The following is a 72,089-nucleotide window of genomic DNA, read 5'->3' as shown; positions in this document are numbered from 1 at the left end:
CCATGGTGTATATCAGTGAATATCTTCCAAAGTTTGTAGCAGGTATCCATCTAGATCGTATTTGGGATCCGAACTATAATGACAAATTCAAAGGGGAGTATCTGACGGGGAAAGGTAGATTAAGGAGGGTGAGAGGTAATTATAAATTTTTTTTTGTAATTTAACAATTCTTATCCATCATCAATATATATAAGTTGTTTCTAACTGGTGTAATTGTCTTCTTTATAGTTGGTCGTGAGTGGGATGCACTACACTTGTATATTGCAAACAATCTTGATTGGATGACAGTGTGGATTGAACAGTCTCAAGAAAATGGTCGCTCATTAACATGGGATGGTGTTGCATCGTTGGTTAAAGAAGCTCATCGTAATGGAGATCTTAATGTTACGCTAATGGTACTTGATCTAATATATGGCTTAAGAGATACAAAGGTATGCATAAGATTACTAATAATGAGACATAAGTTTAATATCAACTCACAGATCAATGAGAAGATTCTTGACATGTTTGAATAATTGCACGTCAAACAGCACAAAGCTATGTACTACCATGGCTATAAATTTTGCACAAAAAAGTTAGATGAAACAAAGAAAATGTGTGATTTTGGGATAAGTGTTGTCTTCGCGGTCACCAATATTTCATCTAGAACTGACATACATCCTCAATAATCTGAAAATTGATACTATGGCATTTTGGATGATATATTTGAGTGCGACTTTAATTCATTCAAAATAGTTCTATTTATCGTCAAATGGTTAGGTTACGACCAAATCGAAATGATCCTGATAGGACTGTTATTAAACACAACAATGGATTTACTATGATTAATACAAGGTCATTTGAGCCAGTCGGAGATGAGCCCTATGTTCTTTCAAGTCAATGCGAGCAAGTGTTTTACTTTGGTGTTCCAAACAAACCAGGTTGGTCATTTCTTGTTAGACATGACCCAAGAGGAAGGTCGGTAAAGTATAATGTGATCGAAAAAGAAGATATTGAAGAAGCACAAGAGGAAGTAAATGATTATCAGTAACAACAGTTACCCAGTGATGAAGAAGAAGAAGATGGTGATGATTTTGGTCATGGTAACGATAATGGTGATAATCATGATGATGATGCTGATGACAATCATGATCATGGTGACAAAGATGGTGATGATCATGGCGATGATGGTCATGATGATGATAGTGATCAAGAGGATGATGATGGTGATGAAGATGGTGGTGGTGATGATGACGATCAAAGTGACGAGTACGATGATGGTGATGATGATGATGATGATGATGATGATGATGATGATGATGATGAAATGGATGACGATCATAATGATCAATGAAATCTTCAGGTATGATCAATGTCAACTATGATGGGGTCTTGTATGACCAAATATTTCTTTCCAAACCATATGTGCACATATACATATTAAGTAGAACATGCCAAATATTATTTTAGATACAAACATTAGTTACGCTAAATTTTTAACTTAAGACAAATGATTTACATATACAATCTACTTTATTATTAATATTTTTTTTGGTAATTCTATTACTTTAATTTCGCTGCTGATTTCTAAGACTTACTAATTTTTTTCACAGGGCGATATGGATGCACCATGTCAGACACCTTCAGTAGAGGTAAACATTAATTATTGTAAATTTTAATGTTAATATAGAAACAAATGTCCTATTATTATGTTCTTTTCTTTATGGCTTTGGAGTTATTTTGATGAAAGTATACAAATATTTGATGTCACAACTGATAGGAAAAAGCTATAATGATCGTTGATCAAATGCAATCTGAAATACGGGCATCATATCTACATGACATTGGCCTTACTACTGACCCTATATTCATCACCCAACAAATTAGACAAAGATACACTGATGAGCTTGTTCAAATTATCATCAAGGGTGACAGAAGTGAGGAGAAAGAGGCACTGAGAATAGAATTGGACCATAGAATCCAATCTTTGAAAGTAAGCAGTAATTCGACTAAAGCAGTAATAGAAGTTCAATAGATATTAATATTTTATAGTATCTTATTGATCATGATCTTTGATTTTATGTGTTCTTGTATAGACATATGTGCCAGTTGCGACATCACATGCTGAACATGGTCAGGGTTGTTTCACAGTACCTTCGTGTAAGTAACACTTTGTTTGTTTTGATCAACATTATAACACTTACCTTTTTTTTTGTCGACGTTTCTCACTAGTATCCCATTTGATCTTTATCCATTGCAAATGTCTTTGCTAACAATATTCTATTCTTCAGCTCATGATGAAGTGCGAACTCCTCCTTCAGTTGGCGGTCCACTATTGTCTGCTGCATTGTCGGCAACAAGGACCATGCAAACATTATCGTCTATGCCCAGTAGAACTGGTAAAACCTTGTTTTGCTATATTTTGTAATGTGCTATATTTTGTAATGTCTTTCTACAAGTTAATGAACAATGAAGTAGCACATTAGTGCTTAAATGATGTCTACAGAAGCTTGCATACACACAAACACATGCATACACACACCACGCATACATACATACATACATATATATATAGCCACACATAGAGACACATGGACATAGGCAGGGAGGTAGACCAACAGAGAGCAGTACTAAAATTGTCATTTAATTGTTATGATGTTTCAGTTGATAGAGCAACAGAGAGCAGTACTACTGAAGCTGATCCATTTCCTGGAGCAGTTCGTGTAATTAGTACTGGTTCATATGGAGGGACATTGTTGCTAAATAAGAAAACTATGTTTCCATTAAGAGAACGAAAGCTTCTAGGTGCTTTAAAATTGATATTTTTTAAAGTGTAAATTTAGTTTAATTTTACATTACTCATTTTGGACTGATAAATCCTTTATGTTTTTGTAGGTAATAATGCTTTCTTTGAACATCTTTTTCATATGACATTGAGACTGTTTGGACCCACCATACGTAAAAGGTGCATAGTTTCATATCATTGCTACATAATTTTTATTTTCTTCTATTTATTGTAATATATTAAAGTTATTGATCTAACAATCTATTTATTTTTAAAAAGGTGGAATTTACAAGTTGGGGAATTAAAAAAGCAGCTGATTGCATCCATTAAGGAGAAATTTGAGAAAAACATTTTTGACACTAGCCTACTTCTGAAAAGAGCAGCAAAGCATATAAAGACTGTGAGGGATCAATATAGAAGGGATTTTAAGGATAACCCAAAGTACGACCGTCCTCCTATGATTCCACCAATGGAGTGGAATGAAATAATAAAAGATGCAAAGGAGAAAAGGCTATGTGAAGATAGAGATAATGCAGCAACACAGGGCAAAAAGAGGTATGCCATTATAGTATTAAGTACATTGTAATCATGCACTAATTATTGATATTTGTAAATATATAGCCTAAGATGTTTGAAATTGTTCATAGATTGCAGGACACATCTGTGGCTACAAAAGCGAGAATAGAAAAGGTTGACCAACACAAACTTGGCTCTGGTGGCTATATGAATCTACAGTCTTGACTTGTAAGTAGAGCAATGAATTTTGTTTTTTTTTTTAATATAATGTTGCAAACAATTTTGTTTAATGAAACCATACATGGAAAATTGACATAATCAAGCAAAAACCATAGGGCACAGATTTCAATGTGGAGGTCACAGATGAAGATAGAAAAATTGCCTTGAAGGAAGGCTATAAAGTTGTGGTTGCACGCCTACATGAAGAATCTGTAAGCCTTGCCCAAGAATCCAGTGCACCAAATGATATCTCACAGGTAAATTGGTCAGATGAAAAGTAAATGAAATTAAATAGTTAAGAAGATTCTTTTTTGGTATTAGTTTTAAACATAAATTGACTACACAACAATGTGCATAACATTTTACTGCAGCCTTCATATCCTACCACAGAACCTGCTCCTGACGAAGGCCATGATGTGCATTATAGTGGTGGAGGTATTAATTTGCTATTGGAAATTAATTATGCAATTATGAATACAATTTAACATCTTCAATTGGAATTTGACGTGTATCCTTTTTTTGAATATTTCAGAGCATGTTGAACATCATGCTGAAGGACTACACCATGTTCCAAGTGTTCAACATGTTGATGCAGTGGCAGATCAAAATGTTAATGTACATGATGTGGCATTGTCAAGTAAGAAAAATGCATTTTATGTTGTACTCGTACTTAATTACAAACTTGTAACAATTAGAAAAAGAAAAAGAGTATGCTAATTTATCGCATTCACTTGTTCTTGCAATAGAGCCCCCTTTAGTGCAGCAACCTCCTGCTCCTCCAAAGAGAAGGAGCCATTGTAATTTGACATTACACGTGCCAGAAGAGGAGGAGAATGAAGCAGATATAGATGTCCCTATGAGCGCTTTTCTTAAGAGAGCTTAGAAAAACAAAAAAAAAGAAATGATGGTTTAAACATGTTCTTTGATAAACCTTGTTGGATAATGAAAGAATTTTGTTTTAAGTAATTATGTATGAAGGATGCATATTAATACAAATTTTTATTTTATGTTAATGAATATTGTTATGTGTTAATGAAGTTTTGATTAGTATTGTGTATTAATGATTTTTATATCATATTAATGAATGTTATGTGATTGTATTGATTGAATGTTATAGTTCATAAATGGATGAATGAATGAATGAAGTATGTAATTAGATGATAATGGGTACTTTAGATTGATGTTAGGGGGAGGGGGGTGAGGCCAGATGAGCTTCCACCTTCATTTGGTTGGCCTTGTTAAGTAGAGAATATTATAGTATTCTTGAAACCAAGTGAAGCTCAAAATAAGCCTTCACATGTCTGTTCACTTAGGTCTGATTTAGGTCTTCCACAAATTTGGCTTATAATTATGCTCTTGAATCTCTTAAAATCTTCTTTGTATTCAAATGATATTTAATGAATTGATTGATACAAATTTGCTCATACTTGAATCCAAATATCATTGTCATTGTCAAACATAACACATACATAAAATCATTTCGATTATTTGCTTGTTATACAAGTTAGTCTTATCTTTTTGGTTTTCACAAGTCATGCACTTATGCATCTTTGAGATATCCACAAGCTATTAGAGATGTTTGGATGGTTCATGTCCTTTTTTTTTTTTTTTTGTTTGTAGGGCTTTTTCCATGAAGTCTAAGGACAGACATGTTGGATGTTTGTGATAGACATGTCCACCTATAAGAAAACTATCAAATGTAGAAAAAATGCAAAGAAAAGCTTGTAAGGGTTTTAGGTGTCTTTAGGCCTAGTACAGCTCATAAGGGTTTTAGGTGTCTTTGGAAGGGTTAGTGAAGTTATAAAACCTTTGAAAAGGTTAGTGAAATATATTAAAGGCATATATGATTGTAAGTTGTCAAAGTTGACACTTTGTGTCAACTAGACAACAAATTTCAGTTTATAACTAACTGGTAACAGTCAGATAGTTAGACAGCAGTGGTTGTTTACTGTTGTTTGGTTATTTAGAAGGGATTTGTCGAGTGTTTGGGGGAGAAGTAGAGTTGGGGTGGTGAGACAAGACATTGTGAAAAAATTATAATCAATAAAATAATATTGATCTCTGCAATTCAGTCTCTGTCCCATGGAACAGTGAGTTGCTATGATGTATCAAATGCATTTTGACTAATATTTAATGTGAGAACATTTTATTATTTTTTTTATCTTTTCCACGCATTCTTTTAATTTTCATTGCGGGTTGAGTAAGGAATAATAGACTGGTGCATTCAATCCAGTGACTGGTTAGGCACAGTCAACTGTACTTATTCTGAAGTTTCCAATGTAGATTCTCTCCTACCACCTGTAGTCACTGTTATTGGTAGGAGACAATGAGGTTGTGATAATTTATTTGTACTATATTAGCCAAATGCAGGAGAGTGAGAAAACTTGGTATGATGATTGAAAATAATTTTGATTTTGTAAGATGATTTGATATGCAGCAGCAGAATTCGTCCTTGTTTACTTCTGATTTATAGGACCAGTGCCTTATCCATTGGGCAAGAAATTGACTATTGGTGGGAGATCTAATTCAAATAACTTGTATAAGAATTAATCAACTTCAATCACCCATCTCCATTCTTATGCAATATCCCTTTTATGAACTCATAAACCCTACTAATTTACTGAAGCATTTATATAATTGCTTGAATTAAAAGCAACAATAAAACCAGCATACAACCCATCCAAACTGCATTCAGCCAAATAAACCTTATTTAAATGAATTCAAAGTAAACAAACCCATAAACTAGAGACAGAAATTGATGATCCACAGATATAGTGTAAATACCCCTTTGTATTATCCTTTTCATATGACTAATACAATAACCAATAGAAAACCAATTGAATGCCCAGAATAGATTGCCGTTTCTATCATTTCAATTTGCTTATCAAAAAGTACAATGGAAGCAAACTCAAAACTTCTGCATACTATTGGACCGACTAAATATGTACTCTTCTTGAAAGAAACAAAAAATTGCACAAGTCTCGGACCATCACAATGCCTTGAAAACTCATTTATATAGCATGAGTTGCAACAAGAAAAGGGCAATTGTGATCTGACAAGTGTCCAAGGAACAAAGCATCATACAAAAGACAAAAACAATCACAACAGAATGCCAAGCGTATCAAATATTCCTTTAGGTAGGCCCGTTCCAATTTCTGTTGTGAATCATCAACTTCTGATTTGTCTCTCATTATTTTGGCTCCTCAGAATACGTGGCTACCAAGCTGGCCAAAGAAGGATGATCTTGTGATACCTCCAAATCAGTTTTCTCCTACGGGTTCTCACTACTTTCACCCTGAGCAGGCATTATTACCTTTTCCCCTTCTTCTTTTTTCAGTTCTAGTGCAGAGGTGTCAATAACCTGCACCTCGCCTTCTAGTTTCTCATCATCATCTGAACTGTCCTCCTCTAACTGCTTGTCCAACAGAAGATCTGCCATCCAAGTGTCAAATTCTATATCATCCGGCCAGCTGAACTGTAGGATATCATTTTGCTTTTTTAAAATATAACTAGCCTCCTTTTCAAAACCAACAAATTCTTGCTTTAAAGAATCAAAAAATAATTGGATTTTAACCAATTCCTCTGTCGTGGTGGCCCACCAAGCATGCCCCTTTTCATTAATAAATTTATTTATCCTTGTGCAGAAAAGGTCATCGAATTCTTTACTCCACTCTTCCTTATTTTTCAATTTCTTCTTTCTATCCAAGCCACAAGGAAATAAATCAAATTTTTTATTCTTGTACTTATTCAAATAAGAAACAATTTTCAGTTGCAGAGAAACTCTCCTGTTATCAAAATCTGACAGGTCATTAGCAATATCATACAATTTTTCAACATGGTGATGGGAAGACTTTATAACTGAATAATATAGAAGGGTGATTTCCTTTTCCCTTCTTCCCCATTTATTAACAATAGGCTTCAAGGTATCATCATGAGTTTTCAATTCCTACTATATATCTATTACTTTTACCAACTGATCAAAGAATAAGGGTCACTCAATTTTGTCCACTAAATACATTAGAGCCTTTCTAAGCTTATCCTCATACTGCGTATTTAACTCTACATGTAAGGACCATAGTTTTCTCTTCTCTTCTTCAAATTCCTGAACTGTATAATATTTAGGCCTTTGAGGTGTGTCTGGTATCTCTACAAGGGGGGTGGATTTAAAAGGTTCCACTGGAGGACGGGGGTATGTTATTCTTGGCCTTGTGGATTTCCCCATTGCCTTGTTTTCAAGTACAATTCTCCTTTTTACCTCCCTATTATAGGCCTCAAGAAGTGTTTCATATTTATTCTGTAACTCAAACATAACCTATTCCTCCTTCTTAGCAGTGGCTAACAAAAATTTAGAAGAATCCACATTCCAATATGCTGCCTGTACATGTGAAGTGTCAGCAACCCTTCTTACAAGTATATTTCCCATCAACCCAGACTCATCTGATTGTGATGGTGTGGCTCTAGATCCCTTTCTCAATGACCAACTGGCCAATGCAGCTTGATCTTCAATGAATGAAGTTCCTTGGAAGTTTCTTCTATTTGGGTCTTGCAACTCCAATCTACTTGAAACAGAATTGAAAATTAATGCATCTGCAATATCCCAATTGGGCAATAATAAAATGTTAGATGCCTTTATCATTTTCCTCCCCTCCTCAGGGCTTATATTATGCAATTCCTTCATCATTTCTTCTTTAATTTGGTTTTGCATGGAAGTTTCATCCATTTCTGGATGCTCTATTTTCATCTTTTTACATTTATCCTCGAAAATGTTCATGTTTGTCCTCCATGCAAACTGCTGAAAAGCCCTTGATTTCACAAAATTGTCATCAGTCAAAAATTAATGACTTGCCTACTCTAATACATGGTCCAACTCCCTGCCTCTATAATCAACTATTGTTAGATCCAAACTTGGGAGAGGAAGTTCTGGAGGGTTACCCTCATCTAATTCTGCTTGAGTAATAAAAATATCTCCCTGTGATCCCATTTGTTTAACCTGTTCACCAGTGAGCTGCTCTTCTCCAATCCTCAAAGGGGATTGGGTGGGTGAATATTCCTCATCTTGAGGCCTTTCTTCTGTCATTACCTTTTGCCTCTTAGGACTAGGCTCTTCAGGTCTCTCCTCTTGGGCTATACTGGTAGATCCTATTATTTTTTTGCCCTTGTCTATAGGAACCCTTTTATTCTGAATTATAGTATATCCGGGCCTCTTTTGTACAATTATTTTATTAGTTCTCACATTTGGAGTGAAAGCCAACCTCCTCATGACCTCTCTGGCCTTATTAGGATATGAATCAATAAAAAAAAAATTCTTTTCATTCATGACCTCCCTTATTTCAAGGAAGGTATTCATGAGCTTACTTATTTTGTCAGCCTCTGTAATAGCATTATCCAAAGGATCATATTTATTATCAAAACAATGAATGAATTCTAAGACCCGAGAATAAACTCTCCATTTTTCCTTTTTAGTTTCTTGCTCCTGCAATGAGAATTCATTCCTTATAATATCCTCTGGATAATAAGAATCGTGCTTGACCGGTCCCAACTTGATTCTATGCCTCAACATCTGATTGAAAAATCCCTCAGAATCACAAAAATGGGGATGAGAGACAACCATCATATACTGCTCCAAAATTTTATGCAAAAAGATCCATCCCCCTTTTGTAATCACAAACTGATGGGCCATTGTGCAGGTAGGGAAAATTGACCCTAATTGCCTTTTCAACAAAAATATTTCTTCCACTCCCTCTAACTGCCATAAAACTTCAGCCATTCCCACCTTCAAAGGAACTTGGTAAGGCAAAACATGAGGGTTCCCCTTGAAACCATAGATTCTAAAAATAGTAGAAACAGGGTAGGGGATGATATCTCCCCAATTATGTGAAACTTTCAAGTCATGGGGGTTATCCATAGGCCTGATGAGACTCATTAGTACCCTAGGGATTCTAGGATTGTCACTCAATATGAGGCATCTCGATTTAGCAGCAAAATATCTATCAAATCTGACAAAACTAGCATTACTTGCATCCCAGGTCATATCTGCACTCCACAACTGTACTGACAGTATTTCCCATTCTCCTCTCTATTTAGTTCCATCTCATTACCAAAATATGTCACTCCTTTGAACAAAAACATATGCATTAATAGAGTAGTGACCAAAAGTTTTTTCCACCTTGCCCTTCGCAATCCCAACTAAACCAATGTGAATTTCTTCAGCCAAAAAGGAAGCAAAATCAAAAATAACATCTACACTGAAGGAAGCAATCTGAACCATCATGTACATGAAACCAATAGGCATAAATTCTTGCTCATCTTCACCAAAAACTCGGCATAAGGTCTTGTATATCTCTACAGCCCGAGAAGTGAAAAGACTCTTCTTAAAAGGCTCTCTAGAGGCTGCAATAATTACTGGCAAAGTTCCTATTGTACCAATATGTGCCCTTAGTGCACCTCCCCTAATTACATCCTTCTTTGCTTTATATTCATTCTCTAATTCTAGCAGGTTGATTTGCACATGGTAGTCTGATAATGGTTCCAGGTGAAAAACCTCTCTAATTTCTTCAGGAGTAATCGAGACCAGAGGCACACCATCCTTTCTTCTTACAACCCTAATGGCTTGGTCATAATTCTTAGCAATGGCTTCAAGCAAATCATAATCCATAAAAACACTTGGGACTACTAACTTTCCCAAATCAAAATTCCAGACATTAGCATGCGGGGCAAACAACTTTCTTTCCGAAAACCACTTTTTAAACAAGATAAGGCCAATTTGAGTAGTTGTTGCATCCCTAACCCAGTTCCCCTTGTCATAGAGGCCATCACCAATTTTAAGCCTAGGGTTTAAGGAAATTAACTTTTTAACTTGTGCAGGCTGTACAGTAGATTCTGGGAGTAATTCTAATAAATCATCGTGGACATTCCTATCCATATAATTAATTTGCCCAGAGAATGGTTTCTTAGGAGGCATTTTGACAGTATTGAAAGAATTGGAATGCCATAGAGGTTATAATATGAGTACTTACTTGACTTGCTGAACTTGTTCTTCTCTGAACTTCTAAAATTTCTCTCGAAGGACAGAAGAATAGTTTCACGTCTTTACCAGGCTTAACATGACACAATCAATCAGGCTCTTGTGCTCAAAAAATTTGCAATCTCTGTTCGCGTGGGACTGGAATTAATGAAAATCTCTATGTTATTCTTTGTTTCTCCCACACGCGAAGCTTTCACTTATCATAAATGCATCGAACAGAAAAACAGAGTGGCGTCGCACTTTCTTTTTTAAACTTGTGTCGTTGATCCTTGAAAAATCCTACAATCTAGGAATTACAACTAAGCTGACTCAGCTTTCTTCTTAACACATTGGCAATCAAGCCAATAAAACACCTCCACCTCTACCTTTCCTTCAAGGCTGGCGCTTCAAACCGGGCCCATGCATGACTACGCACACTTGTCATCAACTAGCTAACTCGTTATACATAATTCTCGAGCACCTTTCCACAGCGAGATAGTGATGATCACTGATCTTACTTTAATCATGTGGTAGACAATTGAAACAACTTTTAAGAACACGATGGTGGGTCCATTGCTCGTTAACTCGGTACACCTAATTTTCGCACATCTCTTTATAGCGAGTCAACAAGCGTAGTCGATCCAAACTTGATCTTGTGGACAGCAATTTTACTTCAACAGTAGTGGGCCACACTCGCTAACTCACTATACTTAACTTCCGAGCACTTCTTCATAGCGAGTCAACGCCACCCTTTGATCCCAGCTTGATCTCACGATCAAGAATCTTCGTACCTAGTACACGGGAAGTGGGTCCATGATATCGTTGTCCATGATATGGGCCCTACAGATTTCTACCAAGCATTGGTCGAAAGTTCGACCAATGAATGGCAGAAAATGCACTAACAACGCCAACATTTTTTGACCACCGTATTTGTCGAAGTTTCGACCAACCTATTGGATGGTCGAATTTTCGACCATAAAGTTTTCAACTAGTGCCATCGAGTTTTCCACCATGCATTGGTCAAAATTTCAACCAATGCCCCACAGATTTCTACCAAGCATTGGTCGAAAGTTCGACCAATGAATGGTAGAAAATGGCTCAACAACCTGGACATTTTTTGACCAATGTATTGGTCAAAATTTTGACCATCCAGTAGGTTTGTCGAATTTTCGACTTGAAAATTATCAACCAATTCGTTGGTCGAATTTGGTTGAAGATTGGTCAAAAAATGGGTCAAAATTTTGACCAATAAAGGTCGAAAAATGAGCCCAAATGTACTAGTGACAGGAGTTACCAACTCTAATTATGCACATGGTGTCTACAACATAGGCGTTAGCACTTAATTTTAGCACATGGTGTCTACAACATCTCTACATGAGATACACCTTGTCATATTTATCCTCTCATCTACAATGAAGGATAAGACGTGTGTTTAGGTGTCATGCTTATCTCCTCGTTCTTTCTAGAACCATTCTAGATGCATCTTAGAGGCCTTTATATATAGGCACTCCTAGTGTGTATGTAACGTGTATCAAAACAACAATAGCTATACATCAATTTTAGATATTGTTATTATGATCATACCTTGTTGGTCTACTGTTGTGCTTGTGCTTGAGTTCCTTGATCTTGGGTGAATCTTTCCCTAAGGCAAATTCTTCATGGTATCATAGCTATACCAAATTCTTACATGGTATCAGAGCTTGGGGAATTTCTCTTCACATAATCGTTCGAGACCACTTTCTTGGTTCACCTCTTGGAGGACACCTCAACCAAGATCCAGAGTATTGTTGTCATTGTGAGCATCTAGAGTCAAAGCAGACCTTGCCCTTGCGTTCGAAACGTCGATTCGGTGAAATTTCACTATAAATTCGCCTACCCTAGGCCATAGTCGAATTTGAGGCAAAACAAATTTGCAAACCAGCACCCGAAGGCCCAATTTGCAACCCTGGAATGATCTTTTAGATCTGCAATTTATTTTAATTCATATCAGTATTTTATTTTTTCTCTGCAAATTTTCAAAAAAAATTGGCCAGTAGGGTCTGCAAAGAAAATTCTTTTGTAGGAACTAGGCGGTGAAACCTCGCCCCTGCAGAATATTTGTTGGAATATTCCTTGGTCATATTTGGCATTATACAGCGAATATTCCTTCTATTTTTGTAGTCTGACAAGCAACATTTAAATCCAGAATATTCCAAATTCTGAACACATTCCGCAATCAAACTGATGACCAACCCACAGGGGCTTTCGCTTTTATTTGAACTTTCGCGATCATTTTCTTTTATATACTCTGTTGCACCTTCCCATAGTCAATATGGGACTAAACTCCCACACCGCAAATTAAAAACTAGACATTGGTAACTTGTTGGCTACCGTAGGAGATACTAGCCGACTCTGGTCAATAACCCCGGCACCAGAGATCACAGCACCCGCTAGCATATATTTTGGCATCCACCGACTGCCGATAAACTATCATCAGTGACAATTTTCAAATCGCCCACTGGCGATTGCAACTTATTTTGGTGCTTTGATTGCGAAGCCAACCTCGCCACGGGGTGCTTCAACGAACGCTCACGCCGACCAATCTACCACGCTAGCAGACAATCCAACTCAACCTCCACATGGACATCATATTACCATAAGACACGTCATGTCATTCGTACCTTCCCAGTCAGCCATATATGTCATGTCGTTTGTACCTACCCGGTTAGCCAGACGTGTCAGCAAATCTCGTACAATGTTGACATCATCATGATTTCACCTCCACATCACTAAGGGGCATGATTTTCTGTTGACGTCATTATTTCATGTAGTTAAAATTGACAGTCATTTGACCATCATTCGAAGGCAAATTTGAACTATTGCGATGGTCGTTTGACCATCAAATTTAACCCAATGTTTTGTTGCCCAGACCCCTCTTCAGAGTTAGTTTTGATTTGACAGTCTGACTTTGGGAGGCCATAAGCTCCAAATCAGGTGCGATTTTTTTTAATTTTGGGTAGAATTTCCTAAACTCTTCAGTGGTGTTGTTCTTTTCTATTTTTTGTGCACGGATTTGTCAAAAATTATGTCTTTTGGCAACTGTACCTGTCTAATTCTAAATTTTGCAACTTGAAACACTCCGTACGGGCTCATTTGGACACATTTTCAAGTTCTATTTTTTTATAGTGCATTTTTTTCTGTCTACTTTCCAAATCTGCAATCAGATTATAGGGTTGTGTGGACAAAAATATCACTTTCAAAATTAAGGCCTTTTCTGCATTGTATTGCTTTGATTACTTTCCAAAATTGTTGTACATCTAAGCTACAATGCTTAGTGTCAAATTTAGGCCTCAAAAGGTAGTTGTAACCAGCAAAATCAGAAGTCCACTTTGTACATTTTGACAAGTAGCCTCTTGTAAAAGCACTACCTATAAAGCATCGAATCATACATTGGGGGAGGGGGGTTGGTTGTTTTTTTTGCATTTTGGAGGGTATGTTGATTAGTACATCATGGATGAGGAAGATTTAATTACCTTGACACCACAAAACTATCAGCCATGGAGTCAATTCATTCTCACTTATCTTAGTCAGCATAATACATTGTCATATGCAAAAGGACTTTCCTAGGATGGTGTCATAGGTTCCATCATTTGTCGTGCTCTGTTTCTACATATGGATATGGAGGTTATGGATTCACTTGATGAATTGAATTCAACTGATTTATATGATATTTGGATCTATCTTTAGGAGTTGTATGGAGATCCACACATTCCTCCATTCCCAAAAGATCTTTTACCTCCAGTTGCAGTTGCATCCTCTCCAAATGAGATCACACCTCCTAATGCTCCTGTTGCTTCTACTAATCTAGTTCTAGCCACAGATGCTTCTGATTCAGTGCAGTAGAAAACACTATCTTCTTACTTCAGCTTCATGGGCCGACTTCCTTCTAGCCATTGCAGCATTGTTCGTGGAGTCTCACATTGAAGATGTGGGAGACATCATCGATGATATTCGTCTTCTCTTTGTTGAGGTGAATACTTCATCCATTGTCACAGTGATCAGTTCATATACTTCAGCACAGTAGGGTACACCTTGTCTTTCAGTTCCAACATCAACGAATGACTTCTTGACAGACATTGAAGGTTTTTTTGTGGAGTCACACATAGCAGATTTGGGAGACATCATTGATGATCTCTCTTTGATGAAGAAGATCCTTCTCCAGTTGTTACAAGGGTTCACTCTGACCCTCATGTCCATTGTCTACATGATCAGTCTTCACAAGTTGATGTGATTTTGGATCCTTATATACAGTAGTTGCAGGAGGTCTCTTTATCATTTGAGGAGACAGTTGGTTCTTTGGGCCAGGTTCTATATCCATCCTTGCTAGATCTGCACTCGTACTTTTTAGTAGTATTGGAAGGGGTGACCATCAGTTTGACACAGGGACATTGAGCAGGTTTCAAAGACAATTCATGATCAGGATTCTTTCTACACATAGGGAAAGCATCTCACCTACACCTCTGCCATTGTTTCTTCCAAAGGGGAGGAACATTATTCAGCGATCATGGATCAACTTCTACATTGGAGCATCTCTCACTGGTCGGCACACTACATTGGGGGGGGGGGGGGGGGGGGGGGGGGGACTACCTTGTCCCCTTCTTCTCTTTTATGGGGGGATTTTTTCCTCTTATGGGGTTTTTTCCTTCTCCTTCTTTTCTCTTGTATATACTTGATGTATGTCGTCATGGGGGGGGGTCTTGATTACTCCATCCATCCATGCTTCTTGTTTTTTCACCTCTTTTTAGCAGAGGGTTTTTCCCATGAGGTTTTCCCTCTTTCTTCGTTTTATGAAAGAGTGCATTGCTTTTGTACATGGGTACCTAACATGGCCTAGTAGTCGAGACCCATTATGCATTTCATCCCAGCTTTTGTGAGCTTATGTGCATTCCCCTAAGTTGCACTTAAGGTGGGGTGTTGGTGTAAATAAGAATTCAATATTTTCACTTACTTAAATTTACTTACGTAAATGCATTATTTTATTATTTATTAGTTAGTCACCTAGGAGTATGTGTACTCTTGTGAGTTGTCATGTTGACAACACAGGAGTTACCAACTCTAATTATGCACATGGTGTCTGAGGAGTTAGCACATTATTTCAGCACATGATGTCTACAACATCTCTACACGAGATACACCTTGTCATACTTATCCTCTCATCTATAATGAAGGATAAGATGTGTGCTTAGTTGTCATGCTTATCTCCTAGTTTTTTCTAGAACCATTCTAGATGCATCTTAGAAGCCTTTATATATAGGCACTCCTAGTGTGTATGTAACGTGTATCAAAACATGCAATAGCAATACATCAATTTTGGATATTATTATTCTGATCATACTTTGTTAGTCTACTATTGTGCTTGTGCTTGAGTTCCTTGATCTTGGGTGAATCTTGCCCTAAGGCAAATTCTTCATGGTATCATAGCTATACCAAATTCTTACACTTTGACTAGGAGCAGTTGTGAAAATATATAGCTATAAGCTTTGTCTATAGCTTATACTTCTTTTTTAATTCACAAAATACTTATTTTTACTTTTAGGAGTCTTTGTGCCCTAATTGCAAAGTTTTTCCATATAGAAGTACTACCAAACTTAGAGCCAAATTGGTACATTTTCAGCTAGCCTTTGAGTTAGTGAAGTTTTATCGGTATCACTATTTTCAACACTTTATAGAGGTGTAGTTAGAGATTCACCCTGCCCATTACTCGCTCCACAAGTAAGTGGATTCTTTTTTGAAAGATAAGAAGAAAGGATATTGGTAACACCAATTTTATAAAATCTCTCAACTTCTTGCTTACCTGGAGTTGATCCAAAAAACGGTGAGAAGGGGGAGCCCTCCCTTTAAGGTAGGAGAGACTATCTCACACGTTATGGCTGGTCATCCTATTTTGCGATTGGATTTTTACCCAAAACTGTCGGTTGCAAAATATCCACCCAACGGGTTTCATATATAAGTTTCAACTTTATATATAATTTTCATTAGTTCAATTTTCCTATTTCATTCAATGCAAATATGTAAACTTGTTACAAGCTCTTCAAAAACTCATAATGTTTTCAGTTGCAACAACTAAAAAGTCAAATTATAATTTGAGTGACCAAAATAAAAGGTTTTTGTATAATAATCAAAGAAGAAAGACATAAATTTCAAAATTTTCAAAACCAATAACACAAAGTGGTCATCTAATGGAAGTCACCAACACTCAATAAGTAATGAATTTTAGAAAATGTGAATTACTTTTGTGAAAAACACTTCAATTGATGATAACATAAATTTGTAACCCTTACAAAAATCACTACAATTAATGATTACCTGGATTTTCGTCATTTATGTTTTGTTTTTATCCTTCCTTGTCTCTATTAAATTCACTTACTTTATAACAAAAACATTGTTATATGCAAAGTTAGTTCATATGTATTCTTTAGCTCATATTTGATGAAAAAAATAGTACTTTAAAGGAAAGGAAAAAAATTAATGCAAAATGATTGATATAAGAAAAGAAAAAGAAAAATAAATTTTATTATTATTTTTATAATATTTTGCTTTATAGTTTCAAATTTAGTAAATATAGTTGTTGTAAGTATTAGATTTGAGTTTCAAAAATATTTTAATTTTCTTCAAATATATATTATTTGATTTGATTTTTATTTCTAAATAGTTTTGAACTTTGAATACTTTCTCCTATAACTTTCTATTAAAATTAAATTAAAATCTTATTAATATTTATTTTTTATTAAGGAAAATAAGTTTTGAAGGGTGCCTAAAACCCTTTACACAAAAGATTTTCAATGAAGTCCAAACATAAGAGACCACAGACAAAAGGAGAAACAGGTCACCAACCAACAAAGGGTGACCAAGGCGGCCCTACAAATAAAACAGTGCAATTCTACCACCAATTACAACTCAAAAACAGTTAAGACCCTCGACTCCCAAAAGATTGAGAACTAAGAAGACGGTCCAAGGACTATTGGGGATGTTTGTATTTTTTAGCTTTAACCTTTGTCCAACCTTCCTCCACCAAAGAAGCCTCCTCCCAAACCAAAGCATCATCGACTAACCCAACTGGTGAAATAGGTAAGATCACATCCGAAGCAATGTCTGATAGAACCCAAACCCCAGAGGGAGGAAGCCACAGCATCCGAATCCAACAAAGGATCAAGAACAGGTCCAGTCATAGCAGGGCAACTACCACCCTCAGCTTCCACAACCAGGGGGAACAACCTTAAGGGCAACATCTTTAAGGACAGAGTAATGCTGAACCAAAACCTGAGACCGCCAAGAAGGTCTTTTCTTTGATTTTTGAAGTTTTGCAAGGCAGCAAGCAGTAACATGACCTATCCCGAAGCAGGCCCTACAACAGAAAGAGATTCCTTCATAGTCTAGAGTCTGAACCCAAGAACTATTAGGGACCTCAAGTTTGATCTTCTCAGGTAGTACCTTCGATGTATCCACCACCACAAGGATGCGGGCATAAGTAGTATGCAAGATATCAGAAGATTTGGAGTCCACCATTTGGAAGTCACCAATAGCATCTCCCATAGCTTCAAGAACCGAATCCAACCACATGTGAAGTGAAAGATTAGAGAGTCTAACCCAAAGAGAAAAATGAGTAAAAGATTCAGTTGTAGGATCGAAACCCTCATGCCAAGGTTTGGCTAGCAGAGGGTCACGATCCTCCCAACTGAACCAGCTACATAAAATAGCCCCCCTATCATCAGCATCATCTAACTTCACAATGAAAAAACCCTGAGCCACAGAAAAATTTGGATAGATCCAAAAATCAAAGGGTCCCAATGCTAGAAATCCAAGCATGAAGAACTTGTAGTGAAGTCCAAAAACCACGAAACTCGAAGATAGTAGCCCTCTGAGAGAAGTCATCTGCCATGAGAACAATTTCACTAGCGATATCCTCATCCAAAACCAAACATATTAGACAGCAAACCATGACAGGATCAACCACTAAGGGCAAGGACGGGCAATCCACAGCTGGGGACCCCAAACCATGGACAACAGCCTCAAAGGCTGCCACATCCGTAAACGTTTTGCCCCCAATAGCAAGAGCAACCAAAAAACTCGAATGAACACCAAAAGAAGTTGGTCGCGAAGCATCCCCACAAGCCAGAGGGACCACAAAGGAGCAGCTGGAAATGGCCATGGCAAAGGCACTAAGCGCCAAGTGGGAGTTTTCAAACGCCAAGCGAAAGCCAATGTTAACATTCTCTAATTACTATTTTTATTAATAGTAACAATTCAATATTTAGAATTTTAAATAAACATTTCAGAAAGATGTGTTCACATTCTTTTTCATGTTGGTTTTTCTATTATGAATTTTGACTGAGAAAAAGTAGAAATTGAAAAAAAAAATACAAAAAAAATTGATTTGATTTTGTATCTCCACTTTCAAATATTCACAATTATGTTTTGATTTTGTAGAAGTCAACCATAAAGAGCATAATTGAACGTTCCATTATATATTTGAACTCTTTCCTAGACAACTTCAATCCCCTTTTGAAACCTCTAAATATCAAACTCATTTAACTTCATCTTTTAAATGGAACTCTCAAATTTGTGAAAATATATGTTATAAAAAAAATTGCTACCTCTTTCATGGACCATATTTTTATACCTCTTTCGTGGACATTGATAACTCCAAGCCTCCACGCAGGGATGTTTTGATAGATGGTAAATCTTGAATTCAAACCACTTGACTAAGGGTATCCACTTTGGGTGTAGATGATGCTTTTAAATGGGACATCTAGAAGTGGATTTCCTCCCCCTCCCCCTCCTATTACAAGAATACAATGATGTGATAGAAACTACCAAAGACCATCATCTAATGATACACTCCATTGATGATGGCTTCTCTTAGTACAACCATCCTTCCCAAGAAATTGATATTCTCTAACATCTTAGCTCTTCGAATCAATCACCTCCCATTAGAGAATTCCAACCACTTGCTTTATCAATCAGCCCGCAATACCTTCAACTTCAATTCAACACAATCTTACTCATGGAGAAATGATTTATTGCTCGGCTTCCTTACCTTGTCACTCTATTGGTCCTTCTATGTAAACTAATAATCCTTTGTTAGAGGATTTTCATCCATTTTTCCTTGTTATATGGATTTTTGATGATAATATCACTTAGACTATTGTGTGAAGGCAAAAGAGACGCCTTCCTAAATCTCTCAATCTCAACCTAGAGTTATAGGGTGAAACATAACTTATTTAATTTTAGCATTATTTGAGTGGGATTCCAAGGGTGTATGTTGTTTCCTTTTGGTCAAAGTTGCGTCTCGCCTTCTTTTTTCTTCTTTGAATGGCTTATTCCATTTATCCCAAATCTCTTGGTTCTCATTTCATTTACTTATTGGCTATTCCAATCTGTAAGGGTCAATCCTTTTTTTTTCTCAATAGAAAAACAAAATGAGGTAAGATAAATGATAAGACGAAGCTTGTTAAGATGGAAAATTATACAATACATGGTATTCATCTTCAATCAAGATTATCAAGCGAAGCAATTTATTTGACATGTATCTTATTAAATTTTGGGAATCAATAGTTCCCCTTTTAACTATATATTGCCTTGTTAACTCATTAATGTGATATTATGATGTTGACATGATACATCCTTTGTTACCATGTGAGTTGGGGATAAACTAAACCTAGTGCCTACCACTTGAAATCCTTGCCAATCAAGTCAAACCACCTACCCATATCTTATCATATACTAGTCTCTAAAGTCATAACTCTGTTAAAATAAAAGGTGTAGAGATATGATTCCAACAACACCATGAATGAAATGTCACCTACCATTTTTCTTCCAAAACCTCTCAAAGATTTTGAATTTAATTCATAGCTATTTCATCAAGCAGTTTGGTAGAATTGAACAATAGACCCTTTCGATCACTTGATGTTGAAACATCTGCAAGTCTATATGAATTCATCTATAAATTGTTATCTGTAGCATTTCCTACAACTAGATCTCACCACTTGAATAATAGTTATGGTGCACTTTCTTCCAAGGCAACCACTACAAAGTTGTATATAACAACTATATGGTATTGTGGTTGATGATGAATATGTATCCTTGGCTATGCTCAAACCTGGGAAGGTTTGCTCATAAGTCTCTGCGAATATCTCTTCTATAGATTATTGTGATAATTGCAGTTGTCATAAAGTGGAGGACAAAGGCAGACTAACTATATTTGATGGATTATAAGCCCTTATGTAAGCTATTGTCATTCATACTAATGAAATGCCATAAAATGCTGATGCAAGATTTAGAGTGTCAATTTGATTATGGGATCCCCCTTTTCTCCAATGCTAATCAAAATAATATATTTACTCACATTCTAATTATATTATATTATTTATTTATTTATATATTTTAATATTATTAATTGTTCTATTATTAGTATTAATTATTAAACCTTATTTCAAAATGGAGCCGTAATAATAAAAATAGAAGTTGAAGATTATGAAAGACCTATTTGTAACAATTGCATGATTAAGAAATAAATTGAGATGTTACAAATCTTTGATGGAGCCAAAGGATTGGACACAACAATTGCAATGGTCCCATCACCTTAATAAAAAATTAGGCATTGCACATTGACGATTTGGGCAGTTAATCAAATCATTGTCAATATGAACACGTCGCATCAAGTATATGAATCATATTTATCAGCATAGTACTACATGCTGAAACACCACAACATAGACATGCGTTAGATTCACCGATTGGAGTGGTCCGATCGCATGGTTGAGCAAATATTAAAACTTTCTAGATCTCTTATGGAGCCAAAGGATTGGACAATAGAACAACTACAATGGTCACGTCACCCATATGAAGAATTTGACTTTGCAGATTCAGGATTTGGGTAGATTACTTGTCAATATAAACATGTTACATCAAGTATGTGCATCATATTCATCAGCAAGTACTACATGCCAAAATAATAACATAGGCAGGCATTCAATGCAATGACAAGTACAATGACAAGACACGTTATAATAATGCGCATCACATTCTTGAGCAAATAGAACATGAAAAAATTGATGTGCAACATTTCTCAACAACTATTGAATATCTTCATCAAGCCTTTGTCAAGCATTTTATTGGTTTGAGAAGTACGATTTCATCAACAACAAAAAATATATAATCAATTAATGATACCCCAATAGTCTAAATCAATCTTGGAAACAATTGTATCAGACTTCTATTTTTCACATTATATAAGCGATCGCTCAACTCTCTCCCGTATGACTATATCTCCTTTAATCTTCAGTGATAATTTAGTACTTAAATATTACAGACGTTTAACACACCCACCGACTTCATGATAATTCTCACACAACTATTTAAATGCATACATTGACATTTTGTGCATATCTTCACATTATTTAATGGCAATTAATTTGGTTCACTTGTGGCGAGAATTTCATTCCTGATATCTATGTACCAGTCTGAAATATTGTTCTTACATAAATATTATCAAACTCAACTCAAGATCTTGCCGGCCCCAAGTCTTCACACAATCAACCTACAAATTCAAGATCTCACCACAAAATATAAAATGTTTCAGGGTAGGGCTCGGTAGGGTAACTTGTGGCGAGGATTTCATTCCTGATATACATGTACCAGCCTGAAATATTGTTCTTACATAAATATTATCAAACTCAACTCAAGAACTTGCCAGCCCCAAGTCTTCACACAATCAACCTACAATTTCAAGATCTCACCACAAAATATAAAAAGAAACCAAAAAAACAAAAAGATATGAGGTTCAAATTAAGGATCGGAACTTTTTGTTGAGATTTTCAATGTCGATACCTCAGTATCTACTCGATATATCTATTTCTTTCTTGGCTCATCACCTCGATACCTCAGTATCTACTAGATTTATCTATTTCTTTCTTGGCTCATCACCTCTCATGCAAACTTTGAAGGATTAAAAAGGAATGAACACCGAAGATGCAAGTTCAAATTATAGAACTTCAACAGATTTTTTGAGAGGCTGTTTTTGTTGATTCATGAAAATCTATTAAGTTTGCTCCATTATTTGGTTCACTACCTCTTCCTTACCCTAAAATTCTAGCTATGCACTTGATCTGTACTTTCAATCACTTGAACTTATAGAATAGAAATGAGCAGGTCAATTTTAATAATGTTCTTAAATGATCACAAGATGTCAAACATGCTAAAAAAGTACAAGAAAGTGCTACTGTAAATCAGCCATAGAAATTATGTAACCAGCACTGAAACCATGGAGAAATTGCAAACATAACTAGATGAAGCCCGGAAAGGTAATCGGGGGAAATGCATCGAGGACGGATTTCCTCTTTCCCACTTGCAAAACAAGGCAGAGCTCGCAAAAGAAGAAATTGTTTCAAATTTCTCCATCCCAAAGGTCCTCCAAACTTTTGAATGGGCCACGTGTTTTGTTCACAAGAAAATCTCCTTGAAGCAACCTTACCTAAAAATGTAGACAACAAGGCATTAAAATTGAAACAAAAAAGAGTTAAAAAGGAGTGGCAATAAAACAGGGCTGACTAGAGCTCCATACCTGTTCAATTTGGGAAAACTTATCAAATAAATGTTGAGGGATTGACCAATCAAATATATCAAAATTTTCTTTGATTCTATCTTCACTGCTGCTTTTTGGAAGCACACTATAGCCACTTTGTACACCCCAGCGAAGTGCAACTTGTGCAGGTGTCTTACCCAATTCTTTTGCCACTTCCTTCAGCACAGGATGCTCTAGAACTTTCACTTTTATTTTAAACCATCCAGTACCTGGGGAGCCCAGAGGGGAGTACGCCTGTAATCATGAGAAAATATTTTTAAAATAAGAATGAAAACACTGGAAAACTTAATATCGAATCCAGCACATGCATTGAATTTGATATACAATGTTTTTGGTAAGCAGATATATACACAGCTTGCTATGATACATATCAGAGTAAGTCCTAGATCAGGTCGAAAATATTCAGTATCAGAAATTGTTTTGTGTGAAAGTATACTTACTGATACATGAATGCCCTTAGACTTGCAAAAAGCTTGAAGATTGTGTTGTTGCCACATTGGATGGCGTTCAACCTGATTCACAGCTGGCACCACTTTTGCATAGGCAAGCATATCCTGCAACTTCTTGGAAGAAAAATTGCTAACACCAATAACACGGACTTTTCCAGTATCAACAAGTTTCTCCATTTCCTTCCATGTGCCAGAAATATCAGCATTTGGCCAATGCATCTATTGCAAATGCAGGCAAATGAATGTTATGGCTGTACTTACCGCAGTAAGTAAAAATGAATTCAAGGAAAATTTATTTAAAAGGGTAAAAAAAATTACATACAAGGTAAAGATCAATATAGTCTAACTGCAGGTCTTGTAAAGTACTATCCAAGGCTCCTGCCACCTTTCCAGGGGCGCAATCACTGACCCTGTAATAGTAAGCTTAAGAGGGTGAATGAATTTGAAAATGCTAGCAATTAATTTTTATTTATTTAGGAACAATAAAGTAGTCAACAATTACAGTAGGCAAAGTCAAATGTGATGATAGTTTGACAATTAATCATATAAGATGTTTCTGAGAATTTGCAAGAAATTAAAACTGCAATACCGTACTTTTTCTAGCAAGCAATATATACACGGGACATTAAAGGACTGGTGGAATGATTAAAATATGGCATTGGTGTGGCCACTAAGGCTGAAAACATCATCGGATAATGGAAATCATATCCTTTGTGCCCCTGCCAGACCGATGTGCTCACAGGTTTGGATGTTTTAGTACTGGGGCTGAACTCCAGTGTAGCCTAAACCGCTTGGGCCAGATCAATAGTTCCCATGTTACCAGACAAAAGAAAAAGCAATACATGTAGATGATAATGTCTGGTTGAAGACGGTATCTAAAGAAATCATATTCACATCGTAGAAGTAAACCAATAATAATATTGCAAACATATACTGTGGAAATGCAGAATAAAAAGTATTAGGTCTTTGATTATTAAAGATTCTAATTTTTATCATTGATAACTTTACAACCCTCTAACTATATAGATCAGTGGCTCATCTACCTATGTTCAACCCAAATGACCATAAATCTTTTAAGCTAATCAAACTGTACAAGACTAGAGACAAAGCCACAAAAACAATTTTATGAGAATCGAACCATAATAGTTCTGAAAGTATCCATCATTCATGGCCAACTTGTTAGGATAAACCACGGACAGAAATAAAAACTACATGCAAATATAACCAATAACAAAAATAATAGAACACACAGAAATGAACACAAGGCACCAAGATTTAACGTGGTTCACCCAATCCCTGGGCTACGTCCACCAAACAGCAAGTCCGATCTTATTACAATCCAGTGATTACAACCTGATTACAATCCGTAATCCCTTACAGCTCAATACCGCCGCAAGAACCAATTTCGTATCACCACATATATATATATATATATATATATATATATATATATAATACCCAACCCTAAGCCCTTTTTATACAAGTATTAAACCGCTTTAGGGTTATAACATGTCGGCCATATGTCGGCCATAATATGTCGGCTACCATGTCGGCTACTTCCAAAAAAAAAATTTTTCGGGGCGATGCCCCGAACCCCACTATTTATGAAGTATGTACAGTACTTTCCTGATCAGTCACCACAATCTAACACAACTTGCCATATGATAACTAATACCAAAAACATGCCCAAAACAAACCACACTCATACAAATGAGCAAAGAACCTCCTATAATGGCTTACAGCCTTTACAATGCCATTTAGATGAACTACCATACTGTCAATAAAAGTTTTCACGTGCAAGCACAAGCAGAATTCTCATTTGAACATCAAACAATTTATAAGGCCCTTCTTTGTAAGTATTTGTTTGATTTGCATCCTAACAGTTGGAGAAACGGATGCTATGAAACAGTACACAAAGATTTGTACAAACATGTTAAGGACTTTATGCCATACCTAAACAGAATACATTTCTCACAACGAAATAAATGAACTATGTCAGAAGCTCAATGCTTCAACACAATCTTGCTCCATCACTTGGCTGTTCAGAATTTTGGGAAAGAGGGCAGTTTTATCTGTCAGATTGTTTAGGCAGTATCCCTAGATCAAATGATGAGGTTCCCTCAATGGTCCAAAGATAATTGTCTCCATTTTCTGACCTAATAAAGTTCTGAAACAGATTATTCATGGAAATGTTGAAATCTACTTAATTGAGGGAAGAATGGTTCATTTCACAATAAAAGCTTCTATCTCTCAAACCAAATCAAAGGATAACAAACCAACCAAACAACAGTAGGGAGAAACAAACCAATTTGGCAATTCAAACTCCTCCCATTGTGATCAAAGGAGTCACAGTACCTACTGCACCAAAAAGTCCCACATCAGGCATAACAAATCTAGAATTACTGGAGCAAAACAAAATAATGAACAAAAGATACCAAAGCTGCACGAGGAAGGAAACAGTGAAAATAAGTACCTGGCGGAAGAATAATAGGGATACTTTCCTAGAATGCAAGGGGAATCAGAGGCTCCAACTTGCCAAGAAACCAGTTACATCTAATTGCATTGATTTAATCACGTTACAAGAATTGCATGTGCCCACAAAGGATTTCCATACATAGGAATCCACCAGGGAATGTAATTGTTCACCATTTAATCTTCATGTGATGTACAGCCTTATTATTCCTTTTCATGTGAATTTGGACACATGGAGAGTAAGCAATGTAAACATACCACCAAAAACAAATCCAGTGATACCATCAATACAGAAAGTCTCAAAGATTGGACCTAAACTCTTCAAATAAAATGGTCTTCTCATAGGAAACTTCAATACCATCAAACCTCCCAAGGAATAAAGAGGTGCCAAACGTCTGAATATTAGAATTGTTGAAGCTCTCATGAAGCTCCTTGAAGTAAGTACCTTAATTGATATGAACCTCCAGAAGAAAAGGAAATAGAAAAGTTCCCTAGGAATGAGTCCCCACTGTTTTCTTAGATGTGCCCATCTCTGATCATTCCAGGGATAGCCTAAGATCCTTGAGACGGACAGAAATGTGTCAAACAACCCTCAATTGTGTGACCATCTCAACCACATGGTCAGACATCCCCAAGATGGCTTGGGATATCTGATCTGGCCCTGGCTATCTGAGGGACAGCTGGCAATTCCATGACTTTGCGAGTGATTTTTTATTTTAAAAAATTCCAAAATTAAAAATGATTGTTATATTTTTATTTGTTGTGGTCTCACACACTACACTTAGCCCTAAATTATCTCAAAAAAAAGCTGCCTACCTCAACTTAACCCATTTTACATGAAGAAAACATTTGGAGCCAAATTGGAGTGAAAAAAAATCATTTTGAATGGGTTTGAAGATGTGCCTATAAAATTAAAATTAGTAAGCACTACAGAGTAAGGTAACCAAAGATGTGAAAGAGGGAAGTTTTTTTTTCCCCTTTTCCTATCTTTCTTCGAAGTTAAAAGGAATAAAGGAGGTTTTTTTCTATTTACTGTTTGAACTTGCATTATTGTTTCCCAAAAACAACATTAGCATTAGTAGTGAGGATAGTGAGCACAAGAAGGAAGAAAGAAATAAAAATGTGAGACATTCAAGCTCAGTTGGGGGTTCATCAATTTATGCAAGTGTTGTGGGTGAAGTGGAACAACCATAAAATCCATTTGAGTCCCCTTTTGCAATTGAAAAACATTATGCAAAAAGCCTTTTAGAATCCAAAAGCATTTTCTCCACTTTCCAACACCCTACATAGAGATACAAAGAAAATCAAGCAATAGAATGTTGTGTCACATTTGTAAATCAAATTTTAGGAATACATGAGAGAATGTTCTCATCTATTGGATCTAATGACAACATTAGGGTTACGATGTATTCAATATAAAGGAGGATGAGAAAGAAGTTAAAACCTGAGTTGGATCAGACAAATTCCACTAGACCACATGTAAACCCAACCAAAAAATTGTTGTTCAAGTCAATTTATAAGGTTCAAACCCAAGTGAATTCGGTCGGATTACAACTGAACCCAGCCAAAAAATACCAGGTATATCTTTTTTTCGGCAATTTTAATAAAATTTTGACATTCAAACTCTGAAAAGATGTTCTAAAATGAATTAAGTCAATGGCTCAATTGTTGTACAAACAGATTGGTCTCTCTTGAGATGGAGCAAGTAGGTGGTTGAGCAAGAGAGAGTTGGAAGATAATGTCCATAAGATCTACCTAATGTTTCTCCATTCTCTTGTTTTTAATTTAAATGTATAAAAAAAATTCTTGCCATAGGAACTCTGATGGCTTCTACCTCTTTGTCCATGGGCAATACCAATAATGAAAAAAAAAGGATCCAAATTCTGATTCCCTTTGTGGAAGTATGTTGATATTATAAGACCACTTCCAGAAGATGGGGATTCCATTGAAAATGAAAAGTTCATATAATTGGGCGGTAGGCCATTTGTGTGGATTCCCTAGAAAAGGAGCCAAGATATGCCCTAGAAAAAAAAAATACTCCCATACCAAATGAGACCATGCTAAGACATTATCATGGAGCATGAATTAGCAGATGTAGCCCCCATCTTTAAATCAGAATATTGTGAAATTTATCACCAAGCATGAAACTGAAACTCAAACACCCATTGCACAAAAAAGAAAGAGACCTATGAAAACTTCATTTCGAAATGAGACTCAAGACAGTGTCGACCAAGATATAGCAAGATGAATATATGCAAATCGATCCCCTTTCAATTTTGTTTGCTCCCCATACTGGAAGATGTTGAAGAGTGTTAACGAAACTCCAAGAGGGTATAAGGGCCCCAATTATGAGAAGATATGTAACACTTTTTTGGAAAGAAAGATCAAGGGGGTGGAGGATGAATTGAGGCCCATAAGGGATTTATGGATTAAGAGATGGTTATCCATTGTTTCAGATGGGTTGAAACATTCAAGAAATTGTGCCTCAATTAATGTCATAGCACTGTCCCAAAAAATGACAATGTTTTTTAAAATCTATGGATTGTGAGGGGCAAGTAAAAGATGAGTCATTTATTGCTGATATCCTCACCTAATCGAGACCATGGGACGTAGAAATGTTTTTCAAGTTCTAATGGACAATGCAAAGTAGTATATTGTTGGCTTGTTAGTTAAAAAGCAGTATCAACATATCTTTTGAATACCTTGTGCGATCCGCTCAATCTTATACTACAAAACATTGGCAACAAAAACAAGAAAATCAAAGAGGTACATGCAAAGACTAAGAACATCCAAATGTTTATCACAAACTATATGTCTAAAGGAATTTTCATATTATTCTCAAATTTGAAGCTATAGATAAGTGAATTAAAAAAAAATTAAATTCAGTATTTTACTTTTATTTTATTTTATTGTGTGATATGTATTTTTTTTTAAAGTTTGTCTCAATTTCATTGTATTATTTTGCTTTCATTATTATCATAGGTTGTTGAGACCTATTGTGCATCTTACATAATCATCTTCAGACGACTTGTGAAAGTGAAAATGACACTTTGCAATATGGGATCAGCAAAAATTGATACACATAGAAGCCAAGCAGCACTGAGTGGGCAACAAGAATTAGCAAAGGATATTGGATAAATCATGGTGGGAATGTGTGGAGTATCTCCTTATCCTCAATGAGCCCATTATAGGCTTGCTTCAATACACTAACATGGATAGGCCTTGCATCAGAGAGGTGTATAATGGCATCAACTCAGTGCTTGAGAAGATAAAGAAAATCATAAATGACAAAGAGCAATCCTAAGGAGACCTTCAACACACAATTACAAGAAATTGTTGTATAAAGATGCAACAAGATGACCACTCCTCTCCATCTTGTCACCTATACATTCACACCAATATACTATAGCAAACAATGTCTTGATATGCCACAAAGGTTTAAGATTTAGAAGTGTGTGATGGCTACAAGGCAGGATTCTTTAGACTCTTTTCTAAAGATGATATGCAAGATTTGATTGGAGATGAGTTCACTGAGTTTATGAATGCAAGAGGTCTAAATATTGACACTGTTTGTCATCAATTAAAGGATGCTCATAGAGTGTGGTACCTCCATGGCTAGTAATTCCATTGTTGTAACTCCCCACAATCAAAATTGTATCACAAGTTTTCTTTATAATTATATTTAACATCTTCATGAGTTGCCCATATTTTTATAACTTTGTTAATTTAATTTTGATTGTTTACTTTGTCATGTCTTTATAAGTTGTTAGTCCATATGTATCCAAAATAAATTGGAGCACATATTCTTTCATCTACTTAGTAAAGTGCAATACATTGCAATCAAAGAAAACGGAGACCTTAGTATGTGTGCATTCCAACTTGTGTCTCCTTTCACACGAGGAGAATGAATACAAAGAAGGGAAGTCAAATATGTGAAATATAAATGCAAAGCATACAAACTTGGATGTTTCTACTCCTCAATTTGCAATTGCTACATTTGTGGACCTTAACAAGGAGTATATGTGCAGCTAATCCAAGTGGCCTTAGAGCTATTTGTGAATCAACTAATGCCATTGATGATGAAGAAGAAGATTTAGCTAATGAATAATCCACAAGATGATTGAAACTTACTATAAAGTTCCAATTGTGAAAGTTGAAACCATAGTTCAAAGAATCGGTGGAATATTGCCTAACTCGCGATATATCGCAAAAAAAAGAAGCTCAGGATATAATCACCGAATATTTCACCGTTAAGCAAATATCGCTACGACATTTCCCGTGAATCTTGCCGATAAAGTCAAAAAACCGCTTGACAAAGTCCTAAGAATCACGTTTAGGGTTTTAATAAATATTTTAGTGGCGGTTTGTCTTTGTACCATCGTTGATTATTTCTATAGAGACTTCATTCGTGTCACATGTCTTCATTCAACAGTGTGTCGTCTTCATTTAGCAACCAACTCTATAGAGACTATAACTATGACTTCTCCCAATATCCCAACCCAACCAATTTGCAAAATTAATTAATTTGTTCAGTCTAAATATGTTTTAATGTAAATGTTTCGTATACCTTGTATTTTGTAATTTGTAATATATTAATATAGTAATATATAGTAATATTAAATGTAATTGTATTTTACTATTTTTTATTGATGTAAATGTATTTCATAATATAGTTTAGGAATCTTAGGAATTTACAGTTAAATGTAAATATATTTTAAATAAGATTGTAACATAAAGTTGGGAGTATCTTTTAGAAATCTTAGTAAAATAAATGTAAATATAAATCGTGGTTCATATGTATATGTGCTTAAAAAACTCGTTTGTAAAATAAAATATATTTATTAATATATTTTAGTATCTTTGCAAATTATAGAAATTGTAAATGTAGTTATATATGGAAATTATATGTAAATGTATTTACTAATTTAGTATTTTAATACTTTTGTATAATACAAATTTTATTTAATACAAAATAAATTAGTTATCATTAGTATTTTGATCCATCAAATAAATTTTATGTAGCTGACAAATGTATTTACTAATTATATGTAAATAAAATACAAATGAAAAACAAACTGATTTATTTAAGACAAAATAAATTATTAATAATGAATATAACTCAAAACCTTGATTAATATTATGATGGAAATCACAAATTAGTATATATTCTACAAATTTGGTGTTATATGTTTGTGGTTTCTAATAATATTTTTAGAAATTATATATTTTCAAATGTTCGATAAAAGTGTCAATTTATTGCCCATTTTTTCGTCGAGTTTTTGGCAATTTCAAGTTTCTCAAAAAATTTGGATCGGCCAAGTTATTGCCGAGAACGAGTTTTCCAACTATGGTTGAAACAATGACTCTTGAACTTGATATTATCATTTTAATATTTTGATGTTTTAGTATATGATGCAATGTTGGTATGATCATGATGATATGACAACAAGTTTATGGTCTTTTTGTTATTTATATGTTCTTAATTCATGCTTCTAGGTTATATATGCAATGTTGGTATGATCATGATGATATGACTACAAGTTTATGGTCTTTTTGTTATTTATATGTTCTTAATTCATGCTTCTAGGTTATATATATATATATATATATATTGGTAGCCATTGATTATTTCACTAAATGGGTAGAGGCCATACCAACTAATTAGTCTACTAGCAAGGTTGTAACTAAGTTCTTCATTGAAAACATTATGACAAGGTTTGAAGCCCCATATATATATATATATATATATATATATATATATATATATATATATATAGAGAGAGAGAGAGAGAGAGAGAGAGAGAGAGAGAGAGAGAGAGAGAGTTCTTATATGCTTTTGTATCAGTAAACTGGGTTCTTCGAGCCCAAATTGGAATATGAACTCAAACTGGCAAATTAGATCAGAATAGATAGTGCTGATTTTCCCACAAGAGAAAAACTAGTACTAATGAGAAGGCAAAGACAGTTGTAATAATATTCTCAATATGCAAGCATGCGATGTGTCAAACTCTTCCAAAGCCATCTTTTCTATGCCCATGCTATCCCATTCCATGTAGCAAATTCTCCTTACTCCAAACAAATATTAAAAGATGTAGGTTTTGTTTGTCCCTTATTCACTTGACACAACATATACTACTCACCACCTTCCTTGGCAATGAAAGTGCGAAGGTTAGTTTGGTGATGAAGGACATGAGGCAAACTTGAATTAGGACAACCAACTCTATTGTTATAAATGGGTGGACAAATATTAGACACCAGCAACTCATCATCAACTGGCTCTTGTTTTCTTAGAGCTAATGATAGTTCTAGGAAGTGTAAGGACAAGAAATTCTAATTTAAATGTTTGGGAGATGTTATAAAGGAGGTTGGGACCTCAAATGTAGTACAAGTAGTCACCAATTCAACGCATGCAATTCAGCTAACATAATAGTGGAGTATGCTTGCGAGCACATTCTTTGGACACCATGTTTTGTTTATGAAAGGGGGAGAAGATAGATTGGATGCAATGAGTGATAGTAGAAGCTAGAGATATTTGGAGTTTTGTTTCTGGCCTATGAAGACTAGGTATGCCAAGTATTCCAATTTGTTGGGGAGAATGCTTGATATGCAAGAGGCTTTACACTAGATGATAGTTAAACCAAAGTAGACGGCCTATTGCAAACATTGCTTAAATTAAAAAATGTCAAACAAATGATCCTTGATGGCGGTGCTAGTCCACTGTGGTCAAAAAAGGCTGATTTTTTATGTCTCCCTAGTTTTATAATTAAGTTTTATACTATTCTAACCTTTTTTTTATTTTTCATCTCACCTCTTGTAGATGTCATTAGGTATACTGACATAAACTCTCCTAGTCTCAAATAGGTTTATAAGAAATCTGATAGAAAGTTAGGGCAGATGAAGCAAACAATTTGTAATCAGGATCCTAATTTAGGATTATATGAGCAACATATTAAGCCCATTGTAATGCAGTAATCGAACACTATGAACACCCTACTTCATATGGTAGTCTTTTCTCTAAATCTTAAATAGTATTCATCAAAGGCTAGTAAGTTACCTCCTTCTGACGACAAAGAGGTGAAAGAAGGTTAGTGAAGGCCCTTTAATGGACATATTCAAGCAATATACTTCACAAGTAATGGCTTGCCTTTTCTAATTTTTGTGATCCAACATTCAACAAACTAGAGATGAATATGATAAAAAATACATTTACTAAAATTGACCCTATTGGATGGTGAACATAGCACAAGTACACCAAAATTGAGAATGCTATTAAGTTACCAATTCCTCTACTACAAAGAATAATTTGTCGATATACAATTTCATCCACTCTATCAAGAGAAATAGGCTGATCCATAGATGAACAAATAAGTTGGTTGATATTCAGAGTTCTTTGTAACTTCAAGATCATCAAACTTCAAAGTATCGACAAGCTCCAACTTTCAAGTAGAATGTTCATCCCAAAGACACCCTCGGATTGATAAGAATAAGACGCAAGATTTTGGTTGGAGTTTCATTAGATGATGTAGTTCCACACATAGTTCCAAGAATCACGGCGATTCATGCGATTCACGCGATTCGGCGATTCGATTCAAGCCAAACGATTTTTTGTGAATCGGTGAATCGAATCAGCGATAAAGGGTTTATGAAATAAGTTACTCACTAAATTTCAAGGGTTTTTTAAATTTTCCGATTCATGGCCGATTCGATTCCGATTCATGGCTGATTCACGATTTGATTCGGCCTTGCCGATTCCGATCCGATTCCGATTCTTGTTACTTTGGTTCCACATAGTAGCAATGGCTTAGAGTTAGTTTCTAATTTTGATGTACTTTCTAGTAGATGCCAATCAAGGCTAGCCTCATATTTTCAATCATATGTTTTTGTAAACAATCATTTTGTAGTTCAAAGATGCAACCTTTGGACATTTTGTTGTATTTTGTATCATAAGCACATTGACAACGAATTCTAGAACCAATTAAATTTTAAGTTTTGGCACTTATTTATTAGTTCAACCCTCATGTTAACTTTCAATTCAGCTCTAATATTGTGTATTACGGATTCTATAATATATGTGATGAATGCTTTATCAATGTTATCATATGAATATTTAAAATCACTGTTTGAAAAAATTTGCCTACTTTTTATATGTTCCTCCCTTGTCATCCCCTATAATAGCCTCAAAAAATCTGTCCCAGATATGTGCCCCTCATCTCCATCCTGAAAACCTAGCGAAATGTAGGGAAATAGATACATGATGCAAAATTCTACATAAATCACTGCTTTGTAAAAAATGAATATGCCTATTTCCAGATATACAAGCCAAATTCTTTCCTACTACCTTGTTATCATTAACCCATTTTTATTTCAACAAGTAATGCAAAAAAAGTTTCAAACCAATCTTTAGGTATAAGAGGATTATTTCGAAGGTCAATATTTCACTTCTCTTGTAGCAAACTGGTGGAATTCAGCTACTTTCAAACCAGTCCCACAATGTAAAGACATGCAAAAAGCTAGAACACAGGAATGACTAGAACGGGAAGGCATCCACAGACATTTGTGAACTGTCAGAAAAAACACACACCAAGCTGGCTACTACTCAAAAACAGATCTTGAACAAGCAAGTTAACAAAGCATTGACCAAAGAGGAGTAGGATGCTATACTGCAAATAATAATCACTCAACAGCAGAAAGTTGTTCCTGGAGACATCAAAAATACAATGGGTCTTGAAAGGGAACAGAAATGTAGCATATTACTCAACAACAGAAAGTTGTTGGTAAACATTGTTTTGAAAACCTCCCTCAGATATGCTGTGTTTATAAAGCCTTTATTCTTCTATCCTACTGCCATGTGTAAATGCTTATAATCATCACACTCTAGTACTTTCTGGCTCTCTCTTGTGTTTGATACTAGTTTTACTTTTTCACTCTAACCCTTTTTAAAGCTCTATGTTTTCCAGCTCTCCTTAATTATAATCAGTCAGCATGTGATAAACAGGTTTTTGGTTTTCCTATCTGTAAGTTGTAACTATTATAATTTTATATTTTTTATGGAGAGTTCAGACCTGTGAGGCAGCCCAGCGAAGGCAGGAGGCTTGGGAGCTACCAACCAGCGAAGGCCACCACAGAAACGATTTAGGAACCCAATACGAGCCCACTTGTGCCTGAAACCTCTTCGGCTTAGAGCCAAGGACTGAGGGGCATCCACGCCGTCAAAATCACCCGAGGCACGATCGTGGACTCATCCCTTAAGATGTCGGAGCCTTGCACTCAGAAAGACTTGATCCATGGTGGGGTCTTTATGAGCCATTCAACTTCACCAGTAGACCAAGGGCCCATTGACATTATATTATTCATTGCATATTCTTTTATAAAAAAGAAAATACAATAGACAATTTGATGACACAAAATACTTATGGCCTGAGTAGCTGTTAAACTTCAAGGACTATGATTACAGATTACCATACAAGATAAAAACAAATATAATGTCTAATTCTGACACTAGAAGAACCATAAATTCATCCATGTATTAGATTGTTTCAGACTAACTCTAAACAAGAACATACTCTTGTACTACAAAAAAGTTGTGTATTACCGAAGTTTGGATGTAATCCACATATCTTCACGCTTCACCACATTCATTTCAAACATTTCTTTCAATGCGAGACCAACCTGCCATACAAAGTCACTCAGTTTCAAAATAAGGTCTGCGTGCTATATGATCACAAACTCTTGTATAATCTGCTTTATTTTAGCAGTATACCACTAGCCAAGTATATGCCATCCTTGTCATAATATAAATCAGAAGTTAAGATATATTGGGCATTAATTACAGATGTTACTCTGTCTACTAATGGAACCTAAAAACAGTAATAAGGTTGCAAACTTTACTTAATATTATTTTATGGAGATAAGTCTTCTTGCCTATTAACAGTGCCTAGCCACACAAATCTTTGGAAATTACCTCTTTTTCATTTTCATATGCACGTGCACAATCAATATGTCTATACCCAACCTACAAGCAAGAAGATTAAAACAAGTATTAGATATTTGAAAGAACTAATAAGGACCCAATTCACATACACTGCAAGGATGATTGTTACGTTTCAATAAAATGATTTCAATTTACTTCACATTGGAAAATACGTTTGTTGATGGTAAAATGCCTGAAATAAAAAACAATGCCAAAGTGTTTATGACTATACCCTAATATACAAAATAAGAAGGCATACTCATATTGGAGCTATATATATGAAGCAATATAAATGCCCATGATGTACTCATAAATGTAAGACCTTCAACTACATAACTATTAGTAAATGACAAATGTAATTTATTTATTTACAATATGAAAACTGCCCAGAATGCATACACAATATAGAAAATCAATACGTCTTGCCAGCCAACCTTACATATCACAATACCTTATTTTACAAAGCCTTGTTTTTCAAAGCCTATTATCTAAATAATTTATCATCCTATGGTACATCATTTTAGGATATTACTAAGAAATAAAGCCAATACTATTCAGTTTTACAGGATTAGAATGGTATCTTCTTTGAGAACAGACTATTAATACCTCAAGTTTGTCAAAGACATAATAAGAAATGTTGTCCCTAAATTCAAAATAATAATAAGATTAAAAAAACTAATATAAATTTACAAATTGATGTTCATGGTGCTTTTCTTCCATGTTTTACAAATAGGTTTTGATATTATAGAAGTCCTCCATTCTTTTAGTATATGTAGGATCTAATCCTTCAGTCATCATCTTTTAGCTTCTTTGTTTTTAAATAAAATTTATTGCTGTCCCTAAAAATCCCAAAGACGTCATAAAAACCTTCAATTTGGATTACTCATGCAAAGAAAAAAGAAAAACAATATGATTGTAATTAAACATCTTCTCAATACCAATTTTGTTCCATTGTTTATTAAGTTCCAATGTACATGTAAACTATTAGGAAAGCTAGAATACAGAAACCCCTTCCTAATGCCAATTTACAAGGGAAATAGGAAAGATTTCAAATCTACTTCAAAAACATTGAGATGCATAGGAGAAAACAACAACATAGAAAAAATAACATGCACACAAGATAAACACAGGGAACCAAATTTAATGCGGGAAACCCTTTCAGGAAAAATCCACCACACAAAGACTCAAGTGTCACCTTTTCTATTACAGTAACAATGTTATATACAAGCAACAATGGACTTTTACACAAGTCCAAATTGCCTTTTTCAATCAACCTGAATCTACACCATTTTAACACTCTACCTTCCTTCAACCTTGATAGCCTGCAATTCCTCACGAATCCCACAGGGATTTATATATTTTGCAATTCGTTATGGAATCTAGTGTATTAACTATCAAGAACAAAACAGTTACTAGCAGCCTTAGAACTCCTCCATTTGACAATTCCAACGGTCACTCATCTTTCTAACGGTCACTCCTTCAGGCAATGACTCCCTTCAACATCAAATACTCTCTTCAACTTCCGGACACCCCCTTTGCCATCAGGATACTCCCTTCGGCATCCGGACACTCCCTTTGGCCTTCAGACACGCGAATGCCTTTGGTCATGTGGATGCTTTGGTCACACGGATGCATTCGGTCACTTGGATGCATGTCTTCGATCACGTGGATGCTTTAGTCATGCGGACACCTTTGGTGACGTGGACGCCTTCGATCACCCAGACACACTTCACTAACTAGCGTACCACAATGCCAAGTCATGACAGACCCTTCGCCTCGGTCGGACACTCCCTTCGCCTCAAGAATATATTTCACCATACTCAAGATTGAGTACCCATCTAAGCAACTAGCATGCCCATATGCTCCACTGCAAGCCTGATTCATCACTGGGCTGATTGTGTACGATGTCACAATGTACAGTGGACATACCGTACAGTGGACACATCGTACAATGGTCTCACCACACAGTGAGCACCATATGTGCTTTGGCACACCCAACAATCACCCACTTGATGAAGCATGTACTCATATCCATAGAGTTACTCAAAGAGGCCATGCGCCATTCAAACTTAACCATGTCCATTTTTAGCAGCATCACATAGAAGTGCAACAACAAACTCGTAGCATCAAGAACATAAACAGTACACCACCCATGCACCATGTCCCACTACTTACACCTCTAAATACCTCATAGTCCTAGTGTTGAAACCTTCAACCGTCCCAACAAACACATCTCTAATCACAAGAGATAACACCATCATCTCCAGCTCTATGTTTCCATGAGCACCTGCAACTGATCGATCTATGCCAACTCTGAATGCAACATTGCCATATCACGAAGTATCCAACAAATGATCAATGTACTAAAAACAAAGAAACTAAACCAAGATCAATATCAAAGTTCCAACCATGGCCTTAGGAACATAATCATGACAACATGACCTAAAACATCTCACCAAAGAGAAAACATGCTCCAAAAGAACATACCTCAATCTAGACCTTTATCAAAGACTCGGTTGTAATGTCCACAATTTTGTCAACATTGGAGTTTCAGGGATTAGCCTATCATTGTGATTCTCGTAGGCTAATTAGTGTGGATAAAGGGTCTTCTATGGTAGTGGCTTGGCTTGGGAGGGTCTTATCTTCTCCACATTAAGCTACAGGTTGGTCTTCGTTTGGCTCAGATTGGACTTCATTTAGGCTTAGTTTTGTATACTTACTATTTGTGGTAAGTTGGTGTTGATCGAGTTGGACCCTTTCTATTTTGGAAAGTGCATTTGGTCACATGGAGAAATAATAGGTATAACTCAAAATTCAGACGAATATTTAAATGATGAGTATTTTGGGAGTTATTATTATTTTGGTGGCCAAATTATTATTTAATAATTAATTGGCTATTTATAAAATTATAATTTAACTTTATAATTGTTGATGTGTGTTTTATGACTCACCAAACAGTAGAACAAAATACTGAAATATCTTATCCTCTCTTGAATAAAGTCTTGTGTATGCTAAGATTGCTAGATCATACAATGACTTCAAGGTTCCTTTAATGCCAGGGCTTGACTGTGGATAAGATCGGTGGTTGATGTGATTTGCTGATGATCACAAGGGACCTTACGTGTTTATTCATATTCATTTCAAGCCATACTGGATGTGGGAGCTATCTTAAGGTTTTGTAATGAAATGCTTTTTTTGGGAGTTTTCACAGAATATGCAGAAATTTAATAAGGTAGGGTTCAGGAATTCTATTCTAATCCTAAGGGTAGTGACAACAACAAATAGTATTCTAGTGGACAAATTCCTCAATTTACCGAATTCCGCTTCGCCAAGTTATACTACAACTATGCGTGAACTGGTGCAATCTTCAAGGGTTATGCTAAAGATTTTCATATCACCGCATACGCCATCATAAAGAACAATGTATACGAATGATAGAAGTTAAGCATATGCATGAAAGGGGTTCAGGCTAACTTTGCACGACAAGTTAGAATCACTAAAACGTCAAAAGTATGAACCAAAGGAACTCATCAATACACCATCATATTCTTCATTGTAATCACCACACATTGACCACGCTAAACTTAATCTAATTGAAGAAATTTAGGAGACCAAGCAAGCACTAAGACACGTCAAGTATTCACCAAACTCCAATGAAAACTTTATTATCTCAGTAACTCATAGCAACAATCTCATAAAAGTCTCCTTTTACAAATGAGAAATGAGGCTTTTATATAGGTCCTCAATTACAATAGGTGGCCCAAATGATCACAATAACTGATGGCCAAGATTGTGCCACATCAGCCCTAATTAGGGTTAGGGCAAAGGAAAGGAATCTACATTAATGCAACAAGGAATCCACTACTGTAGTGGGTAATAAATGCCCACTATGCATACTCGTTTAGGAAGGAGTGGGGTGCAATAAATATACACCATGCATGTCCATTACTCAATAAATGCTCAGTCTTCCTTGAATAAATTATTCTTGATTCCATTCTCTGAATGCATAGAAATTTGACTTGGAGACCTCAGTTCTTCATCTAAGATAATTGGATGCCATGAAATCATGATGGAGGCCATGTAAGCTCAAGTCTTTTCCAACTGCATCATTTTAACTAAGATCCAACTTTGATTGACTTTTCTGAAAATCTCTCTTCAAACATTCTCGTCTTCCATGTACTTGCTTGGAAATTTATCTCCCTAAAATGGATTGGAATCCCTTGCTAATGATTATGTTACTCTAGAATTTCTTCATATTGAAATTCCTTTGCCATGTTCTTGGATTTTTGGATTTGAACTTTAATCTTTGAACCTTGAATGTCTCAGACCGGATCACTTAGTACTTTGATCTTGGTACTAGAATTTTGAATTTGAGTGTCTTTCTTGAATTTCTAGAACTAGAGCTTTCTTCTCCTTTTTCTTCAAATGCTTTCAATTCACTGTTATACCTGTAGAACAAGATTTAGTATGTGAAGAACATTAACAATAAGAGAAACATTCACAAACTAAAACTAAATTCACATATATGTTTAGACAAAGAAAAGCGAACAAAAAGTGCAAACCTCACAAGAGAAAACACTCCATGCTTTCTTGATTCTATAGATGTGTCCTTTTGATGTGGATGTATGCTCAAGATGCTCAAAGCTGCTTCAATGGAGGTGGGTAATGGCAAATTGGTAGCTTTGTGAGCTCTCAATTTGGCATTATAAGGGTAAGATTGATGGCTTTGGTTCTCAAAATAGCATGGTAACTTTAGCTCAAAGATTGTTGTTGAAATGGCTTGGGATGGGATTCAATTTATAGGCCAAGGGGTAGAGGGATGGAGGGCTTAGATGCAAGGATGGGGAGATGGTTAAGGAGGGCTAAGATGCACTCAAAGGGGAGCACATGGATTGTGCTTGTTTAGCACCAATGGGAAGGTGACACTTGTCACAAGGAGGATGAGTGTGAGAGAGTAGGGTAAGGGGTTGGTTAAAGTCATGATGAGTGGGGTTGAGTATGTAAGAGAGATGTAAGAGGAATGAGTGTGGAAGAGGGAAGAGTGTGGAAGATGGATGTAAGAGTCATGAGTGGGCTTGTAAGAGTCTTTTATGTTTTGTAAGAGCACTCATGACTTGGTGGTTGGGATTTTTGAGGGGAGACTTTGATTTGGTTTAGGAAAGTCTTAAACTTGTTTAGGGAATGTGACAACATTAGGGGGTGGATTAGGCTTGGGTTTAGGATTAGATTAGGGATGTTAGAGATGTGCAAGTGTATGGCATTAATGAGGGTGGGTGAGTTAGTGGCTAAGCTTGGTTAGTATGGGTGGATGGGGTGCATTAGGCTAAATGGAGGATTAGGGATAAGTTACGGGTTTTTGGATTTGAGGATTTTATTTATCAAATGGATTTATTTAATAAATGGGGATTTTTGGAATTAGATAGAAGAATAGGATTTAATTGATAAATAATAGGTTATTTGATTTATATCAATTAGGACTATAGATGATTAATTAAATTAATCAGCTAGGGGATGGCAAAGGATTAATTAAAGAGGAATTTAATTAATGATGCCTTTAGAGATAACTAAATAGGATTACCAAAGTAGTGCAATCAAATTTAGGTGTCTACAATACCTTTTCTTACATTTTGAAGAATTCCCCCTTTTTTTAATCATCATCAATCATTTTTCCAGTCTTGGGTACACACTTGAAGAGGGTGAAATTCAAGATCTGGAGGAGAAATTTCCAACACTTAATCCTTTATTCTTCCATGAAAGAGGAATTTCTAACACTTCGCCATTTTTGCTTCTATGAAGGACAAATCTCCAACACTTGGCCATTTTCGCTTCCATGAAGCAGAAATTTCCAACACTAGCATTTTTTCTTCCATGAAAGAGGAATTTCTAACACTTTGCCATTTTTGCTTCTATGAAGGACAAATCTCCAACACTTAGCCATTTTTGCTTCCATGATTTCTAATTCTCTTGCTCATGGAAATTTTGAGTGGTCATGGATTTTGTCAATGATGGAAGAATTCCACAACAACCATTTTTCTCCAAGGCGGGATTTTTTGAGAGATCGTGGATTTTGTCCATCATGGAAGAATTCTGCAACAACCATTTTTCTCCAAGGCTAGATTTTTTGAGTGATCGTGGATTTTGTCCATGACGAAAGAATTCCGCAACAACCATTTTTCTCCATGCTAAGATATTTTGAGAGATCATGGATTTTGTCCATGATGGAAGAATTCCACAACAACCATTTTTCTCCAAGGCAGGATTTTTGAGTGATCTTGGATTTTGTCCATGATGCAAGAATTCTGCAACAACCATTTTTCTTCATGGCAGGATATTTTGAGAGATCGTGGATTTTGTCCATGATGGAAGAATTTTGCAACAACCATTTTTCTCCAAGGTAGGATTTTTGAGTGATCTTGGATTTTTTCCACAATGGAAGAATTTTGCAACAACCATTTTTCTCCAAGGTAGGATTTTTGAGTGATCTTGGATTTTGTCCACGATGGAAGAATTCCATGACAACCATTTTTCCTCAAGGTAGGATTTTTGAGTGATCTTGGATTTTGTCCACGATGGAAGAATTCCACGACAACCATTTTTCTTGTTATTTTCATGCCTTTCTACTTTTGGATATTTCATGGGTGATTCCAGACTTAGCCATTTTTTTCTTGATTGACTGTCGTGCTTGCTCATTCTTTTCGATATAGACACATGTACCCTTTGGCTCTTTATCAACCATAGCTCACTTGTTGCAGAAATAGACCTGCCAAAAATAGACATTCTAAAAATAGTAAGTTGTCCCAAAGTCAAAATAAGGCCAATCTGAGAGGCAGTGAAATTTACTAAAAATACACTTACTAAAAATAGACTTTCTAAAAATAGTAAGTTGTCCCAAAATCAAAATATGGCCAATCTGAGAGGCAGTGAAATTTACTAAAATAGACTTACTAAAAATAGACTTTCTAAAAATAGTAAGTTGTCCCAAAGGCAAATTAAGGTGGATTTGAGAGGCAGTGAAATTTACTAAAAATAGACTTTCTAAAAATAGTAAGTTGTCCCAAAGGCAAAATAATGTCAATCCGAGAGGCAGTGACATTTACTAAAAATAGACTTACTAAAAATAGACTTTCTAAAAATAGTAAGTCAAGACAATCAATTCTCAAACAAGCAAACAATTTCCATTCTCAGAGCCACATGGACAACACTTTCCACATCTGGCCAATTTTACCAATTCTCATTTGAAAGAGGGAACTTTAGAAGATTGAGCCCAATACTACCAAGAACTAAAGCCAAAAGGACAAGACCAAGAGACAAAAGGGGGGCCCCCATTTGCAATGGGGCGATGGTGTGAAAACCCCACAACAATAATTTCACTTAAGTTGAAGGAAAGTTATCATTGGAATGTTGCCACAAGAGCTAAGTTGGAAAGTTTCAAGAGTTGAGTTCTTTTGGGAAACTTTCACAATTTCAAAAGTTGAGTTCTTTTGGAAACTTTTGTCAAATAAAGGTATTATAAATATGAGTTCATTTCATTGAGAAAAGTACGCTTGAATATATATTTGCTTTTGTGCCTTTGCGGCTTTTTCCTGAGTTCTGAAATGTGAGCCCTTGCTGAAGTATAAGGGTCTCGTCTGAGAAGTTCTTGGCAATTGTGCTGAAGTATACAATTGGCCAACATTATCCTACTCTATCTTCTACAGCTAAGGAGAATAATTTTGAATATTATATTTCTTATTGAAATCTGTTGCTGAGGTATAGCAGATGTACAAATTCTCCTTCTGTCTCTTCCTGTGTCTGGTAGGTCTAAATAGATTGTTATTAGCAGATTTGTGAAGAAGACATTGGGAAACTGTTATTGATTTCTTCCTGTGGAATCAAGTGTGAGTGTGATAGAACCAAAATTGGAGGCAGATTTATAACTGAGACCGCGTTCTAGATTGGCTTGTATTTGGCAATCTCTGGGCCAAAATTCAGATCCTAAGACGGGGCAGCAAACAGCCATCAAATCTGCAAACACCCATTGGAGAAATTACGTAGGAGCTGGGAGGTTCCGGTTAAGTCTGGGCAGACCGACAACTTCATCCTTTTCTCATGATTTCACTGTTATGACCTGTGGCTGCATTGAGAGGGATTCACGTGAATTACAGCAGGTGTAATTCTGCCAACCCAGGCGTCCAACATTCATCTACAACCTGCTGTTATTGGACAGCGTTCAGTCTATGACATCAATGTCCAACATCAGCGGGTTATTGTGGCTCCTTAAGCAAACACATGGAGTCAAGGGTGATCAGCATATACTCTCCTGAGTTTGAAATCTGCCAATCAGACATCAAATCCAGCACCAAGACTTGAAGAGCATTGCCAATTATTTCAAATGTTGACTGTGCAAATCAGGTTCTAGTGATTATTAATTGGTTTCAGAAGTTTATTTGATTTCAATTGCAGCAATAAATTGCAAGCGGTTTCATATATCAGAACTTAGCATATAAGTGGCAATTGTTTTAAAACAAGGTTGCATGGGTACGTGGGTACGGGAACGGGAACGGGTACGGGAGCGGGTACGGGTACGCATATTTTTCAAAATAGGGGACGGGGGTACGTGTGTAAGCCTAATTTTTTCTATATAATTAATATTTTATAGAAAATATAAAAATCAAAATATCTGTCATGAGTCATGACATTGAGCATTCAAAACAAGAAATTTGAAAATATAAGCCATAAGTCAAATATATATATATATATATATGCTATTGCTGAATGTTTAAAGTATTTTTCATAATTGGGGATCGAGGTACTTGGGTATGTCAAACTTACTTAAAAATTACATTTTTATATTTATAAAAAATCTGATTTTATGAGTCATGATAATGGTTTTTCAAAACAAGAACAGTGATAAAGTTTGCAAATGTAATGTACTGTTTTCAGTTTCAGATTTGCTATATGTTTGAAATAATAATACATGAGAAATGCTTAGATGCATAACAAAGAAGGCAGACTTTAAACATCAACAAGAAGATCCTAAACCATATGACAATGACATATTGCAAATGATAAACTTTTAACTTGAACAGTGATAAAGTTTATTGTTAATGAGTATCAAAGTTTCAAACTGATTTGGTATTGAATTAAGTTTGATAAACAAGCAGCTAATACAAAAACAGAAAACCAAAAAAAAAAATCAGAATCTTAATCAAGGTCCTTAGCTATGATGCTCTCCACCGAGTACCCGGTACGTGGGATACATGTACCCGGTACTTGGGTACGTGGGTACGAGTACTAGGGGTGTGGGTACGAGTACCCATGCAACCTTGTTTTAAAATAAAGAGAAGAGATTCGTTATTGTTTATTCAGCCCGAGTTCAGTATTGTTATTGAAAATTCAGTATTTTCAATCGTGATTAAATTTAAACACATACAATGATAACTGAATTGCTAGCCAACTATTTAACTAAATGTCAAACTTTTGATTAATTATGGTTCTTGTGGTGCTAAGGCTTATTTGTTGAACTATAACCAGCTAGGGGTTAGTGGTATCAGAGCTTGCTTGCAAAGTGTTTGACAAAATGTCAAACAACTGAATTATAAAAGAATTTGGTGTTTGTTGAAGTTATAATCGGTTGGGGTTATTACATCGGTTGAGCCCTCAAGATTTCAACATCTTTAGTCACATGAAGATTAACATCTCCAAACAATACTTAAGCAAATGTGAAAAGATCCTTCTACAACATCAGAATCTCACGCCTTCAACATTTGCAATACCAACGAAGATTAACACTATATCGCTGCCAACAACTCCCACTAAACTATGGTGCCAAGTCACACATGGCATCTACATCACTACCAGCAACTCCCACTGTACGGTGGTGTCAAGTTACACATGGCATGGTGACAAACATCTTCCAAACGATGATATTTGTACTCTAGCCAGTCATCATCAAATGACCGATTAGCCAAATCAGCATTGCTGGCAACTTCATTATCACTCTAAGAAGAATTAGAATCAGAATAGCTCTCCATTTTCTTCTTCTTCTCTTTGCAATACTTTCGGATATGACCAACTTGCCCACAGTTCCAACACTTCACTCTAGTCTTCTTTTCGGAACATTCAGGCTTCATGCCCTTCTTGCTTTTTTTCTCTGACTTGTCTCGAACGGTGACGGCCTCTTTTGCCATCTGAGAAGATTTTTTCTGCATCTTGTCCAAAAGAAGTGCAACAACTACTTCATCCATTTTTTAACTAGGTGGTACTACTTCCAATGGTCATCACAAGATGATTCCATGAATCAAGTAATGAGCACAGCAGTAACATGCAACGCTCTTCTTCACTTATAGACACATCAACAGATGTTTGTTATGCAATCACCATATCGAATGTGTTTAAATGATCTACCACAGTTGCTTCTCCATCTATCTTCAGAGAGTACAACTTCTTTCTCGAGAAGAGCTTGTTTACCAAGGATTTTCCTTGATAAATATCAGCTTCTTCCACAAAGAATGTGCAGTTTTCTCCTCATGAATGTTCAACAAAATAGAATCTGCAAGACATAGCCTTATCAGTCCTCTAGCCTTTCCATCTACTAGATCCCAATCTTCTTGCTTCATGCCTACAAGCTTGTTACCAGACACAGCAACCCACAAATCACGATCAACGAATATATCTTCAAGTTTCCACAACTCAAAGTTTGTGCCATTGAATTTTTCAATGCCTACTCTCCTTGTACCCACCATCTCAATTTTTAGATAAACACTTTCTAAACTCGCACTAGAACCAAATTGACACCGAAAATAACCATACCCAACAAGGACAACCCAGGCTCTTATACCACTTGTTAGGAAAACTACAATAAAAAAATGCCTTCCTAATGCCAATTTACAAGGCAAATAGGAAAGATTTCAAATCTACTTCAAAAACATTGAGATGCATAGGAGAAAACAAGAGCATAGAAGAAATAACATGCACACAAGATAAACACAGGAGACCGGATTTAACGTGGGAAACCCTTTTGGGAAAACCCACCACACAAGAACTCAAGTGTCACCTTTTCTATTACACCCTAACAATGTTGCATACAAACAACAATGGACTTTTACACAGGTTCAGATTGCCTTTTACAATCAACCTCACTCTACACCATTTTGACACTCTGCCCTCTTTCAGCTTGCAATCCTCATGAATCCCATAAACATTTATACATTCTACAATTCATTATGGAATCTGGTGTATTAACTATCAAGAACAAAACAATTACTAGCAGCCTTGGAACTCCTCCATTTGACAATGCCAACTGTCAGTCTTTTAGTCAATGACTCCCTTCGGCATCAAGCACTCCCTTTGCCATGGAGCACTCCCTTTAGCATCCGAACACTCCCTTTTCCATTGGGATACTCCCTTCGCCATGGGGCACTCCCTTCAGCATCCGGACAAACACACGGATGCCTTCGGCTCACACGCATGCCTTTGGTCACTCGGACACTTCGGTCATGCAGACACCTCAATGACACGGACACCTTCAGTGATGCAGATGCCTTTGCTAACTCAGACACCTTCGATCACCCGGATGCCCTCAGTCACCGTACCCACTTCATTGTCAGGCATACCACAATACCAAGTCATGACATACGCTTCGCCTCGGTCAGACACTACCTTCCCCTCTCGGGACATTCCCTTCGCCTCGGGACACTCCCTTCACGTCAGGAATCTTTCAACATTCCCTTCGCCTCAGGAATATGTTTCACCATACTCAAGATTGAGTACCCGTCTAAGCAGCTAGCCTGGTTCATTACTGGCCTGATTATGTACGAGGTCACAACGTTTGGTGGACACATCAAACAATGGACATTGTACGTGCTTCAGCACACCCAACATAGACCATCTATTCTTTGAGGATATGTAATATCTAATTTGTTTCTTTAATCTTCTTAACCTTATAGCTTCTCATTCTTTTATAATAAATGAGACATTTGCATGCATGTTATAATACAATGTCTTACAAATTTATGTGAATTTGAAAAAAAAAATAGCTTTGATGTCTATCACATGTGAAAATAAATAGAGAAGATATTAAAACACGACTATACATCATTACTAAACACAAAAGTCACAACTGTTGCCACCCAACTTCTCACAGATCATTTTCTAAGTTATATGTTTAAAATGAGGATTTTCTGTCACACTCTTCTTCCCGACACTTCACGATTGGGTAACCTTAATAACTTCTCAAAATGCTATGTGTCGATTGCCATTACTGTAATAACCAAAGTCCATTCTCTAATGGAAGTTAGGCCAGGAACACAACATCATCCAAATACATTTCATGCCAAGGATGTCTCTTACAATTACTAGTTAGTAAATAAATTCGTAGCTTTCCAAGAAGAGGGAAAACAAAGCGATCAAAGGTTGATTAAAATCTTATTAAGAATAAGACCAATTAAGGGAAGAGTATAATTAAATTACATTATTTGCAAAAACAAATGGCTGTGGGAGATACAATTTCTCACATCATGCCCATTAGAAGGGTATAAGGAGAGGGTTTTGGATTCTCAAAGAAGGTATATAGTTTTTGGTTTTTATATAAATTCATTTTAGATTTGGAATACTAAATAGGAGCCTTTAAGCAGCGCAGGAAGAGGTGGTATTTAACCACCACATGTCCAAGGCTATGGACACATTAATAGAGTGGCAACTAAACAGGGACAGCATCAGTCAATTGCAAGTTTATAAGGCCTATATTCAAGGATAGCAATCCAACCATTATCAAAAGTCAGTCAGAATTAACAGCGTTAAGAGACATTTATATGATTGGATTTTAATATTTTTTTAAGGCTTGAAGTGCTTCAGCCACCCAGGATTCACAGTAGCATAGTTTGGAAGGACACTTGAAACAAGTTCCATTAATAGTAGGCCCCATGAGCAGCAAGTTTACATTGATCATATAGTGCATTACCAGAAAATTAATATTCATTCCTACTCATATGTGAATACACATTGCAGATTCCGAATACCCAGTCAGTCTCAATTATATTATAACACATGTTGTAAGCATTCTTGGAAGGAGTACTGTAGATCAGACCTCTATTTTATAAGAGAGCAAGATCAGAAAAAAACAATCTCTTCTCCGTGCAAAGGTTGATTAAAATTCTATTAAGGAACATTATAATAGGGCACATTTTAACTTGTTACATTCCAAACACTTATCTATGAGTATTAAATATTATTATTGATTGAAACAACCTATTGGAAATAAGGAGCAACCCTGCATAATCTACAAAGATTATTACACTATACTCAAGACCTATATTGAATTCTGCATTAGTATATCAATAGAAGGATATAAAATATCATATTCAAGGAATTAGTATTGGATAATCTTGTTAATAATCATTAAATTATATATACAAAAACCTTCCTTCTATCAAACTATCAATGGAGAGAATTTGATGCATGCAAAATTAACTAGTATGAATCTCTTAACTGCAAATCTAGTCTATCAAGAGATTAGTAACATTTCCATTTATTCATAGAACTCTCTGGAGTTATTCTATAAATCTTGATCAATTTAATCAAAAGGCATTACAATTACAGATCAAAAACCAACAATAGGGATACATAGTGGAATCCTCAGGTCAAAACACAGAAAGGATGATTCAGGGATGTTTCCCCTTGAAAACTGAAAATAGAACCTTGTAAAATGTCAAATCAGAAACCCCTCAAGTGATACAATATGATCATTATGGCATTCTCAATACACAGTTGCAGAGATGAAGAATTCAAGGATAACGTGCAGAAAGAGCTTGGTACATATAATGCATAATTGGCTTCATGAAGATCAAGCATGGAAGATTGCAAACAAATATTGGCACGAGTTTTTCTTACAATGATTGCATCAATGGCAAGTAACAGACTCATCTCAGAGAAGGAATTATTTTAATAAGACCATAGTGACAAGCATTGAACACAGTAGTATTCACAGACAACACTTTGATTGCTTAATCTTTTAGTGCGTCTGGTATCAATTGTGTGCAATTTTTTGAATCAACATTTCGGATCACACACTGTGATCCATCATCAGGATAATCAATGTTTACTTTGATTGCTTTCATGTAGAGGTAGCAGATGATGCATTTTCAATATATGAAGAGCACATTTCGCATGTGTCATTCAAATGCAAGGAGTTGCAAATATCACAAATGCGGGTGATAACTGCCACTGAGAAAGATCCAGATTCAATCTCAGAATCAAGCTTCCAAAGACTCAGATATTAATGATTATTTTAATAAAAAGTAATTGTTGAGAAATAGATTAAAATTCATTGGAAATCAAATCAAATATGGTACCATAATGTGTGCCTGAGAATCTCTGACATTCCAAGAGTCTGGTCGTGCAGAGGAAAGGGAGGAAATAATCATTTAGTCACGGGCTCTATTTTATGGTTGCTTGGTTTAAGATTTGCATCCTACATGATATCCTGAACTAAATTTCTTATTCTAGGCAGTAAATATGTATTTATTTATGGTTTTTTAATGATTTTCGTACAGACAAACCCAAAGAGAATATTTAAGAAAGTATTGGTCTATTTGTGTAACAGTGAAATCCGCAGACCCATGTCAATTTTCATTTAGTTTTGGGATCTTTCAAGTAGACATCATAGTACTATTTTTTATTTTTTATGGTGGCTTTGTTAATTATATGCATGCTACATGGTAACCCAAACCTGATTCCCAAATTTAGGCTGCAAATATGTATGCATCTATGATTCTTATATGTTTTTTGTACAAGCAAAGCAAAAACAACCCTGAAATTAAAAAACATGCATGTACCACAATGATGTACCCAAAGCCAAATTGGAAATTTAGGTTGCATTAAAATGAAATACTACAACATTTGACATAAAACAAATTTGATAATGGGATAATTAGCTGTTTTCCTTATAATTATTTGCAATAAGACAAAGGTTACATTACTTTTTTCCTTACTTCTTTACATTTAACAAGTAATGGTTGCCAAGTCACACTAATGTATTTTTTATTTATGCTATTGGATTTCCTCTAGATTTGTTTGCTTAAAAGTTAAAATGTGTGAAGGAAGGTACGGTTTATGATGGCTTGTAGATCTATAGCTTATGGAGATTAGGGAATAGCTTGTGGAGGTCATGGGTTATCTTTGACAAGTCTAAGAGCTCATATAATTGAGTTAAAGCTCATTTGTATGCAATTGTTGATTTGTTGATCAAAGAACCATAGGTTGTGGTGGAAGAACAAACATGGGTCACCTTAGGAGCAAATTCTTGCTTATGTCGAGGACGAACCCATATTTTTTTTAGATTGACCAAAGTTGCTCCAGGTCAAGCCATTAGAATGACTGCAAATATATAAATTAAAATATGATGTTTGAAGATTTACTTTTGTTATTTCCCAGTTATATGAATTTCCTAACTTCTAAAACATTGTGTGCATAATTATCTAAAAGTTAAAACAAAAGGTTTACAACGCAATAATATGAACATGAATAATTTTAATTTAATAAATGAATAAAATGCTTCAGTTACCTTTATAGCTGTTTTGACAGCATCTCCAACTACACCAGGTGAAGTCTGCCATGTTCCCAGTCCTACAGCTGGTATTTTAGCTCCTGTATTCAATTCAAAGGACAGAGAAGTTGATCCAGAAGCATCTCCCATGTTTTCAAATTGATCCAATCAAGATTTAAATCTGCAGCACATAAAAAAAATAAGGTTCTGTTAAGTCACAGAAGGGAACCATTTAAGGCAAGCGAAAATGCAGTTCATCGGTATACAGAATAAAGGATTTACGACAGAACATAAAATGAATAAAACCCATATATACCGAAAAAGAGAGCAAAAAAGGAAAACAAACACTACATACGCCCACAAATGTCAATGAGGCTTAAATCTGTGTCCAGTTGGAATAGAGGCATACTAAATTTTAATATAAAAAGACAGAATTTTAATCTGTTTGAATAGAGGTGTGCTAGTGTAAAATGATGCAGGATTTTCCCAGAATGTATAGGATAATTTTCCATAAAAACAGTAAGACAATGGAAAAACAAGACACATACAGTGACTAAAATAGATAACCTAATAATAACAACCTAATGATGAGGGCAAGCTTCACATTTATTGACTAACTATTCACTAGCAGAAAAAAACTATAAGATGCACAAATGGACTTATGTGAGACAAAATAAAAACTAAACGCCAAGCAGCTCAGCTAAATAGCCTTCCAAAAGCAGAACAACTAAAATAATAAGTATGGAGGAGGCAAGCAAAATGCTACAAGATGCTAGCATATTAACCAATAAGGAGAACAAAATAAAACAATCCTAAAAATTATTCTATATAACTTTCTAATAAAGGAAGAACTATAGATTCATTAACCAAAGATGGATCTCCAAACCAGTAATGTAGCATTGTTACACTAATAAAATATTGCATCGATCTAACCAGAATGCGTGTCAAAGGTTTAAATGTACAACATCAGACAAATTAAATGTCATAGCTTCATATGCATGAGCTTAATAAATAAATATAACCTAAAAATGAATAAACTTATTCAGAAAAATATGTAAAGCTTAAAATGCAGATTTAATCATTTAAATTTCAAAGCTGAAACTGCATGAAACTTGGTCACAATAAATGTCAGGGCTCAAAATATTAAAAAAGTTAACAGTTCCCATGATATCAGATATGGAATACAAGGTAGAGAGCTCTGCTAAGGTTTAGGGAATACACTGTCAGCGTGTCTCGAATCTGTTTCAGAAATCTTTGTATCTAGGTCTGTCATCTGTGCAGTTCATCTGTACCTATAATTCAAGATGCAAAGTAGCTGCTTGGAGACGCTTGTCCACCCTGATGCTCTTCTTTCCATTAAACCTTTACTAGAGAAAATCCTTCGTCTTCAGACAAGGCAGCAGCAGTGATTAAGGCAGCAGAAAACAAAGGACTAATGAGTCAAAGAATTGTTATGTGTTTAAAAGCACTGCAAGAGAGATGTATCTTGGGTCTAAATTAAGTGAATTTGTCGTGCAATGTATTAAGTTTTGACCTTAGCTACAAAGGGATGATGTATAGATTTGAATTAATCCAATTATCCCTCGGTGATCTATATACTGGACAAAGGAGTGGAAAACCCAAGGAGAAAGTCAGTCTAGACGACATCTTCAAAGTTACTTACTTTCACCTAGTTTTTTAAGGAATGGACTGGATAGAGAAAGGATCTGTCCTATGGTTTTCCAAATACATGACTCTTTATGAAGTAGGCCCTTGTGTAATGCCCCCCCCACCCCCCTTCCCTCCTTAATTTCAAGTAAGGGAGGTAGCCTTTTCCCAGAAAAGCAATGTGATTTTTTATTTCCCAAAGATAGCTGGCATTCATTAAGATGTTTTATCAAGGAAAAAACAGCTGAAACCAATTCATAGGCAGCATCTGTTGTTAGGAGACACAAAGGTTAAAAAAATATTGATTTGGTGGTAAAGAGTGTAAAGACAGATAAAGGGTGGTGTCCTCTGGAAGAGAAGTTCAGCAAGGAGGAAGAAAGGCAGCGTTAAAGAAGTCTTTAAAAAATTGCTTTTTTCTTCTGTGGAGCAGAGATTGTGTTCTAACAGCACAAGGACAAAACCCCTCTGGGCCTTAAAAGACAAAAACCTTTTCTTTTTCCATTTCAGTGTGTTAAACTGCTGCACACTTCAAGTAATTCAGTAATTCTATTAGAACAAATTTTAGACATAAATCTAAGCTGATTTCTGAGTGTAAAAAACTGTAAAAATTAAATATAACTGCAACTACTGAGTAATAAAATCAGAAAATTCTTACTGGTGATTGACTGTGCAAGATTTACTGTGAGTTCTATTTATTATGCTTAAGGAAAAATAAGAAAAACTCAAAAAAGAATGTTAAACCTTGGCTTCAAAACTGTAAAAGAGATGCTGACTACAGCCATGTTCATTTCGAGCTGTACACCTTACTGGATTAGTTGTAAATTGAAGAGTTCTCTGTGGTTGGATATCTTATTAAATAATTTGTATCACATCCCAAAGTGATTGCTGCTCATAGCCTTCTTAACTATGCCAAGTTATGTATGGGGGCAGATCTAGAAAAGCTTCCCACAGAGAAAATCACACCCTGCCCTGGTGTCATGGAATGGCTAAATAAATTGATTGCAGGTGCAGTCTATTTCTTTTTAGGTTATAATATGAATATAATCAGCGTCTTAATGAATGTTCTTTGGCCTCAAAAGCAATAGAAGATTCACAAGTCTAACGTGGGGAACAAAGAAGCAAACTGAAAAGGCCAAAGAAGAAACCCACAAAAACCAAAAATGATGACTTCGAACAGGCAAAGTCAGGTCAACAAGAAAGATAAACAAAAATCAAGGCCATTAAAAGAAAAAAGATGTCTTTGAAGCTCTTCAGCAACAAAAATGTTTCAATGGCGCTTGACATGAATCAGTTAACAATGAAAACTATGATCATTCACGACCACAACGATCAATTGGGATCAAATAGTAGAAGATGTTTCCAAGAATTAAATTAAATGACAAAGCAACTGACAACAACACCCAAGGAAATGAACGATAAGAAGTAACCAGACCAAATATAACTGAAAATCGGCATGGGGGGCAGAAGGCATAACGTCAAAGAACAGACTTAAAGGCAAAAAAAGAAGCAAATGTCAGTTGAATAATGGGGAAAACCCCATGCGGCAAAAAAAATGCAAGAAAGAGACAATATTCATAACAAAATTCATTAGGGAATAGATATAAAGTTTACCTCGAGTTCTCGGCCCTTGAAGGTTTTTTGACTTGAGTAACAAACCTCCCCAGGTTGAAGCATGACCGAGAGATGAATAGGGAGGGAAATATAAAGTGTTTCTGCTAGTTAAAACAAACAAAGGGAAAGCTTAAGTTGAAAACTCGTCAACTTTTGATGTTCGGAATGAAGGGAATCTACACGCATAGATAAAGGGAAGGTAGAACTTGCATCAACTTCTACCAGCAGTGGTTTTTTTTCAATTCACTGTTAACGCATGCATGCATGTTCAAAAACGAAGGCCATACTTCATTGTCCTGGTAGGGTGTAGTAAGCTTTCCCATATATCTGTGTGACTGTCCCTTTTTTCTATTAAAAATTTCCTATAAAACACAATTGTCAAACGAGTCATTAACGCAGTGTGGTGCTCAACGGGCCTCAAGTTCAAATGTCCACAGTACCTGATAAAGTGTTGAAATTGGTAAAATTCCACATCAAACTTGCTGAGAATGGCCTAAGGGTAGATTACCGAGAAGAAAATAAAAAGTGTGGTATTTACCAAACGAAGAAAAAATCAAATGTTGAAATGCCTAAACTTAGTCGCAAGAAATATTAAACGCCTCAAATCTCAGCTTCCAGAACTGTCAAAGCTCGACGTATTTTACATTTTTTAGAACGCATTCGTAAAAGATTGTCCTCACACCAAAATTGTGAAGATATGGCAGACCGGCCAAAAGCCTTATAAAAGAAACCACTTTTACAGAGAGGATTTGTAGAGCATTTTTCTAACAATGTAAAGGAAGACCAGAGATCACAAAATCTTACAACTAAAAGAATGTCCAAAGCTCTTTACAATCAGAGCACTTTCCAAAGCCGATTTAATGAACGCTCAAATGATTGGAAAAAAGCTTTCAAGTTAGTTTAAGTAATCTTACCAATACTTTTATAATGGAACGAAAGAAGGGATCTACTTTCAAAAACTTCTACAGAAGTCTTATATAGAACTTTAAGAAACTTCTACAGAAATCTTTTATGAGAAGGAAATTGTACCTGGAAATAGTAAATGGGAAGGCCGGCCTGGCGTAAAGCTTTGAATTTCTTCTGTGGAGTAGAAGATTCCCAATGATGTCGGCAATTTATTGTATATAATAGCCGGCTTGGCTTCGGAATATTTGTTATGGGACGTAGGGCAGCGGTCCTACAATGGCCTGTCGTGCCTACTTTTTCGGGAGGGGATTTTTAACAAAGCATTAGGCTTCTTTTGCGTTATAAGTCAATTAAGGACCATCAACGGCTCTTGGTCTATGGTGAAGTTGAAAGGTTCATAAAGAGTCCACCAAGGATCAAGTCATATTGCGTGTGAGGCTTTAATATCATAAGGGATGAGGCTAAGATTATGTAGTGTGTGATTTTGATGATGTGGATGACATGGATGACCCTCAGTCTTTGGCTCTAAGTCGAAGAGATTTCAAGCACGTGTGGGTCCGTAATGGGTTCCTAAAATCATTTCATGGTAGTCTTCGTTGGTTGGTAGCTCACAAGCTTCGTGCCTCACTAGGCTGCCTCGTAGGTTTGAACCCTCCATCAAAATAAAAAAATTAAGTCCATAAAATGGTTAATAACCAACCAGCCACCCAAGTTCTCATGATCTTTCTTAATTATTGTTTATAAAAAGCTTTAAAAATTAATAGCACTTTTTTTAATACTCAATTACGCATGTACTAATAGTTGATCATTTTTTACCTTTCTTGGTTTCATATTCGTCCATTTGTACAAAAAGAACTATTTTTTAGGGTAGTGGCTATTGAGGGATGAACATAATGAGTTTTGGACTAATGTTTTTAAAATGACATTTTTAGACCACTTCACACTCTATGAGTTCTACAGAGAGTTTGTAAATACAAAAAAGTTGAAAAGTTAGATTTAAGCTTTTCACTCATCTATGGAGGTTCACCGAAAAAATTGTCAAATTTCGACTTCCATATTAGGAATTCTAGGTGCCCAAAGTTAGCCTAGAGAACTGGGTCATCTCCCCTATTTGTATTTTTCAATATTGTAATTTAAATTTTTTAAATTTTTTATCGTAATTATTATTTAATTTCAACAATAATTTTTAACTCTAACTAAAATATTTTTAGTTCTAATAATTAATAACAATAAGAGTAGAATTATAACTTAATGATTATATAAAATTAGGATTAAAGTGATAGATGACATGTGTGATGTAATCTTTATTTATTTATTTTGAACTTACTTGTCTTGAGTTAGTTGTACAAGCATCATTGTCATTTCAAGTTATGACATCCCTCTTTTTTAATAGGTAATGGGTCGAAGCTTAGAGAATTTTTAATTTAGATTGATTGTTATTATGTCTTAATTCTAAGTAGATTTGAACCCAAGACCTCCCAGATAAGAGGCTCAAAATTTACCATTATATTGTAGGCTCTTGCCTAGTTATGACATCTTTCTATGGTACATCATTTAATGATATTAATTGACATAATGATAGAGAAAGATAGGGATTTGAAAGGCTATTATCTTGGTAGTAGGGAAGAATTCTTGTAAGAAGTCAAGGGAAGTGCATTTGAGTTTTTCCTTAGAATTTTCTATTTTAAGAAAAAATTGGGATATTTTATTTGATGGGTTTAGGTTGAAGGCAAAAAAATGGGAGGACTACCTATCCAAAATGAGCATATGATTCAGACTATACTTCTTCAAGGTCTACTTTAAGAAGTAAGGTTTAGGCGATGTGTATAGTTGGATTATTTCTTGAGGCTAAATGGGTTTGACAATGACATTGTTGTGGAGTTTACTCAAACTTTCTTGAATTAAGAAATAATGGTGAAAAGGTTAAAAGAGTTTTCTATAGAGAAGCGAATGGATGAGGTTGCAAGGTTTCCCATGGATGGTAAACAAATCTAAGGATGTCATATATATACTAGGGTTAAATTCATTATGATTTGTGATCCTCCACTCATTATAGATAAGAAAGGGACTAGAAGGCTCTCTTTACCAAACACATTGAGGAAAGTAGCAGTTTATGTAATCAAGCATCTTACATGTGAGGATAGACAGTGTTATCTCCATTCACTACATTTTAAAGTATTGACTTGCATGAGACATGGTTAGAGGGTGAATATGTAAAAGGTGTTATGTAATTTACTCTTAATTATGGTGGCCAAAACTTAAAAAGGTAGGTCAAATTTTGTCTTGCACCATTATTTAATTTTACTTGTGAAAATACCTTTATGCGATGTACCCTAGATGTCTTGGGGTAAATTTGGTCAAATCAGAAAGTTAAGAGAAGTTGATATTGGACTTAAAGGTCAGGCTCTAAGCTAGAGGGTTAGCACTGCAGAGGTAATTGTTGAATTAAACCTAAGTGCCTCAACATTTAGGGAATCCCCTACTATAGACTCTCCTACAGTTGAACCAAGTCCATCTAGATTTGAACATTTAGTGATGCTAGTATCCCTTTACAAACCCTAATGTTGGTATCTCAACTAAGCCCTCAATTAGGAATAGGGTTGATGTGCAAAAACAAAAGAAAGAAGCAAAGAAAGTAGAGGTCATAGGGGAAAGGGAAAGAAACAAAAATCAGAGAAGAAAACCCAAAGCATATAAAAAAAAAAATTTGGCAAAACAAAATCACCTGTAACTATTGCTCAAGATAAGAAACTTGCTAAGAAAACTAATAGACCAAAACCCAAAAAAATGATTAAGAAGACACCATGGGAGATCCTTGAAAAGTAGGCAAACATATTAATCCCTAGATTAATATTGAAATTGAATCATGAGAGTTTTTTCACACAACTTGTAGTGAAGAGGAGAGGGTGGATTTTCAATCATGATCCTAGATCTCCTAGAGAGAGTCTCCAATTCTTCTCTTTAGTTAAACAACTAGACAATCGAGTGATGGAACTTCATGAGTTGAAGGAGAGAGGGACAAAGACGTATCATAGGAAGTTGGGTTGGGAGATTTTTCTCAAGAATAATTAGAGTTCTTAATAGAGGAGGAGCAACCTTAAGAAGATATAGGTTTGGGAGGTCTTGCTAGAATAGTTTTTGTGGTAGAGAGGATGATAGAGCAAATGTCATTTAGGAGAGTAGAAGAAGAATTAATACATAAAAGGATCTAGGTAGTTAGGCATAAAGATACCTCTTTTTCATGTATCCCTGCATCCAAGGGCTTGTACACAAACATGATGGATAAGGAAGGAGAATGAAATAAAGAGAAACTTATGTTCCAAGAGATAATCAATAAGAAAGATTAAGAGATCAAGAAGAAAAAGAGGAAATTTTTGGATTAAAAAAGTAAGGTGGATAATGTGGTAACCTTGGGAATATATATTTATCATGTAGAATACCACCAAGATTTTAAAAGAACTTAATCTTTCTTTTAAACTGTCATGAATTGTTTCAAATTTTAACCCTTCTATGGAAACCTCACAAGAGTTTTAATAGGTTTACCTATCTTCTCTTATCCCAAATAAAAAATTTCTTTGTGAATTTTACTTGCATAATTATGTTGTTCCTTGTGACAATGATTGGAATCCCTTATTGTTAATTCTAGTGATTTTCATCTTAGAACCTATGTGTCTTGGATCTAAAATGAGAATAATAAAGGTCTGTAATTTAGAGCATATAAAGATGATGAACACTGGTTCCTTTTCTTTTAAAGGATAAAGTTAAGATCCTAATACTATTTACTTCACTTAGAAAAATATCTTATACTGAATATATTGTAAATAACAAATATGATCTCTTTAAGAGAATAGGAATTCCAGGGATTTGAGTTGATGGGTCCCACATCAAAACAACCAGTGATAGGATATTTGACACAAAGGTGGAATAGTTTGAGAGAAGAACTGAAGTAGTTAGATTTGTGTTCACTTTACAACTATTAGCAAGTCATTTGAAGAGAAACATGGTATATGCACATGAACTTAACAAAATAGAATAACTATCTTCCTCTTATCTTCCAGCCCCCAGTGCTTTTATAGCCAAAGCCATATTATAGGTAGAATGGAAATGATTTCAATGAAGTAATAAAGAAAGCTAGGTGGGACATGATGGAGAAAATTAAAGGATTCTATTAAATTTTAACCACAAAAGTTTCATGCAAGGTCACCCCTAGTGATTATAGAATGTAGGCTTAGATGAGGAATCTCGCACCTACTAGAGGACAACTGAGGGTTTGGTTAGGAAGAATGATGTGCCCAGATAATGGCCTATTATTTATATGCATTTTAAGTTTTTATTGGTTCTATCAAGGGTTTAGATATTTTAATAATGTTTAAAGACCTTATTAATGATGTTTTCTATTGTCTTTCTTTAACTTGCCATTATACTCCCTTTTTGATTAAATGGTGAAATGTGATGTGTGGCCTTGCTATGTGGTTTATTCATATTGCTCTTGTATGTAGTTAGATATTTGTTATTCTAATGTGAAATGGGTATTACCTTTATTTTGTACATACTTAGGTTAGTATGAACCAGTTCCAAAATATCATTAGAAGCATACAAGTTGCTCTTGAAACTAGACTTTGTCATTTTCCCAATTTGACATTGCTCGCACTTCACATTTTCAGGCTTCTTCAAACTTGGTAACCCTCTTACTTTCCTCAACTTACTAATGCTTGCCCAATTATCAAAACTTACATGACACAATCTCCTGTGCCATAACCATATATCATCAATTTGTGCAAACAAGTATGTTTCACTACATAAGTCTACTCAGAAAAATTTACCTCTTGTTTGTTCATCGCTTCCAATTAGTTCACCTGTGGAATCTAATATCTTGGCCTTCTTGTGATAGAATTCAACTTTGTAACCTAAACTGTTCAACTGAGCAACACTCAACAAGTTATAGTTAAGTCCCTCAACCCAATAAACATTGTCACATGTAATCTTATTAGTCAACATTATTGACCCTTTTCCTTTAACAAGACATGGTGCATCATTTCCAAACTTAATATAGCTTCCTTTGTAAAGTTCTAAAGCATCGAGCTTAATTTTATCACCGGTTGTAATGTGAAATCCACTATCAATTATCCATCTATTTCCCTTGCTTAAAATATGAAATCGGTGTAGTTTTCTCATCTCCATGTCAGAATCATCTTTCCTAGCAACATAAACTACAACTTCTTCATCATGTTCATTAGAATCAATATTAGTTTCCTCTTCAACAATGTAACATGATTTCTTACCTTTGTCCTTGTATCTTTTGTACTTTCCATTGTTTGTCTCATCTCCTTTGTCTTTCTACTTTATTTCCCTTCTTTCATCTTTGTCATTTCTGTCAAGACATCTTGCTGTAATATGACCAAACTTGTTACATGAAAGATAGATAATAGGAATTTTATCTTTGAATTTTCCTTTTCCTCTTGGAAGTCTTCTTTCCATAAGTGCCTCAAGGTCATAAAGTTCTTCATTAGATGTATCATTGTTGCTTTTAACATACTTTTATTTTCCTTTCTTAGATTTATGAAGGATCAATTGTGATTTGAATGCAGACTCAATATAGGAGGAGTGAAATTATCAAAATTTGACAATTCAAAAGCAGTAAGCCTACCTACTTATCCTTCCAAAGTCAAATTATTGCCAGGAGTACATCTAAATTCTTGAAATATTGAAATTCTACTAGCATAAATAGGGAGTAGAGTTCTTAGAACCTTGATGATAATAGTATGATCATCAATGATTGATTGGATCCTCTTATATCATTGAATATTATTGCTTTGACTTGGTCTCACCTTCTTCCATTATCATTATTTCAAACTTACCTCTCAAACTTTTGGATTTGGTCTTAGTACATTTTTATCTCCACCATAGATAGCTTGCAGTATGTCCTACATTTTCTTTGTAGTGGCACAACTCTTGATATCATCAAACTTTGAATAACTTAGGGATGATACAATCTCCAACATTGCTTGATTGTGTTCTTCTTGTCCTTTCATCTCCTGAGATGGCATGGGTCCTAGTGCCTCTATATATGCATGATCCAGGTAGTTTATTGCATAATCTCTAATTCCAGATATATGCAGTCTCATCAATCTTTTCTATGAAAGGAAATCCTCTTTGTTCAAACTTGGTACCTCCCTTTTGGACATCTCAATCTTTAGCTTCAAGTACCTTTAAATTTCTCTCACAAGCACCAAATGCTCTAATAACAATTGTTGAAATGATTTAGAATAACTTAGAGGTTGGGGGGGTGGAGGTGAATTAGTTATGCTTAGGTCCAAATGTCCCAAATAAAACAATAAAACACTTAAAGCTTTAAGCATCTATCCATTAGTCCACTCAGTCTCTTATTGATGCTCGGTCGATACAATCGTCACTTGACATAACCTTTAAGTTCTTTAATAATTTTGTTTGTAGCTTGATAAAGCTTATGCAATCTGTCTAACTTGGCTTGTTCCTTTAATAAAAAAAATCATTACCTTGTCAATGTCTAACTGATCAGGTACCCATATTCCACATAACTCAACCTTTCCACTAGGTCCTAATGTTATTTCATCTTTCAAATCCTCTTCATCAATCATCTAGATATAGTACTTTTATCATATGGAAAATGTTTCATCGGTAACGTTTTGACATCAATGACAATATAACAATTGTTCCAATTGTAGCTTTCAACACTTTCTATGTGATTTATTCACAATTCTCCTACATGTAGTAAGATCATTGTTATTTTGATGTAAAATTGATGTGACTTTGTTTTGTACATACCAATGTTATGAAATAGGAATAAATGAAGGAGTACTAATGGTGAAAGCCTTACAATGTGGGATTTCATATTAACTAACTAGTTGAAGACAAAGTTGTGCTAAAATATTCATTGACAGAGACTTTACTATTCATGCTTATAGTAGAGTAGATCTAGGAGGAGTAGTTATGCTAGATTTTCTCTTTAGTGGAAAACATTTGACTATTTCCTATTTGAAGCATAACTCCCTTGCTTTTTTATTGTGATATTTATGCCCTCCTAATGTCTTGGGAGTGGAATTGTTCTTAGTTAGAATCAATTAGGTGTCTTCTTTCTATAAAAATAAATTCCTAGTTTTTAGTTTATTGAGAATAATATTAGCTGCATTACGATGTGACATAAATGAGATGACATTGTAGTTTGAAATATTTAACTAGACTCTAGGAAGACTCACTCTAGGGGGGCTACTTGGAGAGGGTTCCAATCTTAGTGTTTAATAGTTATATTTCATTTAGTATTAAGTTGTTGTCCTAATACTTGATTGTTCTTTCAACCATTGAAAACTACTTCCTATGTCTATTCTTGCAGCCAAAGTAGACATAGCATCTTCCTATTTATTTTTCTTGGATTACATAAAAGTGTTTCACTTGAGTTCACTTTAGATGGTAACTTTTTTTGGGTATTTAATGTGTTTCCACTCCGTGCACTTTAGTTTCAATAGTATTTTCCTTTTAGTAATAGATAACATAGATATAGGTGAGTTTCTAATACATATAACTTATTGAACTACTTTAAGTATACATCCAGGTTGATTGGTAGAAAATGAGTCTTCACTATGATCAAATCAATACTTGGCATGGATATCAAATCTCTAGGTTATGATTTGAGGTCCCAATTATTAAAATCATTAAGGGAGATCAAGATTCATTTCCATTAAAACAATATTTTGCATAGAGATATTCTTTGGCGTTAGAATTAGAAGGGCTCTATCTTTTTCCAATTGATGTCTTAATATTTCCATCTTACATCTCTTTGTAGCCTTCTTTTTCATAATATCTTAAGAAATATGTATAAGCAATGTACTGTCTTGAAACATGAACACTTATTTTGAGATTTTTTATCCATCTCAGTGTGGCTTTTGTCCCTTTCTCTTCGTCCAAATAGCTCAAATCTCTAGGTCATCACTCATTTTTATGTGTGGCCCTCATAAGTATTATTTTATCACCTATTTGGCCATATCTTTGTCACATTCTTTATTTCATTCTTCTTTTTACACCATTCCCAAAACCCCAAGATTATGTCTCCTTGGGATAATCTTATTGTAGATTGACCAGGTCAACCTATACCTCGACCTTTTTTGGTCACAAGGTTAGATTTTCCTCTACTATTTGGTTTTTTTTATATTGTGACCCAATTGTTTGCTTTTTTTTTATCCTGAAAACTGGTATATAAAGGGGATTGGGCACTTTATTTTCATAAAAATAGACACATATGATGATATATCAATCAAGTATATCTTTAAATGCATACATAAAGATATTTCCTTCTTACATCAAGATTCTTCCATCAAGGTGGTAGCATATTTTGGATGCTAAGGAGATCTTCCATTCCTCCATTCAAGCTCTTTAATTCTTCATTGAGTCAAGTTACAAACATTCTCATTTATGAGGTTTTGAACTACATAGGTTTCTTTTGGTTTTGCATTGAATCAAGGCTATCACATTAAAATATTTGATTACATGCTAAATGTATTTGCATTTACATTGCTAGTTATATTCCTCATTGTTCGTTGCAATTCTACTACTTGATAGAATTTCCTTTATCATTTACATTTCAATTTGCACATTGATTCCTTAATCTAGGGCTTGGAGAAGGAAAACCCTCTACCCTCTACCCCCCCCCCCCCACCCACAAATAAATAAATAACTTATGTGTAAGAGCAATTTATTGGAATTATAATTTTAGAATCATAAACCTATTATTAGGAGCTTTCTAAAGATCTAAGGTCAACTAGTCTTCTACATTTTGGGAACATGTCAAATTGGTGAAACATTTACCAATATAGGTTGACCTAGTTGACATGTACTCGAAGATTTTTATTTTGAGGTTTATGGGCTTAAAATGTCCTAATTCTAGATCTAGCCTTAGTTTCTACACTTAAGCTTCCAGCTTTCTATTTTTTAAGATGATTCCAATTCCCATCTTTGAGGTTAGACACTTTGTCTCTCTCTTGCTTGTGTCTCAAATTTTATTTATTTCTTTAGTAGGGTTGTACACGTGTTTCTTGCATTTAAATCAATTAACCCTAAGCAAGTTAGTAAATCTAGAACTTAATCAATCAATTCAATCGAATCACTTCGTAAGTCTAAGGTTAATTCAAATTGCATGAAAGAAAAATAATTTGTGTATTTCCTTGATATGGTTTGGGTTTAGTATCAATACCCCTTGACCTCACTTGGGTTGTGCAATCTAAATAGAGTTATATTGAGAATAATCCAACTTGTGTTTCTTTTTTTTGAAGGCTCTTAAGGTCACTGCTTATAATTCTTCTTTATATCTTACAAGTATCGGTAATTCTAACTATTGTTGTTTATTAGTGTCAAACACTTAGTCATATAGTAGGTAGAGTTAGTCAGTCATCATTGCGATTGAGCTACTCTATATAGGTCGAGTCATATGAAGACTTATAAATAAACATGTATATGTTGAGCTCTATAGCAACCAAGCAAGTCTTTGGTTGTCATTACCCCATTTTTAATAAATATTATAAGAAAATATTAATAAGTAATATCACTAAAAAACTAAATATAAAACTATAACATAAAATATTTATAATTATAATCAATTATTGACAATCAATATAAACTATTATATATAAGTCCCTTATTACATATGATAATAAATATAATATAGCATTACATGCTATAATAATCAGCAAAATGAATAAAATATAACTAATAATATTATTCTAATGATATGAACCAACTAAATATAATAGTATTTATTGGTAATAAGTTTATAGTAATAGACTTATTTAAAATAATCTTACCATATTAATATATAATGAAGGGGTGGCTATGAAAAGAAATATCTTTTAGGATGTGACCTAGTGGAAAATATAAATGAGGAATTACTCCCATAGGGAGAGCATTGGGGAAAAATCTTAGGGAATATTTTATTTATTTAGTTTAAGAAGATATTTTGATGTTTATCATAATGACTAGACTCGAGTCATTTACATTGGTCGTCGAGTATTTTCAGTATAAGCCGAGTATAATGTATGTCGAGTAAGTTAGTACATACTGAGGTATGAAAAAGGAATTGAGTGTTGGAATTCTTTAGAAGAACTGAGAGGGGGATGTGAATCAATTATCCAAGGTCCAGATGTACAACTACAAATTTTCACAACTTAGTGAACCCATAAAACATTTATCATCATGCATGTAATGTCCCCTTTTGGGACATTTATTTATTTCCCCTTTTTCATCTGTATCAGTTTTATAATCTTACTATTTGATGATACTTTTCTAGAGTTTATTATATATATATATATATATATATATATATATAGATTGTGTGTGTGTGTGTGTGTGTGTGTGCGCGCGCGCACGCGCGCGCTAGAAAATGTGACCTATTGGGAGCACGAATCAACAAACAAGTATTAGTTTAAAAAACCTCAAATATGCATCAAAGATTCAACAAAATGAAAGACCATTAACTAACTAATGCTTGCTTGAGTTTTGCAACTCTATGCCAACAAACCAAATCCTCTAGCCACCTCTACAACTCAACAAGGGCACCCATAAGAGGCCTTGTTGGTGTGTTAAGATGAGAGGTATGTTTGGTGTGCTCTCCCAAACACAACAAAATGATGAATCTCTTGAGTGAATGTGCAAATGTGAGTGAGGATGCAATATGATCCTAAGCTAGATGAGATGAAGAACACTTCAAGAAATGGCTATGGAGAAAGCCATACTTGAAAGCATTCAATGGTGAAAATATGAAATGCAACAAAGAAACTAACTAGATATGCAAGCTACACTAGAAATGTAAATGAATGGAGATGCAAATGCATGAATAGCTAGACTAAAAATGCAAAAATGAAAGCTAAACTAGCTACTAAATGGTTAGTATGCACCTAGAAATCTCTATGAAAACTCAATCTAAAATGAAAGCTCTAGCATGAAAACTCAAAACTCAAAATGGCATGATAATAATGCAATAATGGGAGATGCAAATGCTTGAGACAAGGCCTCTTTTTATAGGCTTGAGAGAGGGCTTGGTGAGGTGGCATCCATGTGGCATCCACATAGGTGCCACAAGGGAGACACATGGGCTATAGGACAAGCCATGCAAAAGTCAAAAAGAGTCTTTAATGGTTGAGAGGCTCAAGGTGTTCTCACACATGTGTGGGCAACCTTGGGGGAAGGAGTGGGGGACAAATGTGTAAGAGATGTAAGAGGCATAAATGAAGTGGAAGGTTTATTGGATCAAGAGCTTCTCACACATGTGTGAGAAAACACTTAGGGGCTAAAAGGTGCTTAGGATAAATAAGTGGGATTAAGCGTAGGTAGGCTTAGAAGGATGAAAGTGATGGTTGTAGACTAGGTTTTAGGATAGGTTTAAGACTAAATTAAATATGATTTAATTTAATCATGGGTTTAAAGGAATTAATAGGATGTGAGAATAAAATAAACAAAATTTATTTTAAAAAGGGGATGATGGAGGATTATGTGTTAAATTAATTTAACACATTAGGGCTAGGAGTATTTAAATTAAATTTAAATACTTAGAAGAATGAACTTATTTAATTAATTAATAATTTAATTAAATAAGTAAAATAATGTGAGCAATATAATTAATTAATATAGTCTTTTGGGATGATTTTAAGTGTCTACATTTTGCTCCTCTTTGATGTGATGTCAGGACGACATCATATCAAAGAAAAAAAAATATAGGTTGTCCCAGAGAAGGTAGGAGTCTAGGAGTTGTGTCAAAGTGACAACAGGGGAGGATTGTGCCCCCTCGAGGAAATGGGGTGAAAAAGGAATATATTTTGCCCCATTTTCTCGAAAATAGACACGGGAAGGAAAAGGAAAGGAAAAAGGCTTACAAGAAGGCCTTGCATGACTTGTTGGTAAGCTTGACATGAAGCGGGGTGAATTGGATAATGATTAATCTAAATGAAACTTAACTACATGAACACATGAGATTTAGTTGTGTTCATATGGGAGAGCACACCTCATTTTGATATTGCAAGAGGAGTTATGCATCAAATGCTATAGTAGCATAGATGACAATATTCCTTTGCATGGACTAGACTCTCAACACAATAGATGTAGGTTTCAGAGTCATGATGGAACAAATGACATATACACACTAGAGAGGTCTGGGCACACCCAAAGTCTTGTTAGGGATATTGGTGGAAAGTGTGCTAACCCATTGCCCCTAGTGAGCAATGCATAATCATAACTCGAAATTAACATAGATGTGCTAAAGAACCATGAAAATAGATCATATCACAAAATGACACGTGTAATCAGGTTAAACCATTCAAATAATACCAAGATATTGAAGATCGAGGCACACTTGGGAAGGCTATTACTAACACACAAAGATAAAATCAACAAAAAGACCTTATGACCAAGTAGTCATTCAATCCACTGTGTTTTCCATGAACTTGATTTTGATAGTGAAATTTGTTAAGCCTGTGTAGGAAGGATTCATCTTGTAAGGCAAAAATTGATTGTTTGATTGAATTGTATTGAAATGTTTGTGATTGTTCACTAGCAATAGTGTGAAAGGAACAATGTTCTTAAATCATTTAGTCTTAGTGTAAATTTGTGTAAGTTTTTTTGCAATCACTATTTGATAAGCTCAGTTTGATGGGTTGAAGCTTAGTGTCATGAGATTAGATGATGAACTAGAAGAATTGGGATAAGATATGATAAGATAATGGATGAATTGAATTGGAATGGGAGGATGCAAGAGAGAAAATGATAAAGTTCTCTAGAGGAAAATGTGTTGGATGGAAGACTAGAAATTTGATCAAGGTATATGCAAATAGATGGAAAAATGAAGGAATTGATTATGGAAATGATTAGAAGAAAGGAATAATATTAGATTAGAGGATAAATGAATTGATTGAATGGATTGGAAGAGGTAAAAATTTATGGAAGGTAAAATGGATTAGAACCAATGACAAGGGATAACCAAGGGATGGTAAATGGAGGAAAAGCAATGTGAGTTGGTGGATGAAAGGACTGGTGAAAGGATATGAGGGAAAATGCAGAGCCAAGGACCATGTTTTGAAGGAGTCCAAATGCCCCATACCAAGGATAGGAAAATGGAAGAAAATATGGTGGAAAAGGTGGTACGAAGGCTAGCGTATGGAGGAAGAGAAGGCATGTGCTCTTCCAAAGCATGTATAAACCTTTTTTTCTATTGTGCCTCTAGTATGGATCACAATCATGGGTATGAAAGTGGAATGAACAAGGGATATGGGAGGGAGGGAATGAAAAAGGGGTAATGATATGGATAAAATGTGGGATATAAAGTGGATGAAATGGAAGGGATAACCAAGACCAAGGACATATAAAAGGGGGATGGAAGTACGTAGTAGTATGGAAAGAAAATGGATGAACATGAGAAGGACTATGGAATGCAAGATATGGAGAACATGTCAAGATCAACTATATGGAAGAATTATGGATGTATATAGGATAATGTATGGATAATGTGAGAGAGGGACATGGAAAGTGCATATGGATGGATGAAAGGAAAGTGAAAGTCAAGATCAAATATGGAAAAGGATAATGAACGGTGGATGGAAGCATGGAAGATATGTAAGGCAATGTGGTATAGATGGAGCTTGCCCCCAGTAAAGAGTGCAAGTGGAAGAGGAAAAGTGAATGGCTAGACAAGTGTAATTGGAAGGCAATGGATACATGATAGGAGAATGAAGGGAGGACTCAAGCATCTAGATATATGGATGGTATCCCTTGATATGTATTTCTCTTTCTTTATTATTTTCAAGGAATTTGTACTAGTTGCTCATAGATGTTGGTAGGACAGTAAAAAGAAGAATAAAGTGGATTGGGTAATGGAGGACAATGACCTATGAAATTTTTTGGATTAAGGGGATGGAGTGGGTGGGAGGAAGACATGGTTGATGGATGCTAGCTTGAAAGACTTGCAAATGGGTGGATGAAGAAGGCAGAAAGATCATCATTGGCACACACCTTGAAGGGTGATGAAAAGGAGGAAATTTTGGAGGATATGTAGGAGAGAGTTTGAATTTTGGGATATAAGGACCCAAATTGGATGAAGGAGATGATGGATTTGGGATGGTGGATTTGGGTATATAAGGACCCAAAATGGATTTGGACAATGGAAGCTTGGATGGATTATGAATGTGGGAAGCCTTTGGATTAGCAGCATTGGATGTCATTTGGAATCTTTCTTTGAGATTCATTGCTACATTAAGTAGCTTTGGGATCCACAAAATTTTTGCATTTTGTATTTTTAGCCCTTGTGGCCTTTTGATTTTGCTTTGGATCATATTTTTCTTTTGTTGAACATGTCATTTAGAAGGGACATGTTGATCCTTGGGCTTTTGTGGATATTTGGCTTTATTCGCTTTTTCTGTAGCATTCAATTTGCTTCCATTGGCCATGGTATGGGTGCATGAAGATAAATGGGGTGGAGAGCTTATGGATGGTGAACTTTGGAAGGAATTCAAGGATGTGTGCCTTTGTTGATCTTTACTAGGAGCATGATAGGATGAAGTGGCAAACATGGATATGGTGGATGGATGTACGTAAGGACCCAAAATAGAAGGAAGGGATGAAGGGCTTGGCTTTGGAACATAGGGACCCAAAATGGATGGTAATGAGGAAGGAAGTGAAATATGGATATAAGGTCCCAAAATAGACTTCGAATATGGAGGATGGGAACATTTGGGTTTAGAAGGGGGAATTTTGGATTTGGAAGAAGTGGAATGGATACCAACATCTTGAGACATGATTTCTTCAAGGGGATGCTTATTATTTTCAACACAAGATGTGAGTCTAGGTGTATGGGGTTCATGAGTGGATGGGATAGGCATGATACGATCATGTGGAGGATTAGGATCACAAGGGGGATCATGAGGGATAAAAGGATCTTGTGATGGAGTGGGATCATGAAAGGCAAATGAAAGGGTGCTTTGATCTTGACTTAGAAGAGGATCATGGAGTGGAATGCATGGATCATGAGATGGAATAGGATCATTGAATGGAGTGGAGGGAATGGAACCATGAGATAGGGTCATTTGATCTTGACATGGAGGAGTATTAGTGGATAGCATGGAAGGAAGTTCTTCATGAAGTGGAGGGTCTATGGATGCTAACTCTTGAGATGGAGTGGAATCGGTAAGGTGTGCGGTATATGGAATGTTTTGATCTTGGTTAGGAAGGGAATCATGAGATGGACTAAGAGGGATAAATGGATCTTGAGGGATAAGGCAATGATGGGATGGAGAAATGCTCGAATCTAGAGGAGAAGAGGAATCTATAATTTCATGCTTTAGAGGAAGATCTTGAGATGGAATTGGGGTTATGACTTTGGGTGATTGGCTCTCTTCATTTTGTATTTTACACTTAGCCAAGAATGATGAGAAATACCCCTTATGAGGTGAGGATGATGTTTTTGAAGGATAAGGATTGTGTGAAGGTTGAACTATGGGTAGGGGATTGCATGAAGGGTTGGGGTTGGATGAGACATGACGACTATGGTCTTCGAAACATGGGGGTGTAGACACCTAAAAATCCTTTAGAAAGTAAAGTATTTTTATTTTCTGAAAAAGTTCCTAATGACATCATCATTTATTAATTAATTAATTAATTTATTTATTTTTATGCCATTAAATCTTATTATCTTAATTAGAAATATTTAATTAAGGAATCCCTCCCAAAAATGTTTAAATCTTATTTAAACATTATTTCTTTATTTATTAATTATTTAATTAAGAAATTGACCAAAAATTCCAAAATAAACAATTAATTTATTTTTTGCCCAAACTTGGCCGATTTCCTTAAGACCACTAACCTCTTCCAAAATCTTCTAATCTTTCTTTAATTTCGATTAAAGGCTAATCTCATCATTTCCTACCCCTAATCCCATCTCAAAATATTTACTTAAGATTAAATATTAATCCTCATGTTTATTAAAAATGTTTTAATGAATATCTCCTCAACCCAAACCTTTGAGATAAATAAACTTTATTTATCCTCATCCTAAGCCTATCCCTAATCCTCCATTTAGCCTAATCCACCCCATCCACCCATACTAACGAAGCTTAACCACTAACTCAACCACCCTCATTGAATGCCATCCACTTGCCCATCTCTAACAAGCCTAATCTAATGCTAACACAAGCCTAATCCAACCCTTAATCATTTGCACAATCCTAAACAAGCTTAAGACTTTCCTAAGCCAAGCCAAAGTTTTCCCTCAAAATATCCCAACCACCAAACCATGAATGCTCTTACAAAGCCATAAAAGACTCTTACAAGCCCATTCATTGCTCTTACAAGCCATTATGAGGGTCTTTATGAGCTTTGAGCC

At 35.3% G+C, this 72,089-nt stretch overlaps 1 protein-coding gene across 4 annotated transcripts; it reads right to left on the bottom strand.

Moving 5' to 3' along the window:
• Positions 1-22,649: 22,649 nt before the first annotated feature.
• Positions 22,650-56,027, bottom strand: LOC149544916 (NADPH-dependent aldo-keto reductase, chloroplastic-like). Of its 4 annotated transcripts, XM_089795461.1 has the most exons (9): positions 54,797-55,570; positions 52,760-52,923; positions 51,557-51,719; positions 36,007-36,057; positions 35,638-35,714; positions 23,896-23,983; positions 23,565-23,792; positions 23,104-23,358; positions 22,650-23,013 (listed from the first exon to the last, which is right to left on the bottom strand). In XM_089795461.1, exons 3-9 carry the CDS (start codon positions 51,686-51,688, stop codon positions 22,927-22,929), a joined length of 918 nt encoding a protein of 305 aa, XP_089651587.1. In that variant the 5' UTR covers positions 51,689-51,719; positions 52,760-52,923; positions 54,797-55,570; the 3' UTR covers positions 22,650-22,926. The 4 variants fall into 4 exon arrangements, with proteins under 4 accessions (XP_089651587.1, XP_089651584.1, XP_089651586.1 ...); XM_089795458.1 differs by lacking the exons at positions 52,760-52,923; positions 54,797-55,570 and adding an exon at positions 55,826-56,027; XM_089795460.1 differs by lacking the exons at positions 52,760-52,923; positions 54,797-55,570 and adding an exon at positions 55,711-55,848.
• Positions 56,028-72,089: the final 16,062 nt, after the last annotated feature.

The sequence above is a fragment of the Cupressus sempervirens genome, chromosome 8, assembly GCF_028749045.1.
Source record: "Cupressus sempervirens isolate cs-2001-9-10 chromosome 8, ASM2874904v1, whole genome shotgun sequence".
NCBI lineage: Eukaryota > Viridiplantae > Streptophyta > Pinopsida > Cupressales > Cupressaceae > Cupressus > Cupressus sempervirens.
Note: the sequence above shows the minus strand (reverse complement) of the source record. Positions and strands in the feature narration are given on the sequence as shown.

Excerpts from the sequence above, each read along its gene's own strand:
- LOC149544916 (XM_089795458.1), bottom strand. The coding sequence starts at position 51,688 with ATGGGAGATGCTTCTGGATCAACTTCTCTGTCCTTTGAATTGAATACA. Across the intron at positions 36,058-51,556 it reads CTGTCAAAACAGCTATAAAG|GTTGGGTATAGACATATTGA; the intron begins GTAACTGAAGCA and ends TCTTGCTTGTAG. Across the intron at positions 23,984-35,637 it reads TGGATTACATCCAAACTTCG|GGTCAGTGATTGCGCCCCTG; the intron begins GTAATACACAAC and ends TTACTATTACAG.